The sequence below is a fragment of the Cervus canadensis genome, chromosome 1 (genome assembly GCF_019320065.1).
Source record: "Cervus canadensis isolate Bull #8, Minnesota chromosome 1, ASM1932006v1, whole genome shotgun sequence".
Taxonomy (NCBI): domain Eukaryota; kingdom Metazoa; phylum Chordata; class Mammalia; order Artiodactyla; family Cervidae; genus Cervus; species Cervus canadensis.
This window is the reverse complement of record NC_057386.1, coordinates 25,709,437-25,769,482: the sequence shown is the minus strand read 5'-3', so window position 1 is coordinate 25,769,482 and position 60,046 is coordinate 25,709,437. Positions and strand designations below refer to the sequence as shown.

Sequence of the window (60,046 nt, the reverse complement as noted above, 5' to 3'; positions counted from 1 at the left end):
CTTATATAGATGGGCCATGTTTTATTTATCTACACATCCCTGATGTGTAGTCCAATTTTATTTTGAAAGAAGACCTGAAACATGGGAAAGTGCTCACATTTGTTAAGTTCAAGAGGTGAAAACGTGGATATTTGTTATGTTCTTTACATTTTTCTGGATGTCTGAAAGATCTCATAATTTTTTAGTGTTAACCAGTATACAGATACAAAGAGCCAACTCATTGGAAAAGACCCTGATTCTGGGAAAGAGATTGAGGGCAGGAGGTGAAGGGGGCAACAGAAGATGAGATGGTTGGATGGCATCACTGACTCAATGGACATGAGTTTGAGCAAGCTCCGGGAGATGGTGACGGACAGAGAAGACTGGCATGCTGTAGTCTATGGGGTCACAGAGAGACATGACATAACGACTAAACAACAACAACCGATATACTTGAATATAGACGTCAGCCTCAGGGATGTTACGTAACAGCCCTGCCGGGAGACCCACCGGCCACGTCCTCAACAGCCTTCCCAGCAGGCCAGCCTGGGGCCATGCTCACAGGAAGTGTGGATGTTTCCTGAGCCTGACCCTGTGGGAGGGGGCCCTCTAGGCTCCCAGGGTCCTCTGCCTAGGTCCCCGGCCGTTGCAGCCTCCCCCTCCTCCACTGAAGGCCCATTCCTGCCAGACCCTGGTGACCTGCCTCACGCACCAACAGGGAGCTCACCTCTCCCAAGGGAGTCTTCCCACTGCCAGGCACCATTGGGCACGCCCCGCGGAAAAAGGCTTGGAGGTCAAACGTGTTTGGGGACCATGTGCAATCTGTCAGGTCACCAGTGTTTACTGAGCACCCAGTGTATGCCTGGCCCTGGCTCCGCCTTCACACTCCTCCTATCAGCAGCTCTGAGAACAGGGCCACAGGACCCCACCCCTTTGAAAGACAGTGCTCAGTGGGGTAAAGACAGCACAGGTCCCATGGCAAGCAGGGGCATTCAGGGCTCCCGTTCCCCCCACACTCACATCTTAAGGCACCAATACAGGTGCCTTGGGACCCCTCTTAACTGATCTGGGGTCCCCACTCCCCCTAACCCATGGGAAAGGCCTTCAAGATTCCCCTTGGGCAAGGCAGCCTTGGGCCTGGACCAGCTCCATCTGTTGGGCCTGCTTGTTTGCAGCAGCTTTCTCTGGGTGTTGGCAGAGTAGCTGGTTTCCTCGAAACTGTTTGGATTCCATCTTGGTGGTGCTAGTGGTAAAGAACCCGCATGCCCATACAGAAGTCACGAGAGATGCAGGTTTGATCCCTGGGTTGAGAGGATCCCCTGGAGGAGGAAATGGCAACCCACTCCACTATTCTTGTGGGGAGAATCCCATGGATAGAGGAGCCTGGTGGGCTACAGTCCACGGGGTTGCAAAGAGTAGGACATGACTGAAGTGACTTAGCACGCACACATGTAGCATGTAGCCAGTTTCCTCAAAACCATTTGGATCCATCCTGCTCACATTTCACGGCCAGGAAATCTACATTTTTCACCCAAGGTGATGCCTCACCTGGCAAGAACTGTGCCTTGAGGGTGGAATTTTAGGCATGGGCTGAAATGCTGCCGGAGGCCTAGGGGTGAGGCTGGGCTGAAGGTGGTGGGGAGGGGGGCAGTGCTATGCTGCACCCCACCCCAGACAGGCTGAGCGATCCCCGCTCCAGGAAGAAGGTACAGTAGTGCTTCTCCAGAGAGTCTGGGGGAGCCCTGCCTCCCTCCTACATAAGGGCATTCTGCCCTCGAACCCTCAGCCTTCCTAAGACTGAGGCTGCCCGCTGTGGCCAGCGCCTCCGCATCGCTGAAATGCCAGGAAGGCGGCACCCTGGCCGGCGGGGGCCCAGGCTGCTGCCCCCTGGGCCCCTCCCACCTCATTGGAGTCCCAGGAATGTTGTCATCTGGCCACCCACAGCCTTATCAGCCTGGCCTTTCTTTCTCAGGATCCCGGGACAAAGGGCGTGGGCGGTCCCAGGACTCTGGGAATCTGTTCCCGCCTCTCCAGATCCCTCCCACCCTTCATTGCAGGGGAAACTGAGGCTGGAGAGGACAGAACTTCCTTCCTGAGAGAGGCCTTGAGCTCGCGTGCCAGCCCCAGGGGTCATAACAGAAGCCTGGAAGAAGCCCAGTTGCCTGGCAGAAGCCTCAGTGGGAGGTACCCCGTGGAGCTGATGAGTGGGGGGCCAGCAGCCACTGGCCAGCCTTCAGGCCCTGCTTGCCCAGAGCTGCTGGAAGGATCTCTAAGTATCCTCTGGTTCCAGTTGGGAGCCTAGAGACTGGAGGGGTCAGGCAGCCCCACAGGAGACAGCAGCAGGAGCTGAGTTCAGACCCAAGGTCATGTGGGCTGGCCTCCGTGGGTAGGGGTAGGCCTTGATGAACAGAGGAGGGCGCCTCTGAGTCCACTCCTTCACCTCTGCCCCTTAGCCCCGTGACCCGCTCAGCCCCCTTTCCTTGCGTGTTATTGCCTCCTGGCCAGTGAGGGCAGCACATGGAGCAAACCGAGTTCTGAGAACACGGAAGAGGTGGGGCAGGGCTGAAGGCCGGAGCTCATGCGGGAAACCCCTCCCTCCTTGGTCCCCTCCCTATTAGGGGACAGACACAGGGGCCACAGAGGACGGACGTCAGGGCATGGGGGGAGAACAGCCTGGCGTCAGGGGCTCCACAGGGTGCCGCTGGGGAGCCTGGGAAATTCCCTCCCATCTCTGAGCCTTAGTTACCAGGAGTGTAAAGTGGGCAGAGGTCCCACACCCATCCCAGGGCCTGTGTCTTGAGGTCGGTCACAGTCTGGCTCCCCGTGCACCTTCCGGTGGAGTCCTGACTGAACAGGAGTTGAATAGAAACACAGATTCAGTTCTGGCTGTCTTCTTGTCACCGCCCCCCCCTGCCCCCCAGGGGTCCTCTCAGCCTACCCAGAATCTCTCCTGATCAGCAACTGTGATCCCAGCCTCGCCCACCCTGCTGCCCCTCGGGCTTCCCTCTGGGGTCTCCAGCCTCAGGGCCTTTGCACTTGCAGTTGCCCTGCTTGAACTCATATTTGCAAGCCAAGCCACCCTCCATCTGTCCCCACATCTGCCCCGCTGTCCTCAGCCCTCAGAGCCGCCCACTCATTTCCTGCCCAGCACTGGAATTTTGAGAGCAGAACACTCGCTCAGGCCCAGTTCCCCTAGGAGGCTGAAGTCCCATGAGATCCCACTGCCCAGCCTGGTGTCCAGCACACTGGATGTGTTCAGTGATGCCCAGCAAGTTCTGGAGTCCATCTGGGTTTATATATAAAAGAGCTGGACCGTCGCAGGGTGTGGCCCCAGGCAGGTCTGGAGTGGGCTCTGTCCAGGGAGGGGCCCAGCACTAGGAATGCCTCTGGGGGCCTGTCTGACGCCACCTGCCCCCGAATAGGGAGACTCAAGTCTCAGGGGCCCTGCATGCAGCCAGACAGGTTCCAGCCGGTTTGGCAGGATTGCTGTGGATGGCACTCAGCCCTTCCAAACTGTGGCCAGGTCACTTGGGGAAAGGTGCTTCATCCCTCAGGCCCCCCTCCTCCTGCCTTCTGTTCAGGAACCACACCCCAACAGCACCCATCAGGTGCCTCCCACAGACCAGAAATGAGCACGAAGGGCAGGTTGGGGCTGTGTGGAATTTACAGGTCGAGAATGTCCAGTTATACCTCATGGCCGGCCACGGGGGGTGGGGGAGCATCAGGGCTCTTGCATGAGCTCCATTGGCTGGGGGTACCCTAGCCTGAGATGGGTTCTGAGGGCAGGCAGGTTGCGTGGAGGGGATCAGAATAGATGAGCGGGAAAACGAGGCAGGGCAGGGGAGGGAAGGAGCCCAGGTGGGCTGCACTGGTGGGCAGGCCCCCGCTGAGGGCACCAGGGCTCCCCCACCCTCCAGACCCCCAGAGACACTCATGCAAGGGTTTCTCCTGCAGGCAAGGACACCCAGCCTCTAGCTCAGGCTCGGTCCCATGAAGGGGTCTCTGCCATCATATTCCCAAAGCGCTCGCGTGAATCTAATCACCAGACAACACCTGACAGACCCAAAGTGACGGATGTTGTATAAAGCAACTCTGTACAGTCATGGAAAACGAAGGAAGGCAGAGAGCCATTTTCAGCATTAAAGGAAGTGAGATAGATGTGGCCCTGCTTTGTGGGGGTAGGGTGGGGGAAAGGGTTATAAAGACTGTTACTGGGCTGGTGACAAAGTTTGAAGTGGACCATATACCAGGTCTATTTTGCGTTAACTTTGTGAATTCTATCACTGCCCTTGAGAAGAGAACGCCCTTGATCTCAGGACCCCAAGGGATCACCTGGAAGTCTTCATAGTGAAGGGCCTGAGGTGTGCAGTTGACCGTTGAGTGAACACCTCAGAAAGAACACCGAAGAACACCTCAGTAAACATGCATACGTGATACGCCACCCCATGTAACTCTCACGTATGACACATACAGTATAGCGTCACATTACTCCCCATGTCATCACAAAGCATGATGAGAGAACAAACCTGATGAGATGCTGACCATAGTGATGCTAGGTGAAGGGTATCCTGGAAGTTCTTTTTTTTTTTTCTGTGCGACCCCATAGACGGCAGCCCACCAGGCTGCCCCGTCCCTGAGATTCTCCAGGCAAGAACACTGGAGTGGGTTGTGGAAGTTCTTTCTTTACTCTCATAAATTTTCTGTAGGTTTAGAATTATTCCCTAACAGAAATTTTAAAGGCCCTGGACCGGGTCCCTCAGTCCTTGGGGAGATGCCCCCTTTACCACTCACAGCCCAGCTGGCAAGCCATCACCTGGCCTCCTTCCCTGAAGACGCACAACTGGGTACCCTGGCCTCTTCGTGTAACATTGTATCATGAGCATTCTCCTGCGTAACAAAAACTCCTTCCAAAATACCCTCTGAGTAGCTCCCAGTAGCCGCCTCAGCTCTTTCCTTTTGACACCTTTCTAAACAACACTTTGTCTGTTCACCTCTGCCGCGCCTCTGCTCAGCCTCTTTGGGGAGATTCTAAGGTGGGCGGCTGGGGTGGGGAGGGGGACACTGCTGGCTTTTAAAGGCACTTGGCAGGTCCCGCCTGGTGGCATCCCAGCATTCCAGAAAGGGTGAACCATCACCACGCCGGCCACTCTGGGCACCTGTCCTCCCCACTTCCTGACTGCGGGTTCGTGGTAAACTATTAAGACCTGAGCCAGTCCAGCACGCCCCAGGTGGGCCTCACTGTTTCCCTCAAGTGGAGCGCACCCATTTTTGGTCTTTTCCTTCTCTACATTGTCTGAATCCTTGGCCTGCTTTCTTCCGTCTGTCACAGTTTCTTCTCATCACCATGTGCTGGTCGTGAGGATGCAGGTGAGGGCAGGTCCGGGAAAAGCAGGAACAACACAGGGAGGCCAGGGTGCCGTGCCCCCGGGGTCCACCCTGGCTCTGCCAGCCTGAGGCCCCTCCTCTGCCAGCACTGAGGGAGCCACCAAGAAGAGGGCTTGGGACCAGACCCCCTGCCAAGAGCCCTGCGATGTGACATCACCCGTACCAGAGGGGCTGATCCTCTTGCTGGTGGTTCCTCCCCTTTTCGGGGAAGCAGAGCAAGCAGTCCCCCGGGAAGGGCAGCAGGCCAGGAGTCTAGTGTTCATGAAGCCACGTCACAGGAGGAATGTCTACTGCCGGAACATTCCCAGAGTCATAAAGAGAGGCCTGCTTGGCCCCAAACCAAAACCCAAATTAGTCCTGAGGGAAATTTCGCAACTTCCTCTGGGAGCAACCTCCCAGCCGGCGGTCAGGGATCCTGCCTGAGGACGACCCCAGCCCCTTTCTGCCTGCCTGTGTCTCTCCCCATCCTGGGCGGGGAGGCAGCAGGGGCTTCACCCCCAGAGAGAGCCCCCCACAGGATCTGGTGGGCAGGGTGCACTGGGAGCCAGGCGAGGCCCTGGAGGGAGACAGGCCCTCTGGGCTCAGCCTGCGCCTTCCCTGTGACTCGGGAGGGGAGGCCTGGTACCTGGCACCCCGTCTTCCCAGCCTACCCCTCATTCCCGAGGAGCCCCCATCCACCTGGAGGAGCCCAGGGTGGGGTGGTTGGTGGCAGCCTCTGGAGAGCTGTAACTGGACTTCCTGGGGTACATACCTGTTGGCACCTGCAGCATAACAGGAGAAGTGTTTTTAAGGGGGCCCCACACCAACACCCCCAGCCCTGGAGACAGGGCCAAGGGGATGCCATCAGCCTTGGTCCCAAGCCACATGCCTCAGGCCTCCCGGGCCATGGAGCCCAGAGCTCTGGAGGACCAGACTAACCACCTCCCCGCTGGATTGGGAGGGACTAGCCCTGTTAGGACTCATGCTCCAAATAAGTTGAAAACAAGTTATAACTTCATATGCAGAATTAACCTGTTAGATAGTAATTCCACTTACAAGTATAAATATACCCAAATGAACTGAACACAGGGACTCAAAGATATACTTGTACACCCATGTTCACAGCAGCATCATTCAGCCAAAGACAAACCACCCAAGTGTTGGGACTTCCCTGGTGGTCCAGTGGTTAAGGCTCCAGCTTCCACTCCAGAGGGTATGGCTTCAATCCTTGGTAGGGGAACTAAGATCCCACATGCTATGTGTAGCAGCCAAAAAATTAAATAAGTGAAGTAAGAAACTACTCACGTGCCATCAACATATGAATAGACGACATAGTATGGTCCATCCACACAATGGAATATTCCTCAGCCTTAAAAAGGAAAGAAACTCTGACACCTGCAAGGACATGCATGAACTTTGAGGACATTAGTGAAATAAGCCAGACAAAGAAGGACAAACAGCACGATTCCATTCATAGGTGGTCCCTAGAGTTTCCAGTCCATGGAGACAGGAAGTGGAAGGTGGGGCCCACGGGCTGGGGGAGGGGTAAGGAGTGAGGGTTTCAGAGATTCAGTTTGGGAAGATGAACAAGTTCTGGAGATGATGGTGGTAATGGTTGGACAATGTGAATGGAGGTAAAGCCACTGAACTAAACAGTGAACTAAACTGAACAGTTAAAGTGGTACGTTTGTTACATGTATTTTACACGTAGAAAAAGGCATCACGTGCCCCAGAAAAGTTCCTCCCTCGCTCTCCCTCTCCCAGCTAAGCTTCTGCGCTGAGGGCTGGGGCCTGTGCAGGTCTCCAGCCACTGTCTGCTGCACAGACTCCGGCTGTGGACGAGACTGGGACGCCTATGTTTAGGAACCAGGTTCAGTTCACACACTAGTGGCTTAAATAGACGGAGTCCATGGATCGGGGATGGCGTGAGGCTCGGCTCTGTAGAGCTGGGCCCCCGGCTCCTATCTGGCCACCGTGGGGCGTTTCTCTCGCCCACAAGACTAGAGATGGTTCACAGCTACCTCCCTGTCCTTACCACCAGGGAGGACAGGAGAAGGGGCGCTTCCTTCCTTGCTTGCAGACGCTGGCACTGGCTGCTCCCTGCACACTGGGAAGATGTCAGCTGCCTCCCATCTCCCTGTGGCAGCAGCCGTGGGGAAGCGCTGCCCAACGGCCCTTCCAGAGACTGTCACAAGATGTGCAGTTAGGTGACGGCCTACAGCTGCAGCGCCCAAGGACTCCTCTGTGGGCCAGAGCCTACCACTGCCGACTCAAGCCCCTCCCCCACCAGCCCAAGCCCCTCCCCCCGCCGACTAAAGCCCCGCCCTTGTCTGCTCAAGCCCCTCTCCCCTCCTGCTCATTGCCCCGCCCTTGCCTGCTCAAGCCCCGTCCCATGCCTGCTTAGGCCCCTCCCCTGCCTGCTCAGACCCCGCCCCACTCACCACAGGAGGTCCCCCAACGATTCTTGTGAATCTAGTTTGTCTTGTTGTCCACCTCTGGGAGGGCCCAAAGTGCCATCTTTGCTCAAGGCTGCAGCCCCAGTCCAAACCACCTAAGTGAACCAAGAAAACACAGCGGGTGCTGCAGAAATTGCGCAGACCCCCGCAGACTGCCGAGCACTGGGAACCAGCCTCATGCTGGCGCACCTGAGAGCAGCTCCCGGTAACAACGGCTGGGCCCTTTGCCAATGAAAACAGGAGGCGAAAGTGAGGACCAAGCTGTCTGTGGCGGGGGCCCCCCCTTCCTGCCACCTGCAGGGCGGGATCTTCCAGAGCCCACAGAGGGCACGGAGGGAAAATAGCTGCTCTGGCCAAGGCAGCCCCGACCTGGGCATCTGGAGCCCAGGATGGGGTTTGTTGACAGCGACCTTTTCCCTACAGCTGCTCTGTCTGTGGAGATACTATTCAGGCTGTTCATGCCCCCATGCCCCTGCAACTGGCCCGCAGGGGAGGAGAGGACATGGAGCCTGCTGCAGGAGGGCTGGACACCTGTCTGCAAGGCTCCTGACAAGCCTGGTCTGCAGGTGAAGTGCCCCATCACGGCAGACACTATGCCGGGGGTGGGGTGGGGGAGGCCAGGGTTGGGCTGAGAAGGCAGAAGTAGGCACCAGCAGGGCTGACCTGGGGCAAAGCCACAGACAATGATTCTAGATCGTTCCAGAATCCTCTGGATGACCGACCAGTCGATTCCCTTCTGGAGAAAGACTGACCTTGTGTGCAGACCCTGGCCTGGGGTGGGCAGGGTGCCGACACACAGGTGTGTGGAGCACCGTGTCAGATCAGGGAGGAGTAAGCAGGCTGCACTCCGGGGCTCCAGAGAGATGAAAAGTTAGAGGGTGGGCCAGGATGGGTCAGAGAGGTGGACGGGAGGGCGGGTAGGATCCTGGGTGGGGTTGTGCCGGGCAGGGAGGAGGATGGTCTCCTGGCTTTCCATGAAGGACCAGAGACAAGACAGAGGGTGTGTCAGCCTAGGGAGTGGGCAGGTGGTCTGCAGAGGGAGGCTGAGAGTGGGGGATCCCTAGGACAGAAACCAGAAAGGACAGAGAGGAGGAATGACAAATATGATTACACAAGAGCAGGAGGAAATGCCTCCAAACGCCGAGCACAAGACAAAACAAACACGCAAACCCCCATCAGCAGGGCTGCAAGTGAGACAACCAGCTGAGGAAACGTAACCCATCAACAGAACAGGTGGAGAGCTACCATCCACCATGTAAAAAGATCACACAAATCAGCAAGAAAAAGGCAAACAGATAGCAATCCAGAAAAGGACACCAAGAGGTGACATGCCCAGGTACCACAAGCGTCTGATGGGTGTCCCACATGTGACCCGGGGGCAGAGAGACAGAAAACAGGACAAGACGCCATGGACCCATCAGGTCAGCACAAACTTGCAGTGGACGAGGACATCACTGAGGACATGAGGAGAGAGCCCTGGGGCAAGAGCATTGCGGGAGCAAAGCTGCACAGCAGGGGCTGGGGTGGGGTGGGGGGACACCCACCAGGTTAGGGAATCTGCACACATGCGCTCCTTCATCCAAGGCCCTGCCCCCATGAGGAGCAGGCCAGGGGAATATTTGCCCTAGTGTGTGCAAGTCCATGCACACAACCCCTGGTTACGTTGGTTACAATTCAGATTTCTATCAACGAAGGATCATTGAATGTTAGTATGTTCACAAGATGAGAAAGCCCACAGCAGCTGTGAACTATACAGTGGATCTGTGTAGACTCCTCCCCTCCTCTCCCTCTCCCCTTCCCCTCTCCCTCCTCCTCTTCCTGGCTCACTTGTTAAGCCAGTTTGAGTTGATTTTCTTCACTTGCAACCAAAAGAACCCTGACTAACACTCTGATTGCAATGGTAACAACTAGCTTAGGGCATTATCTTGAAGAGACCTAACATGTGCATTGCAGCCAAGTGGGGTGTGGGGGTGCTGGGTGTGGGGTTTCCTGCTTCTGCCCCAGGACCCAGAAGCAAGCTGGGCCTCTCAAGTGGGGGCTGAGAAGGGGCCCCGGTGCAGCTTGGGGGGGGGTCAAGGTGGCCCCACCATCCTGCCCAGCACCCCAAATGCCACAGGGATGGTCACTCTTGAGTGAAGCCCTTTTCAAAGCTGACCCACCTGCAAGGGAACACCCAGCCCTTCGCATCAGAAGTTCCACAGAGTCGTGACGCCACTTATGGAGACCTCACTACGTCCTAAGCCTGCTTTGTGCTACATCTGCCAAACCAGGTCACCACCCTCCTCTGGGCCCATCACTGCCAATTCTCCATAAATTCAACCCACACAGACACGTGCACAAATTGTTAAGTACACAGCTCAACAAACCTTAAAAATTGAACATGCCTGTGGGACCAAAGCCCAGATAAGAACCAGAACCTCATTGGCACCCAGAGTCTCCTTGCCCCACCTGCTGCCTTTCCCCAGGGTCACGGCCTTCCTGGTGTCCCACCGGCAGATAGCTTTTGCCTGGTTTTGAACTTCACACTCAGAACAAAATCACGCAGCTGAATCAACCATATCTGGCATCTCCTCTTGAATGTCACACCTGTGAGAGGCACGCGTCTCCCCCAGCAGCAGCAGGCATTCAATGGCATAGGACCCCCTGGCTGAAGACACACAATGTACCCATTTTACTGCTCGTGGACGTTCAATTGTTTCCAGGGTTTTCCCTGTTTTAGGAACCATGCTGCTCTGGCACTTTGATTCTCTGTCATGGTCACTCATTGGATGGAGGGTCCACAGAGGGAGACTGGACCGTGTCTGCTTCCGGTTCCCCCTTTCCTGTGCAGAACCAGGAGCTGCCCTCCCCCTCTGGGGTGTTGCCTGTCTCCACTCTGGGCCTAGGCCAGCCAGAGGATGGAATTCTCCGATTGTCTTCAGCAGGCTGGGCCCCAGGACTGGCGTAGTTCTCTCGGCGATGTAAAGGGTCACCTGCTCCTTGTCATCATGCCTCTGTGAGCAGGACCAGGTGACCCTGTTGAAGGAAGGTCGGGAAGAGAGAATCCTGTTTCACTCTGGACCAAAACTGTAGACCTGTGGTAACATCTATACTAGTTAGGAACTGTATTTAACTACAAGTAGCAGAGACCTAGAAAATAGTGGCTTAGATAAAATAGAGGTCTATTCTCACAGGTCCAAGAAGTCAGGTATTCCCAGGACAGGTGTGATAATTCTAGAGCATCATCAGGAACCCCCAATCCTTTCTGTTCTGCATATTTAGACTTTGGCTCCATTCTCAAGGTCACAAAATGGCCTCTGGAGTGCCAGACATCATGTATATGTTCCAAGCAGGGAGAAAAGGGAAGAAAATAAGCAGTGCACGTGTGCGTGCATGCTAAGTTGCTTCAGTCATGTCCAACTCTCTGTGACCCTATGGACTGTAGCCTGCAGGCTCTTCTGTCCATGGGATTTGCCAGGCAAGAATACTAGAGTGGCTTGCCATGTCCTCCTCCATGGGATCTTCCCCACACAGGGATTGAACCCGCATCTTGTCTCCTGCTTTGGCAGGTGGGTTCTTTACCACTAGCGCCACCTGGGAAGCCCAAGAGGAGCATACACAGCTCTTTATTGGAAGTTCCACCCAATAGCTTCTGCCTGTGTCTCTGGCTATCCTGCTTGCTAGGGAGGTGGAAAGGCAGTCTTAGCTGCTCACCTGGTCATCTTGGAAGAAGGGGAGATGAGACATTAGGCAGGTGACAAGCAGGCTGCTGCTCAACATCCAAGCCCTGTTTCCTTCTGCCTTTTTTGGGATATTGAGGGACAAGGGCTCTCCAGTGCCAGCCATTCCTAGAATCAAGTAAGTCTGATTCCTGAAGCGAAGTGTTCTGAATGGGCCTTGCCGACGTGGTTCGTCCTCCTCCTTCATTGGAGGTACACAGAGCCCCTAGGGAACGCACGCGGTCTCGCCTCTCCTCGAGAACAGGGCTTATCATCCATAATCATGGGTGCTTTCCGAGATGAGGGATAGGGGCTGCTCTCTTACGGGGTCAGATCAGGTGGGCCTGAGCTCTGTGGGGGGATTGATGCCAGAGTCTCTGGCTGGTTCTGGAAGCAGTCCCCCACACCAACAATTGTTGATATGAGTGGTTTGTTGGGGAGAAGCCCCACCCCAGCCAGATGCTGCAGGAGGCTCAAGGTGCAAATTCCATCTTGGGGAAGTAGGTGGGGTCCGGCCCTCATGGGTCACTAGCTGGGGCCCTTGGGATGGGCTGGGGGAGGGTCACCCACAGGCTCCACCTAGGGAGGCCAGGCCAGGGTGCAGGAGTGAGACCTGTGAGGCGGGGGCACACATGGGCAGTTCAGGGGGTGCACGGGTCTGATGAAAGGGACCCAACAGATGTAGGCAAGTGTCAACAGCATCCGCAGCACCCCTGAGAGGTCCAGGGGGGAAACAGAGGCCCAAGGAAGGGACAGGGCCTGTTCCGATGTCAGAGATGAGACGCTGTTCTGCCCTGAATGTCACCAAAGATCCAGGTTATGCCAGCACGTGCGTTCCTCCCTTGCTTAGGCCAGCTGTGTGCAAAAACCGAGCTAGCCCTCCAGATGGGGATGCCTGGCCCTCCAGACAGGGGTGGAGCACCTGGCCCAGGTGTTCCTCCCAGGATGAGTCTCAGACTCACCTGGTCACTGGCCCCCATGTCGTCACCAGAAAGCGGTCAATCTAAGACGTGACCACAGCACCAGGGTGTGTAAACTTGGGGCCTCCTGAAGAATGGGCATGCAGAAAGGCAGGTGACCAGGCCTGCGGAGGGGCTCCAGGAGGAGACGGGCTAGTCTGCCGGCTAAACCCAGGGTTAACCAGCTTCTCTTTGGGAGGAAGGAGGTGACTCGCCACTGACGTAGCCTGTGGTCAAGAAGGTGCCCCTGACAGCAGGCTCAGAGGGCTTGTGGGTCCCATCGCAGCGGAGGTAGGGGCTGTAGGTAGTTGATTTGTGCACAGGCACATAGAGTTGGAGTCCCCACAAATCCCAGCTTCACTAGATTTTACCACTGATTGGCTGTGTGACCTTAGGCAAGTTAATAAACCTCTCTGGGCCTCCACTGCCTTAGAATGGAGGGTTTGGGAGGATTCGATAAGTTACTTTGATACTTGGCCCACAGCAGACTCCCACAGGGATGATGACGGTGGTGGTGATGGTTCAATGAGGAGCATCTGCAATTTCCTTCTTGGCCGTGGGAAAGGCTCACTGTTGCCTCCGTGGCAACTTCCTCCACCTGGGTCCCCTCCTGCCTCCCAGAGGAGCTGGACCCAGACAGCTGGGCTCCTAACACAGACCTCCTGCCTGGAGGACATGCCATGAATAGCACTCCATGCAGGCCCACGCCCAGGAGCTAGTGCTGCTGTCTGCTCTGCCGTCTGCATGAAGCTCCTCTTGGATGCTGCCCACTGAGACTGTGTAGTCCAGGCAGCCTGGCGAACACTGTTCCTCAGGAGCATCAGCACTCCTGGGCCACCCAGGTTCTCCAAGAACTCCTCCCCCGACACACACCTGCTTGTTATGGTATCCCTCACCAGTGGTCTTTTAACTCTACTTGCATACTCCAGGGACAGGGGCTCATGACCTCTTAAGGTCACTCCTCTAATCATTGGAAAGCTTGTCCGTGTCCTGAGCCAACACCCACCTCTCCACTGGTCTGGCTTTGCTTCCGGGGGCAGTGAAAATCCTGCTGGTCCGTGAGAGCAGAAGCCCAGACAGTGTGACCACCCAGCAGTTACCACCTGTCCCCCAGCTGGTCTTGGACTGCTGGGCTGTGGACAGACCAGGCACAGCAATTCCTCCCCTCTTCTTCCTCCTCCTCTGCCCTTGAAGGCACCAGGCAGTTTCAAAACCTTTATGTGTCACGTGAACACAGTTACATAAATATTACGTGTGCATGATTTTAAGGATCATGAGTGATGAGATTTCAAGGTGACAAGATTCTTTGTCTTTCTTTTGGAGAAGATATTTGAATACAGTGCTTTTTTGGGAAGGAGAGTGGGAGGCAGAGGTGGTTCTGTTTCAGAAACTTGCCTCTCCCAGCTCCTGGGCCCAGCTGGACACCTGCAGGGTGGATCAGGCTCACATCTGGGCATGCACTCCTGGCTATGCCCAGATGTGGGTGTCATGTTGCAAACACAGGCCATTTCTGATGCCAGCGAGGGGGCTTGTTCTGCCATGGGGGGCACACACACTTATGGGGCGATCCTTAAGAAACAGGCCCCGGGCGGGGGTGGGGGGTGGAGTACAGGCGCCTCCCACACATACTTGCGCACAAGTATTCAGAGCAGCACAATTCACAGTAACCAAGAGGTGGAAGCAGGCAAACGTCCATCCACAGACGAACCAAGTGTGGTCCATACCCCCGATGGAGCATTACTCAGCTTTAGAAAAAGAGGCGATGCCGACCCTGGTTCCAATGTGGATGAAGCTGAAGACATTATGGTGAGTGAAACACGCCAGACACAAAAGGACTAATATTGGGCTGCATGACCCACTTACGTAAGACACCCAGAGCCCCAATCCATAGACACAGGAGGTGGTGCCCAGGGGCTGGGGAAGGGGTGGGGAGAGAAGGCTTAATGGGGACAGTTTCGCTTTGAGAAGAGGAACAATTTCTGGAGGTGGAGGGTGGTGACGGTTGCACAACAACGTGAACACAACGCCACCCAGCTGCATACTTTAAAATGATTAAAATGGTAAATGCTACTGTTAAGAGTACTTAACGATAACAAAAATACTAACACAACAACCCCGCCCCCGCCCCCCGACAGAAACACACGATCACCCGGGGAGGCGCCTCTGCTGGGTGACTGGTCTGTGGGCGGAGTGCGTCTCCGCGTGTTTGCACGTCTCGGTGGAGGGCAAGTGCGCAACGCAGGCGTTTCGGAGGGAAACTGAGTCTGGGGGTGGGGGGTTGCGGCTGGGCCTGTCTCGGCCCGAATCCAGATTTCGCGCTCCTTTCCGAGCCCGAGTCCTTCGGGGGCCGGCCCCGAGGGAGGAGGACGGGGGGCTGCTTAGGCCCCCGGAGCAGACCGCCCCCTCGCAGGCGGATCAGATAGGAGGCTTGGCTCGAGCCTCAACATCAGGGAGGCCTAGCGGGGCAGGCACCGCACACGCCCTGCCCGCAAACGCTGCCCTCCCGCCACAGCTGCCCCTGAGACCACGCCGGCCCCTGAGGCCACGCCCGGCTGCGCGGCCGCCGAGAGGACGGGCGCCACCTGTCGGCGGGGAGGACGCTGCGCGGGCCGGGCGGGGCTTCCTCAGGCTGCCTGCGGGTCTCCGCGCCCTGGGATGACAGCGACCCTGCTTTATCTTCCAAGTCCGAGCCCAGAGCCCCCTCTGAAAGCCCGGCTGGGGTCGTTCCCAGCCCCCCAAACCCCGCTCGCGGGGGCGGCGGGCCTCTGGGCCCCATCTCTGCTCCGTCCTCCATTACGGCCTCATCCTACCCCGATCACGTCTACCAAGACCCCATTTCCAGAAGAGGTCACATCACCGGCCTGGGGATGTGAATTTGAATGCACGCTAGTGAACTCAGTAGAGCCTCTGATGTTTCCTCCTCCCGGGAGCCTTCCCCGACCTCCGGGACCAGCCACTGTCCTCCGAGCCAGACACCTGCGGTGTAGGCGGGGGTCTGCACTGGACTTGCCTCACCGCGCCCATCTCTGGGAAGGGGAGTCACAGCCTCATCCTTTTTTTAAATTGACTGTGCCTCGTGGCTTGTGGGATCTTAGTTCCCCCAGCTGGAATAGAACCCTGGGCCCTCTGGTACTGGAAGCAAAGAGTTCTAAGCGCTGGACTGCCAGGGAACTCCCCAGTCCTGCACCATTCTTATGTGGCAGGAATGGGACCAACCCCACGTGGGTATTCAAACTGCAACACGGTTTTTCCCCCCTTTTGGACTATTTCAAATGGAATTCAGCATTCACAGGATGAACCCACAGAAAGAACTATCAGATCTCGGTGGTGTGGCATGTTTCATATAGCAAATCTCAGCCTTTACCCACATAGCTCAGTGAATGGCTATAGTTCAAATGGTTGAAAGCAAAACAAAAGGAACACTGTTGTCCTGGATGTTTTTTTTTTTTTAATTCTTGACCCTGCCAGCCAGCAATGTCAAAAACCATGTTCGAGATGGCTTTGCCCTCAGTGCTTATGGAAGTTAGGGAGGCCTGGGGCAGGGGAACAGATTTCTGCCCAAGCACTTACTGTATATGACCAGCCAGCAAATGGGTGTGGACCACATAAGCAGCAAAATGGAAACATGCTCCTGAGATTAAAATGTTTTCAAAAGCGAATCAAATGCAGAAAGTGCTAAAAAGAAAGGTTACATCAGCACATTGTGCCACATTTGGGAAATGGGCGGGTGTGACCTATTGCTGAGCAACCGAACCTGGCCAGCAGGGAGGCCTTGGGCAAGCCCTCTGCTTCTTGTCATAAGAAGAAAAAAAAAAAAAAGCTTTTATTCAAAGTAGATGACAATTCTGGTTACACAGAACAACAACTATTAATATCACTCACCCGTGTCTGTCACTGGCCCTCTGTCCTCATTAAAACCCCCATAAAGTGGCAGCAAAACCCTGGTTCCCTGGTGAACACGGCACCCTAAGACCTCCACTGCGGGTGTTCAGGAACTTTCCAACTTCAGGCTTTAAAAATAACACTCAAGGACCTCCCTGGTGGTTCAATGGTTAGGAATCCACTTGCCCATGCAGGGCACGTGGGTTTGATCCCTGGTCCAGGAAGATCCCACGTGCCTCAGGGCCACAACTAGTGAAGTCCACGCACTCTCTAGCCGCAGCAAGAGAGGCCACCCAGTGAGAAGCCTGAGCACTGCAACTAGGGAAAGCACGTGTGCAGCAGTGAAGACCCAGCACACCCCCCAAAATTAATACTTTTAAAAAATGACACTCAAGTGTAGGTTTAAAACTTTGCCTGTATTTTGGATCACTTTTTCTGTGTGGGCCCTTGGAAGTGGAATTCCTAAGTCAAAGAGAAAAATAATTTTTAAGTTTTTTGATGAGAGATTTCAAACTGGTGGCTGCAGAGCCATTTTGTCTTCTAGCTGAGTCTGATTTGTTGCTGTTGTTTAGTTACTCAGTCGTTTCCGACTGCGACACCGTGGACTGTAGCACGCCAGGCTGCCCTGTCCTTTACCATCTCCCGGAGCTTGCTCAAACTCATGTCCATTGAGTCTGATTTGCCCCATGCACATTTTTTTAATTCATGTCAACGTTTCAAAGAAAGAGGAAAAAAGAATAAAAGAATCAAGATTTCCCATTGGAATTCAGATTTCCAGCTTGTCTTAGAAAATCAGAGCTACCCAATCAATCAATGTAATACATCACATTAATAGAACAAAGGGAAAAAGCCATATGGTGATTGAAGGAGTCTTTTGGGCCTAGAAAAGAGAACAACAGCCTCAAAGGCCCCTTGCTGAATCATCTAACTTCGGAGAAAACAAAGCATAACTTTAGTTCCACCCTGATGCTCCAGGTTGGTTACATCTATCTGGGACGTATCACCTCCTGTCTGGAAATCTACCAACCCCTACACCTGCCCAGAAGACTTATCACCCCCTGTCCAACTACAAGTGTCATCTCAAGAAAAGAATACTCAAAATATCCCGCCTGATTGACGTTTCCCTTATCGCTTCCACAAACCTCCCTATAAATATGAAGCCTCCCTGATCCCTTTCGGCCTCAGCCTGGTCGTTAGGCCGACTGTCGCCCTTTCTTGCCTGAATAAAGGTAACCTACTTCTGTTGAGGTCGTCTTTCCTTTTCTGCCTCGCCGGAACTGTACCTTACAGTGATCTCAACTGATACAGAAAACACATTTCACAAAAGCCAGCGCCCCTTAGGATAAGACACTCACCAAACTGGGAAGAGAGGAAACATCCTCAGTGTGATAAAGGACATCATACTCAGCGGAAAAGACTGAATGCTTCCCCCTAAGACAGGAGCAAGATTAGAATGCCGGCCCTTCAGCGTAGTGGTGGAATACTTGCCAGAGCAATTAGACCAAAGAAAGAAAGAAACAAACAAAAATCATCCAAACTGGAAAGGAAGAAGTAAAGTATCTCTGTTCCCAGATGACATGACCTTTGTTGTTGCTATTGTCTAATCGCTCAGTCATGTTCCACTCTATGGACTGTATCCCACCAGGCTTCTCTGTCCATGGGATTTCCCAGGCAAGACTACTGGAGTGAGTTGCCATTTCCTCCTCCAGGGGATCTTCCCAACCTAGGGGTTGAACCCAGGTCTCCGGCATTCACAGGCAGGTTCTTTACCAGTAAGGTACTAGGGAAGCCCCTGATGTGACCTTACATACAGAGAATTCAAAGAATCCACTGAGTAACTATTAGTGCTAGTCAATGAATTTAGCAAAGTTGCCAGGTACAGGATCAACACACAAAAATCAGCTGTATTTCTATGCACTAGCAACGAGCAATCCAACAAGGAAATTAAGAAAATAATTCTACTCACAATGGCATTCAAAAGAATAATACTTTGAAATAAATTTAACCAAGGAGGTGAAAGGCTTGTACACTGAAAACTACAAAATATTGCTGAAAGAAATGAAAGAAGACATAATAACATGGAAAGACATCTTGTGTTTACAGATTGGAAGACTTCATATTGTTAAGATGCAATACTACCCAAAGCAAATAAATAGATTCAAATCCCAATGGCTTTTTTTTTTTTTTAAAGAAATAGAAAAGCTGATCCTAAAATGTATATGGAATTGCAAGGGACCCTGAACAGCCAAAACAATCCAGAGTAGAAAAAGATATCTGCAAAAGTCTCATGTGCGTGCTCAGTCGTGTCTGATTCTTTGTGACCCTGTGGACTGTAGCCCGCCAGTCTCCTCTGTCCACGGAATTCTCCAAGCAAGAATACTGGAGCGGGTTACTATTTCCTTCTCCAGGGGATCTTCCCAACCCAGGGATAGAACCCAGGTCTTCTGAGTCTCCTGCATTGCAGGCAGATTCTTTTACCACTGAGCTATCAGGGAAGTCTCAGATCAGAATACAAAAAGAACTCCTACAAGTCAATAACAAAAAGGCAAATAACCCAATTTTTAAAATGGGTATAGGACCTGACTGGAGATTTCCCCCAAAATATATAAATGGCCAACAAGCACATGAACATATGAAAGTGTATGTAATGTCATTAAGGAGTCAAGTTGAAACCACAATGAAATATACCCACTAGGATAGTTATAGTTTGCTTTTGAAGGGAAAATAGTAAGTAAGTGTTGGCAACAATGTGGAAAAATGAGAACTCTTCATTGCTGATAGGAATGTAAAATGGTGCAGCCACTGTGGAAATAGTTTGACAGTTTTCCAAAAAGTGAAACAGAATTACCACATGACCCCACATTTCCGCTCCTAGGTATACACCCAAAAGGACTGAAAACAAATACTCATACGAAGTGTTCACAGCAGCATTATCCAGAGTGGCCAAAAGGTGGAAACCCCTGCACGCCAATCAACTGATGAATGGGTAAACAAATGTGGTCAGTCTGTACACTGGAATATTATTCAGTCATAAAAAGGAATGAAGAACTGATTCTTCCTACAATATGACAATATGAATAAACCTTAAAACTTCATCCTAAGGAGAGAAGCCAGACTTGACAATCATGTATTGCATGGCTCTGTTTATATGAAAAGGTAACAGAGACAGAAAGCAGACTTGTGGTTGCTGGGAGCTAGGGGGAGTGGGAGGGGTGCACAGGTGGTGACAGGGTCTCCTCCCCAGGTGACAGAACATTCTGGAGCTAGATTCAGGGGACAGGAGCACCGCAGGTGAGTGTGCTGAACGCCACAGATATGCACACTTGAAAATGGCTAAAATGTGGAGAAGGAAATGGCAACCCACTCCAGTATTCTTGTCTGGAAAAGTCCATGGACAGAGGAGCCTGGCGGGCTGAAGTCCCTGAGGTTACATGACTGAGCATGTGTGTACGAGGGTGGAGGGAGACGGGTTGGTAGCAATAAAGTGGGAGAACTAAAAAAAAAAAAAGAAAATGGCTAAAATGGTAGATTGTACCTCAATCAAAAGTTTAAAAGCCAGATGGCCTGGCTCCGGGCCCCAGCCATTGGAGACCAGATCACCTTCTTCCACCCGAGGATGGAAGAGAGACATTCTCAGACAACTGGGCAGTCCCAACCCTTTGGTGGGGGCAGAGGGGAGTCAAGAATGTGAGAAGAACTGGGGGGAGACACAGGCAGCCCCGAGCACCATCCGTCCACAGGGACTTGTGTGGTCAGAGATGGATTGTCTATCAGTCTGAGTATAGCCACCGGCCACTTGGTGTCCAGCACATCAGGAAACTGAGATGCTGAATTTTTCACTTTACTTAATCGGAATGGAAGTGTAAATCCCACAGGACTTCAGGGGCTGTGCTGACGCCGGTTGCCTTCATGTGCTGCCCCACCTGGTGGCTCCCCTCTGTGGCCCCGCCCAGCAGCAGGGCCTGAGATCCTCTGGGTCCGCTCATCACCCTGCCCCAGCAGGCAGGTCTTCCCAGCCCACTGACATCATCACTCTGCTTGCCCACGCGCCCCACTCTCTGTGGCCCCTGAGGTGTCTGGTCTCCCCATAGCTGCTCCTCTCGTGGCAGGACCACGGGGGCCTGGCTAGGAGGAAACCCACAGCCCTGCAGGTACTCCTACCAGACAGCACCCGCCTTTCCTAGCGGGAGCCCAGAATACTCACGTTGCTAATTTGAACCCAAATAGTGAAGTTCTCTCTCTCGCCTCTTTAGGCACTTATTCTGTAATTTCAGTTTTCAAAAACAAAACCCTCCTGCCTGCAAAGCTCGTAGATGGCCCTGAGATCTGCCTCGTAAAACAAATGGGTCTCCTTGTGGTTTTACGGTTTCATAATCACCCCACGTAGCAGTGGTGCATTTCCGAGGGAAGCTGGCCCAGAGCCGCAGGCGAAGGGGCACGAAGGCGGAGCGTTTAGACCAGTGAGTGAGCTGAACCCCTGGACAGCGTTGTCTGTGGGTTCCTGGTCTTAAAGCAGACAAATGCACACTCACATTTACTGTTCTGCCTGTCAGGTGCTAGGGGTATAAGGACGAACAAACAGAGAAGCTTATTAATTCATTCAGCAAGCATTTATGGCCTCCTGTGTGCCAGAAACTGGGTGTATTAGTCAACATTCTCCAGAGAAAGAGAACCAATAGAATTGAGAAATATGTACATGTGTTTGTATCCTACTTATATGGATATGCAAAGAACCTAGAATATTCAAAATAACTCTGAAAAATAGCAAAGTTGAAGAATGGACACTAGCTGGTTTAAAGCTACAGTGAAAAGGAGAGTGTGGCATTGGTGTCCAGCAGACACTTAGGTCAATGGTACAAAACAGAAAGTCTAGAAATAGACCCACGGGTCTGGACAAGTGAATTTCAACAAAGGCGCAAAGGAAACTCAGTGAAGAAAGGCTAGTCTTTCAACAAATGGTGCTGGAACAATTGAAGTCTGTATTCGGAAAAAAAAAAAAAAAAGAACTTGGATTTATACATAAAAATTAATAGGGGGAGGGACAGATTGGGAGCTCGGGATTGACTTGTACACATTGCTATATTTAAAATAGATAATCAGAAAGGACCTACTGTTAATAAGTAAATAAACAAATTTAATACAAAATATTGCTAATACACTGTATACAAAAATCAACACAAAAGGGAACACGGACCTTGATGTAAAACCTAAAAGTACAAAACTTCTAGAAAAATATATGAGAGACTTTAGACACGATGCCAAAAGCACCATAAAAGAAAAAAAAAATCAACAGTTGAACAAATGCCTAGAAGGTTTTAATATTCAGAGCCATCCAAGAAATAATTGATGAAATCCCCAGAGGGGCACTGTTTACAACTGGTTGTGTCTGCTCTGTATTTTTCTGACCTGCTTTCTCTGAACAAGCCCAGCGATGCCTTGTCCCATCCTGGAGGTAACCTTTCTTGTAGTTTGGTTTCTGCATTTTCAGCCCAGCTTTTGCAGTTTACACCTGGGTGTAAGTGCACCGCATATTATTTGGGGTCTGTGTTTAACATTCACACCAATTAAGCCACTTTTCTTCAGACCCCAGGTGACACACAGGATCTACTTCTTCTTCCTGCTGTGTAGCATCCCACAGTCAGGATGTGTCACGTCTTATTTATCCAGGTCCCTGTTGTTGCCTCAGGCAGAGTCTGGGCAGGAGAGGGACAGATGGGGACACACAGCTGGAGCAGCCAAAACAAGAAGCTGAATGAATGTGGGCGGGGCTGGCCAGAGCTGTACCCTCACACCCTCCCAAGTCTCTGCTTTCAAACATCCTTGCTGGGACCATTGTTCTCAGGGAGGGGGTTGTGCAGAAGCTCCTCCAAGGTCGCCACAAGGTCTGACTCTGCATTACCCCAGGTAGTTCTTTTTATTTTTATTTTTTAGTTCTACCAGTTTATTGCTACCAACCCATCTCCCTCCACCCTCGTGCACACATGCCCAGTCATGTAATCCCATGGACTGCAGCCCTCCAGGCTCCTCTGTCCATGGACTTTTCCAGGCAAGAATACTGGAGTGGGTTGCCATTTCCTTCTCCATACCCCAGGTAGTTCTACCCAAGAAGGTGTGTATGTGTGTGTGCAGGTATGTGTGTGTACCTGTGTCTCTGTGTGTATGCACGTGTCTCTGTGTGTATGCACACATGTGTGTGTATTTGTGTGCAGGCTAAGTTGTGTCTGACTCTGTGTAGGATGACTATTTTGACCTACAAATGAAGGCACCTCACAAAGGAATTTACCGAGTCACCTCCTGGAGGGTCACCAGGAGGACCTTGTGGGGCTTCCTTTTCCTTTTTTGGCCCAGCCATGCAGTTTGCAGGATCTCAGTTCCCTGACCGGGGATAGAACTCAGGCCCTCTGCGGTGGACACGCTGAATCCTCACCACTGGATGGCCAGGCAAGCCCCACCATGGGGTTTTCTTTACATAGTTCTGTCAGCCTGACCCCCTTGAGCCCCTGCAATCCAGAGTGACAGAGGACAGAGTCCTGGGTGCAGCCTCAGCCCTGGCCCTTGTGAGCCTGACTCTGTACTTCTGTCTCTTCACTGGTGGCTGGGGCATCACAGCTGGAGCCAACCACCCAGAGAGAACCAGCTGGGGGGCGGGGGGGCGGGGCCCTGGCCCCGCCCTCAGAAACACTTCTCTTCTGTACAAAGAACAAAAGTGCCCACCTTTCTCTCACTTCCTTTTTGGGGCCTGGGCGGTTGGCCTGTGAGTGGCCAGCTGCTATTTTTGGGTCTCAGCTCCTCCGTGTGAAACCCTAGTCCCTCCACAGAGGAAGGGGGGGCACCAGGTGACCTTGCCCTTGGTCTGGGGTGTAGTCGGCACAGGTGCAGCAGTCAATGCTCAGAGTGACACGCACTTTGGCAGGCCAGGCGGGTTCCACGGGTAGGTTTCCTAGCAGATAAGCGCCGAGAGTGATATTTATAGCTGCTCAAATCAGAGGGCCTGCCGTGGGACCACACCATCCCCTCCCCTGGTTTTGATGGAAGGAAAATAGGCCCAGGATATGGAGAGCCTGGGCTGAGGTCACACACAGAGCCTGGGACTCCTCCTGGGGGGCAGGGCTGCCCGTCTGGAGCAGGATGGGTTTTCTTAGACCGGGGGCCTCTCCCCCGCCCACCCCCACCCCCATCTCACCCCCACCTCCGTGCTCCCAGTGGGCGAGGCTGAGCCACAGGGGAGCAGGGCCAGGGCCATGCACAGTCTGGGGTCCTGGGGTCTGCATCAGGGCAGACGGGGGCTGCCCCCCTCCCCGGCCCCCCGCCCCTCCGTGACAGCCTTCTGCAGCCTTTTCTTCTGCACCATCTGGGCTGCTCTCTGGCTTCACTGTGACCCGATTTCACTGGAATGAAAGTGGCCATGTGGGGCCTGTGCCACGAACCAGACACAGTCAGGGCTGTCCTCCCGGAGGAGTGAGGTTCAGACAGAGTCTTGCAGGAGCCAGTGGGTCACCCGAGCAGGTACCCAGGCAAAGGGCTTTCCAGGCCAAGAGAACCCCACAGGCAAAGGCCCAGGAGGGAAACTGGGTGTGGGGTGGTGGGCTCTAAGAAGGAGCCTGCCAGGTGAGGGGGAAGTGGCTTGGAGGAGGCGGGGCAGAGGCCAGAGTGGTCGTCTCAATATCACCTTGAAGGGACCCCTGCACCTTCAATGGATGAGGGTGTGGAGGGCAGCGGGGAGTTGGAGCCTGTGAGTGCTATGCATGCAGCACCGGGCTGACCGCTGGCTGTGCCATCCCCCGGATTCCCACTCAGCACCCAGCAGTCTGCTCGGCGAGGGCTCAGGAGTGGCGGTTCCGATGGTGACGAGACCAGGGCTGCTGCTTACGGAGATCGGGGGCAAGTCTCCTTCTTCTCCACGTCCCCCTTCTTCCTGAGTCAGATGCGGGGCTGCTGGACAGGCATTTCCGGAGCGTCTCCTCCCGTTGTTCCCCCAGGACACAAGTGAACCAGCCCAGGTCCCTTCCAAGGACACAGGAGATGACATCTCAGGGCTGAAACAGGAGGCCGAGTGGGGCTGGGGCTGGAGACTAGGGGTGCACCCGAGCTCTGTTGGCTGGGAGAGGCCTCCTGTGCCCATGGCGGAGCTGATGCACAAAGGAAGTTGGGCATCAGGCAGGCGGAGGGAGGGAGGGAAGAATGTTTCCAGCAGAAGGAACAGCGTGTGCGAGGACCCTGAGCCAGCACAGGATGTGGCCGGTGAGGCACTAAAGGGTTTGCAGGCAGAGAAGTGCTGACTGGTGGGCCAGGGTGACACAGGTGTTCGGCGTGGTTGTGAAATGTGTGGTTGTGACATAGGTGTGGGGGGTGGTGGTGACACAGATGTGCTTGTGACACAGGTATGCCATTTCTGCTCCTCTCCCTAGCATGGTTCCCAGGAGGGTCTCCTGGCACCACTAACCCAGGCGGAGAGCCTTGTGGAGACGGAGTCGGTGCTGGCCTTGCCCCGCCCTGGGTGTCAGCCACCCTAAGCCAGGAGGGGCCCCGGGTGGGGCAGTGGAGACTGGGGGCAGAACCCTGTGCCTTTCTGCTGTGGGCCCAGCTGCAGTCCCCATCACCTGGGAGGATGGTGGGTGGGAAGCTGGCTCATAAAGCCTCCTCAGGGGGTGGGAGTGTGAACTCTGGGATTCAGAGCATCCTGACCCCAGCGGTGTCATTCCTGGAAGAAAGATTCAGGGCTCATCCTCTTGGGACAAGTGAAACCCACATTTGGTCCCCCTCACCCCCAGCCCACTGGGCCACAGCAGCTTCCCTGCGGATTCTAGGGAAGGGAGGGTCACTCCTGGGGAAGAGCTTAAGGCCTTCATTTCACCTGTCTTCACCGCCCACTTTACAGACTAGGAAACTGAGGCTCAGAGAAGGGACGCGTTGGCTCAAAGCAGGGCCTGGATGTCTGTGCAACGCCGTCCTTGCTGGGGATGGGGCCAAGGACTTAGGCCTCCCCGGAGCTCGAGATTTCACTCCCAGGTAAGCTCTGCAGCAAAGGAACATTTGCACAGCTGTTTGTAATAACCCTGAACTGAACTTCCGAACGTCCATCAGCCTGAGGACGCGGTGGGTGACCCACAGCAACACACACGACACAGGCAGAGTGGGGGCCACACCAACAAGCACAAACGGTCCCCGAGGGCTTCTCACCAAGGTCAAGATCAGGCAAAACGAGCCTGGGGTGAGGTGACCTGACGGGAGGGAACAGCCCTGGGCTTCTGGGGGTCAGAAACCATCAGCCCAGGTGCCAGGGAGCCAGACACTGGAGCTCTGTGTCACCCTCAGCACCAGAGCCCGGAATCAACAAAGACTGGAAGGCGGGGAGGAGACCCAGGAGGCCAGGGCAGCTTGAGGAAGACCTCGTCCAGTTCCGGGCCAGCTTCATGCTTCTTCTCACACAGGACGTCCTCCAGTTCGGGGACCATGGACAAGTCCTCGCTGAGGCACCACCGCCTCCCATGTCAGGAGGGCCGGGTATCACCTTCTCACTAAGGACCCACTTCACTGGTCTCCTTCCTCTCCCTCCACCCAGCCGAACCCCTAGGAGGCAAATGCGCGAGCATCCTTTGCTCTTAATTTTCAGTCTTTTCGTCCTTCCTTTATTCACTCGACATGTGCATACTGTGCTCAGAGCTCACCGCTGGGCTGAGGACCAGTCCCCACTCTGCTGCCCTTCCCAGCCTCCTTTCCCACCTAGGACCTGGGCGGAGGCACCTGCTCCTGGAGCCCTGCTTCTGGGGGCCGAGGGGGGGCCTGGAAACGTCTCCCCCAACACCATGTGTGAAACAGAGGGCTGGGGAAGGGGCCAGGAGGGAGTGGGGAGAGCAGTTCCTCCTGCTCCCAAACTTGAGACACAACCAGGTGTCTGGAGCCTTGCACTCTGTCCCCCCACCTGGCTACAACCTGGTCCAAAAACTACAAGAAACTGGGAGACCACCACCCCCCTCTCCTTCCTGAGCTGCCCTGGGGAGGAGCACTGGACAGCCTTCTGACCCAGAAATCCTGTTTAGAAAGCTGGGAACTATTTGTAAGGCTGGACTTTTTCATTTACAAACCATTTCTCTGCTCACAGCTCAGGGGAAGGGAAGCAAAGCTCGAGCCGTTTTTCTCCCCTCTGGGAGTGTTGGGCAGGTGGAAGGGGCTGTGTGGAGGGAAAGGTTTGGGGCTGGAGGCAGCATGCTTACCAGTTCTGTGACCTTAGGCAGGTGGGTGCACCTCTCTGACCCTCTGTGTCCTCTTCAGCAAAACAGGATAATAAATACAAGCATTTCCAAGTGGATCAAATAAGGTCTGACTAGGTAAACTGCCTGGTGCATGGTGAGCCATGGGTGGCAAGTGCTATTATTAATAGAAACGTGAGAGCCTTATGAGCTGAGCATAAGCACACTACCTCCACAGGCCCACGTGACGGTGGCTCCAAGGGCTCCCCTGGTCACTAAAACAGCATCTCCTCTGGCCTCGGGGGCCCAGGTGCACTCCCTAGGCCCCCTCCTTCCCCCTGAGTGATCACAGGCCTTCTCTCAATGGCCACTGAGCACGTGTGCATAGCCTCACCAGCAATCAGGAAATTAAAGCCACAACATACACTTGTCACATGTGAGGTTGCCAAAAAATCTAAACAACTTTGCCTGCACAGAAAGAGACACAGAGGAATGAGGAAGGTTGCCCATCGCCACAGGGAGTGAGTAGGACGTCAACAGTCACTGAAATCGGGATGTGTAGACCTCAAGGTCTGAGGTCCTGCTGGACAACACTCACCCCCCAGAGAGATGCTTGTGTGTTGGCACAAACAGATTACACAGGTATCCCTGGGATACTGATGCTCATAACACCAAGGAATGAGAAACAACCTAGGTGTTCCTCCTCTGCGGACAGACTGGGTGTGGGGTGGTGAAAAGGACCACACCAGGTCCACACCAGGACCATACCAGGAACACGCCAGGTCCACATCAGGAACACATCAGAACCACCAGGTCCACACCAGGAACAAACCAGGCACACACCAGGACCACACCAAGAACATACCAGGAACATACTAGGCACACACCAGGTCTACACCAAGAACACTCTAGGTCCACACCAGGAATGCACTAACCATATGTGCACTAATTTGAGTTGATTGCAACAATGGGTAAAAACATGATGATATATACAGAGTTCTATTTATACAAAACATTTAAAAATAACATGCAAATAGTGCTGTGTACTGTAAGTTCAGAGATAAACACATTCTTTTGAAGGTATAAAAATAACCCTGGAGGACAGAGCCCTGTTGTTGAGGGTGGTTCCTCCTGGTGAGGGGAGGAGTCAGGTGGGGTCAGGCAGCTTCAGAGCTTTCACTGTAATCTTTTCTTTTTTGAAAGAAAAACTTGAAGGCGAATATGCCAACCTTATAACGTGATTCTGGGTGGTGAAAATACAGGTTTTGTTATATTATTCATTGTTATTTTCTATATTTTTTTCATCAAAGGAAACAAAACAAAGCTCTCCTTCACAAGAGAGCACAGTCTAGGAAACATGGGAGGAAAGACAGCTTTGGAAAGCCATCAGTGAAAGCTGCAGCCATCACCCGCAGTGGCTGGGGACCAGGACGCACGGGGCGCCAAAGCATCAGCCACAGGTGACTGCTTGGGTGTGCCGGGGCCTTTACATGGGGACATCTGGCCCCGTCAGTATCATGCAAGGCAGGTGAGCTGACACAGGACTCCACTTGATGAGATGCAATAGGAAGGACACGCCTCACCTGGGGGTCTTCTCAAAACATGTGGCCCAACCCAGGGGAGCCCACAGAGACACTGTTCAGCGTTCAGGACTCACAGAAGGAAGAGGAGGACACAGTCAAACCAGGCAGGGAGGGGCAAGCAGAGAGGAGGCTGCAGGGCACTCCACGGGACATGCGACAGAAGACGGGAAAAGAAGAGAGCAAAGAAGATGAAAGAGCAAAAGGGAGGGAATGATGCTAGGAGAAAAAGGACCTGAGACAAACCAACAGCAGGCGTGACCCTCGCTGGATCCTGAATCACAGGAAGCAGGCATGGGACTTCCCTGGTAGTCCAGTGGTTAGGAATCTGTCTGCCAATGCAGGGGACATGGGTTTGATCCCTGGTCTGGAAAGATCCCACATGCTGCAGGGCAACTAAGCCAGTGAGCCACAGCTACTGAGCCCACACTCTGCAACGAGTCGCCACCGCAACGAGAAGCCAGCACACCACAACTGGAGAGTAGCCCCCACTTGCTGCAACTAGAGAAAGCCCGCCCAGCAACAAAGACCCAGCACAGCCAAAAATACAATAAACAAATAAAAATAAAAAATAAAAAAAAAAAGGAAGCAGCCAGGAAAGCTTCTTAGGACAACTGGGAACCTTAAATGTGGATGAGGTATTAGATGATGCCTTTGAATTATCACTGATTTTCTTAGCCATGGACACGACAGTCTGTGTGCAAGAAGGTCCACTTCTCTGGAGACGCCTGTGAGGTGTCTAAAAGCACCATCCTAAGGTCAGCAGAAGGTACCAGTGGAAACCAACTGTGGATGGCAGACCCTGCCGTGAACAGGGCTCAGCCCCTGCAGGTCCCAGGGGTATTCATCTCACCCCACTTTTAACCTTTCTCTGACGTTTGAAGTTCTCATAATAAAAAAGTTTTGAGGGGAAATTTTTTTTTAATGGAAAATAAGTCTTTCCACAAAGAGCTGGGAATTCACTATAAAGAAACCACTGTTTGCTTCTTCGAAGTGGGTTTTGCTAAAATGCCAGCCTCCAGCATTTCTGAGAAATTAGCACAAACTGTAGCAAAGAGGAAATTCAGCACCTCTGAGTCGGGTATGTAAATTGAATCATGAAAATCAGGGCTTTCGCTGCATTTCTAAGAAATGTCCTTTTTTGGATACTCTTGCTTTTGTCTTCCCCTGGGACTCTCTCAGAGCGGGTTGGGCCTCCAGGCCTGGGGTGGGGGGCTGGGGGCGGGCAGCAGACAGTGCTGGGGAAGTGGTAGCCACCAGGCCCTGGGGGGCCGACCGACACCACTTTAGGGGCTGGGACCTCAGGGCCCAAACCTCATACGCACATGTGGACAGTGGAGCCATCTCGCTGGAACATTCCGTCTGGCTGAGTAATTCCACCTAAGGAACTCAAGCCTTAGCCTGAGACACAGAAAAGGTAAAACACATGTGCAATGAAGACGGGACATTTAGAACAGAGCCTGCAGAGCTATTTTATTTTCCCGGATGAGCACAGAAGAGCTTATCTAAAAAGACAAGGACTTGATTGATAGGATGTATTAGGTGGGGAAAGAACCCTGTTAACAGTGTTTAATCTGCAAGAAAAAAATATGTGGGGAATGACGAGGCAAAATCCATCACCTGGTGAAACGTGCATCCAGGTTCTGCCGGAGGCCAAGGGGCCGGATCAGCGCACTGTCCGTGGCAGAGCCTGCTGTCCTGCTTGGCAGGAGAGGCCCTTCCTGCACAGGTTCAGGTTACTCTTTACCGTATTCTATCTTAACTGTTTAAGGACACAGTGGAGTGGAACCAGCTCCAAACCCTGAGGTTACCCTGTCTTTGCTCCAGTTCTAGAACTCTCACGTCCCCTTGATGGTGGAGCTTAAAATTAGAATCCTGAGTCTCCCCTGAGACACTGAGAAAGGGCTGCTTTCAGAATGAGGAGCAGAAATCTTGGCACCTGCTCTGAGGGCTCCTGGCGCAGGGAGAGTCACACGGAAGTGCAGTTCCTGCTTGGGGGGTGACAGTCCCTGCTGTGGGGAGTCACTCAGGGGGCAGTTCCTGCTGGGGGGGTAGTTTCTGCTGGGGGGAATCACACAGGGGGCAGTTCCTGCTGAGGGGGGGGGAAATCACACAGTGGGCAGTTCCTGCTGGGGGGGTAGTTTCTGCTGGGGAGGAGTCACACAGGGGGGCAGTTCCTGCTGACGGGGTAGTTCCTGCTGGGGGGAAGTCACACAGGGGGCAGTTCCTGCTGGGGGGGAAATCACACAATGGGCAGTTCCTGCTGGGGGGGTAGTTTCTGCTGGGGAGGAGTCACACAGGGGGGCAGTTCCTGCTAGGGGGGGTCACACAGGGGGCAGTTCCTGCTGGGGGGAAGTCACACAGGGGGCAGTTCCTGCTGGGGGGAATCACCCAGGGGGGCAGTTCCTGCTGGGGGGGTAGTTTCTGCTGGGGAGGAGTCACACAGGGGGGCAGTTCCTGCTTGGGGTGGGTAGTTCCTGCTGGGGAGGAGTCATACAGGGGGCAGTTCCTGCTGGGGGTTAGTTCCTGCTGGGGGGAATCACACAGGGGGCAATTCCTGTTGGGAGGGTAGTTCTTACTGAGGGGAAGTCACACAAGGGGCAGTTCCTACTGGGGGTGCAGTTCCCGCTGGAGGGGCAGTTCCTGCTTGGGGGGAGTCACACAGGGGGCAGTTCCTGCTGTGGGAGCAGTTCCCACTTTGGGGGGAGTCACACGGGGGGACAGTTTCTGCTGGGGGGGAGTCACACAGGGGGTCATCCCTGCTGGGGGGTGACAGTCTCTGCTGGGGGCACAGTCACACAGTGGGGTAGTTCCTGCTTCGGGCAGGGGCTGTGGCGGGGGAGGGGTCCCACAGGCTGCCGTCCTATATGAGCTTCATGTTCATTGTTTGGGCAGAAGAAGATGAGGCTCCCTGAGATTCCCAAAGGCCCCCCAGCTTGTTCTGTCTGGTGTAATAAAATCTAACCTTGAGCAAAGAGGCTGGAAGAAAGAAGTGGCGATCGTATTTTTAGGTTCCCTGCCCAGGAGCAGACATGATGAGTCTGTGGTAGAGTCAGAATAAGGGCTATTCTGGGCTGCCTGTGAGGGGAGGGGAGGCCTTCTGGGGGCTGCAAATGTTTCAGGTCTGGATCTGGGGAGCATTTCCTGGGTTTGCCCCCTGGTAAGTAGTTGCTGGCCTGCCTGCTGAGAATATTGTATTTTACTGCATGTAAATAACACCTCCAATTAAAGAAAAGAGAGTCAACAAAACCCATTGCTTGTAAACAGTGTTTGAACAAAAGCATTAACAAGCTGTGATCAGCAGTGATACCGGTGTTGGGGGACCTGAGACTTCAGCTCTCATTGCCCAGAACCAGGGTGGATCTTGTTTTTCATTTCATGCCTAACTTTGCTGGTGTTAGAACTCCAACGGACGAGACCGTGTGTGCCCATAGAGACAGCAGTCGGTGCAATGGGTCTGTTCCCGGAGGTACCATCTGCTCACTCCTGGGAGCCAGCTTCTCTGTGAAGAGGTGAGAGCCCCAGCCCTGGGGGTGTGCAAGTGGGTGAGGAGGCCTGCTTGTCTTTGTTTCACTGAAAGGCCTCTTACTGCAAGAATCATGCTGCAAACTACTTTTTTTCACTCAACCATCGGTCTTAACAATCTCTCCACATGCCCGGGTACAGACTTGTCTGTCTCTTTATGATGGCTGTGTTGTGTTCTAGGTTGTGCCTGTGAGCCTTATGTGCTTGGCCATTGCTGCCTGGTGGGTATTGGTGCGGTTTCCACGACAACCATGCTCTGCTGGGCACGCTCTGTGGGTGCCTGTGGCCCCTGGAGAAGAGCTCCTGGGTCATGCGTCAGGCGTAGGTTCTCCATGTTACCAGATGTGGACATGCACATCAGAGGTACCATCTGTGTTGCCATCTACACAGAGGTACCAACACACTCTCTCCCATGGGCCGGGGCTCGTGCTTCCCCACATTTTTTCCACTCTCCATGTCAGCGCACTTTAAGACTTTGTCATCTGGGGGGATGAAAAGTGACACTGACAGGGACCGCGGTGCTCGTCCCAGACGCCGGGCCCTGAGAACCACCCTGAGGCCTGACGGTGCACTCAGCCCCTTCCCATCGCCACCTGTGACCTGTGAACCAGGGGCTGCCTTTACACCCACTTCACAGAGGGGGAAACAGAGGCACAGATAAGTTAACTACTAAATCGCCACCATGGCTTCCTGCTGGGAGGTGGCTGAGCCAAGACCCCAGCCCAGTCTGTCCGCCTCTAGTTCAGCCTCACGACTGCTCTACTGGGAGTCAGGTCAGGGCTTGGGAAGCACAGAGAATCATAATTCACCTGACCTGGGGGCAGTCAGGGATGACTTCCTGAAGGAGGTGGGCCTGAAGAAGGAAGAGGAGGAGATGACCGGGCAATGAAAGAGAACAGGGTTGCTGAGAAAGAGGGCTGGGCCACCCTGCTGCGATGTAGCATGTGCAGCGCACCCAGGGGCTCAGCAGAGAGCACTCAGGGCTCCTGGAGCGTCAGGCGAGTCCACCCCCTTGGCCGAGACAGACAGCGCAGGTGCGGCAGGAGGGAGCCGCTGATTTACATCCTATAGGTGGGGGGAAAACCCAGGAAGTACAGCCGGGCACTAACCAAATCTGGGCTAAGAATAAACGTCCTGAGTAATGAGTGGCCTAGGCCGGAGAAGGCAAGGTGGCCGCAGCCTGGCGGGCCAGGAGGAGTCGAGTAAGTAGCCGGGAAGGCGGTGCGGGGAGGGGGGTTGCGAGGGGGTTTGGCTGGGGGCTCCGTGTGGCCTTGGGGGTGTAGGGGGAATGGCACCTATGGCAGATGGATGAGCTCGGGTCTTCCTACACACCTGCATGTGGAGTGCCTAGAGACTGGGGGCCCAGGGTGGGGGCTGGCCTTGCTTTCCAGGGGAGCAGCCACAAGGCCGGAGGGTCAGCCACATGGGCAGGAAGTCCCTCTGCTGCCCAGGACCCAGAGCCGGGTGGGCCAGGACATTTTTAAGATATTCTATGTTGAAGTCAACACATGCAAAAGTAGGAGAGCTTAAGGAGCCTCCAACAGACGTGGCCCAGCATGTGCTTTCCAGGACTGCTGGGCCCTGCCAAGGCCTTCAAAGGCCATCATAGTTTTGATCTGTAAATACCTCTGGATCTCTCTCTCTTTTTTTTTTTTTTTAGTTCTACCACTTTATTGCTCCCAACCCATCTCCCTCCACCCTCGTGCACACATGCTCAGTCATGTAACCCCGTGGACTGCAGCCCGCCAGGCTCCTCTGTCCATGGACTTTTCCAGGCAAGAATACTGGAGTGGGTTGCCATTTCCTTCTCCACGGCTCTCTCTCTTAAAAACAAAACCCCAAAGGCCCTCATGCCAGGACATAACGGTTCCTCAGTGTCACAGGTGCCGGTGTTCACACTTCCCGGCTGTATTGTGTTTTTTCCAGCTGGTTTGTTCAAATCAGGACCCAATCGCCATCCTTCTGGTTACATGTTTTAATCTAGAACATTCCCATCATGCCTCATGTTTTCCCTTGCTGCTTTTCTTTAACCTAAGAAACCAGATCATTTATCCTGTAGAATTCCAGATCATTTATCCTATAGAATTTTTACCAGGGGAGGTTTTGAAGGTTTGTTCAAACGCCAAAGCAGAAGGCAGCACCCAGGTCCCTCGCTGTGCAGAGCCAGGCTGTTCCATTCTTACACGCCGGGCAGGGAGCAGAGCCCTTCTGTGATTCTCTTTGTGGGGAACAGCCACATCCCAAGACGTATCCCCAGATACAGGCTCGAATATACAAGACTTCTGAAGGAGCTGGACCAGGCGGGGACCAGGGGTCGCTTTGACACAGGGTGGACCCCTCAGGTCCACAAGTCAGAAGCTGTCAGACCTGGGCTGACTGAGCCCGCAAGGAGCAGCAGAGTTGGGCCTGGCTTCCCTGGTCCACTGACTCGATGTGTTGTTAATTATAACTCCTTAGGAAAGCCTGTGTATTTGCCTGGGGGAAAAAAAAATGTTTTAAATGATCTAACCCACCTGTTTGGTAGAAGTGGTAAAACCCCAAAGGACATTAAAGAAAGTAGAGATATTCTACAAGAGTAAGGGGTGGGACTTCCCAGGTGGTCCAGTGGTTAAGACTTCCCCTCCTAATGCAGGGGACTGGGTTTGATGCCTGCTCAGGGGTTAAGATCTCACCCTGGAGGAGCCCCTTCACCTCTCTGGGCTCCTTTCCCTCGGTTGTAAAACAAAGGTCTGCCTCTGCCCTACCAGATATCCCTGAGAAAACCAGAACCCTGAACCCGCCAGAGCCCCACCTGAAGGGCCATAGGCGAAGGCTCTGAGAAGGACTGCAGTTGGAAACAACAAAACTAAACTCTGACTTTCCTTAGCCCAGCATTTTTCAAACTAACTTGACCACAGGGGCCTTTCTCGATCCAGCGCCTACGAGACTAGGCATGTGAGGGAGACGGCAGACGGCTGGGGCGCAGGGGAGCCCAGGCCTGCAAGAGCCCTCCGTCCTTCCCTGTGGTCAGCACTGCTTCTATCCTGCCAGCCAGGGTCAATCTCGGGTGTCTCCTGCCCTTCTTTGGGGCTGAGGATGGTTCTGGAACCTTACGTAGGTCCTGGGGGTGGAGGAGGGGTGGGCAGGGACAACGCCCTTTGGTCAGCTGGGCGGCTGTCATCTGGCCAAGTGTGCTCTATGTCCCCGTCAGGCCCAGCGGCTCCGTGCCTCTCGACCATGAGTGGGTCTTGGTGGCTGCCTAGGCTACCTGCGTCCCATCTACCTCTGTCCACCAGCCATCACCTCCCAGAGGGCTGGGGGGTGGCTGGTGTCCCCCTCCCCTCTCCCCAAATGAAGGAAGGATCATCAGGAGTCTCCCTTCAATTCTGTTTGGCCCTTTTGCTTTTTTATTTAAACTAACGTATAATTGATTTACAATGTTTGTGTTAATCACTGCTGTAGAGCAAGACGACTGTGGATGTTATAGGATACTGAATATAGTTCCCTGTGCTATAGAGTAGGATCTTGTTGTTTATCTATTTTATATATAGTAGTGTGTATCTGCTAACCCCAAACCCCTAATTTAGGTCCTTTGCTTCATGAATAGATGCCAGTCCCAGGTTGGGGGCCCAGAAAGTATAAAAGGTACAGAACACAGCCTTCCTCTCCTCCAGGTCCTCCATCTGCCCAGTTTTCCTGTCTCTTCTGCAATAAACAGCCTTGTTAAGAGGATTTACATGACATAAAGTTCACCGGTTTAAAGTCTACAACACAGTGTTTTCAGTATATTTACAGAGCTGCGCAACATCTCTACAATCTAATTTTAGAGCATTTTCAGCACGCCTCAGTCCTCCCCCCGCCCTGCAAGCCCTAGGCTACCACTGTCTCTAGATTCGCCTATTTTGGACATTTTCTAAAAATGGAACGTGCTGTTTGATGACTGGCTTCTTCCACAAGCACAATGATTTTGAGGTTCATCCATGTGGCAGGGTGTCAGTACTTCACACCTTTTTATGGCCAAGTAACATCCCGTTGTATGGACGGACCGCATCTCTAATGACTCCTGGTGGCACTAGTGGTAAAGAGTCTGCCTGCGACGCAGGAGATGCAATGGACACAGGGTCGATCCCTGGGTCAGGAAGATCCCCTGGAGGAGGACATGGCAAGCCACGCCAATATTCTTGCCTGGAAAATTCCATGGACAGAGGAGCCTGGTGGGCTACAGTCCATGGGGTCGTAAAGTGTCTGACATGACGGAGCACACACTACTACATTACTACGGCAGTTCTTTTTTTTATTTTTATTTTTTTTACTATGGCAGTTCTGTGTTTAACATTCTGAGGAACTGCCAGACAGTCTTCCAAAGTGGCCGTACTGTTTTCAAGATGCTGCTGAAGACACAAGGGTTCCGTTCCCCCCTATCTTCCCTAACACTTGTTGTTGTCCTCGCATTCATTTCCGCCATCCCAGCAGGTGGCTCAGTTCGGTTTTGATTGTTTCCCTGACGACAAATGCCGTTCAGCATCTTCCCATGGGCTTGTTAGCCATTCAGACAGCTTTTTGGAAAAATATCTTGTTAACTCCCAAACCCATTTTTAAACTGGGTTATTTGTCTTTTCATTATTCAGTTGCAAAAGTTTTTTTCCTATAATCTGGATACAAGTCCCTTATCAGATACTCAACTTGTAAATATTTCCTCCAAGTCTGTGAACTATTTTTTATTTTCTTGGTGTTCTGTGAAACACAAAAGTTTATAATTTTTATTAGGCCCTATCTCTCAATCTTCTCTTTAATCATTTGTGCATCTGGTCTCACTGCCTAGGCCCAAAGCATGAAGACTTACTCCTGTTTTCTTCTAAAAGTTGTCTAGTTACAGGTAGGTCTATGATCCACTGTGAGTTACTTTCTGGTGTGAGGCAGAGGTCCACATTCACTCTTAACGAAAGTGGCTATCCAGCTGTCCCAGCACCATGTGTTGAAAAGACTATACTTTTTCCTGTTGAATCTTCTTGGTACCCTTGTTGAAAACCAACTGACTGTAAATGCTAGGCTTTAGTTTTTGACTCTAAATTCTATTTCATTGACCCATGTCTGTCCTTATGCCAGCACCACACTTTCTTATTTACAGCTGGTTTGTAGTACATTTTGAAATTGGGAAGTGTGAGTCCTCTAAATTTGCTCTCTTTGAAGATTGTTTCAGCTCTTCTGGGTCTCCTTCATTTCCATATGATTTTAGGGGATCAGCTTGTCATATTTTGCAGAAAAGCCATCTGGGGATTCGAGTGGGATTGCATTGAATCTGTAAAATAATTTCAAGAGTATTGCTATCTTATCACTATTAAGTCTTTCCATCTGTGAATGTGGGATATCTTTCCATTTATCTAGGTTTCCTATGTTTCCTTACAGTGTTTCTTTATATATGTACCTGTAAATGTAGATTAGAACTTTCTCCCTTTTTGCAAAAAGAAAGAGAAGAAGGGAGCCTATGAGCCATGCTGTTATGGAACTTGGTTTTTGTTTGTTTTTCCGCTTAATATATATTAGAGTTCTTTCCAGAGCAAGAGAGAGAGAGTATCCTCACTCCTCTTCTTCAGCAGCATCACAATCAGGGCATCAATGGACTCACAGTGCAGGAAGGAGGACTGCTTCCCACTCCACCTGTCCTCCCTGAGGATGGCTCTGTGAGCATCTGCTCAGGACCTCCTTGCGCCTGGTACTATGGATGCCCACTATAGTGGGCTCAGAGACAGAGGAGACAGTGTAAGCAGGCAGACGGCTACACCCCCAAATATCCAATTCAAAATAAGAAGCATCAGCAGATTGAGACATCCCTGGTGGTCCAGTGGCTGAGACTCCGCACTCCCAGTGCAGGGGGCCCAGGCTCCATCCCTTGTCAGGGAACTTGATTCCGTACTCCACAACTAACAGTGTGCATGTTGCAGCTAAGGATTCCAAGTGCTGCAATGACCCAGCGCAGCCAAATAAATATTAAAAAGAAAGAAATGCCACCACGTAGAGGGTGCTCAGACTACATGGCTATCCAGGAAGGCATACCTGAGATATCTCAGAGGCATCAGGCGACATGGCAGCGCAGGAACAAATGTCTTTGTGAAATTACAGTGTTTCAGCCACAAGTTGAGGTTCTGGGGGCAGTTTTCAGGTCTGGAGCACGAGTTTGGTGATTATGAAATGATTGTAATTAATTCATTATTTTTTTTTTTCAGTGGGTTTTGTCATACATTGATATGAATCAGCCATCCATTATGTTTTTAAACCACTTTATCCAAATAATAACTACCACCTGGCAACTATGTCTTGGGTCAACTCTATGCATGTCCTTAAGGAAACCTCCTCTGCAAAGGAGCGCACACAGTCCAGTTTACAGAATAGGAAAACCAGGGTGGTGCTGACCGGCTTTCCCAAGCTGACTGTGGTGACTCAGCTGCATTGCCCCCCAGTCGCCACCCCCCACAGGCGCTGCTGCTATCACACACATTCTGTCGCTGAAACACGGCAAATCAGGTTTCAGAATGAGCCAACAGGAGGCCGAAATTAACAACAGGAGGAACGGGAGGAACAGTCATCCCCACCTTTCTCTCTGCCTTCTTATCCTCCTCCTCTCCTCTTCCTCCTCCTTCCTGATTCATAAAAGAGAGACTGTAAACACTGTCATTTTCCCACGTGTCGCCCCAAATGACGAAACTGCTGAAATTCTCTCGGACTCCCCCCAGCCCACCAGGTGCTCAAGGAGAGACTGCTCACTTTGCTGCCAGCTAAGCCATTTGCCCCAAATGCAAAACCCTCTGCAGTTTTTCTCCCTCCTTCCTTCCTGTCACTTAAGTCCTGTCATTGCCTTGTTTACAACAGTGGTCAAAGGGTGTCCCCTGTCACGGGTGAGTGACTATTCTACAGTAAACACAATTCAAAGTCTGAGTTATTCCCCGACTGGTGTTCAATCGTTATGATGATGTAAACTGTGTTCATAGTTAAGCCATGTGCAGCTCACCTCAGTAACTCACCCCCAGCTCTGCGGTAGATCCAGCCTCTCAACTGGGTAACCAGACTCCCTTATCTGCAGTTGCGTTTCCACTGGAGATGTTCCTCCCGCTTCCCACCTATTTTAGCTGAGCTACAGCTCCCACTCGGCCTCCTGCCAAGTCCTGGGACTTTCTCCACCACCACTGTGAGAATTTCTACCTGCACTTCTTGGCTGCAATGGACTTGCTTTTCCCTCTCCTCCATCTGTTGAAAATCAATTGACTGTACGCAGACGGAGAGCTTACTTCTGGGTTCTGTTCTATTCACTGGGCTTCCCAGGTGGTAAAGAACCCGTCTACCAATGCAGGAGACATAAGATGGGTTTGATACCTGGGTTGGGAAGATTCCCTGGAGGAGGACATGGCAACCCACTCCAGTATTCTTGCCTGGACAAACCTATGGACAGTGGAGAATGTCAGGCTACAGTTCATGGAGTCGCAAAGAGTCGGACGTGACTGAAGCAACTTAGCATGCATGCATGCATTCTATTCACTGGTCTGAGCATCTGTCTTTATTTCATCATCACACTGCTTAGTTTAGCTTTGTAGTAAGTTTTGAAATCAGGACGTGTGAGTCCTCCAACTTTGTTCTTCAAGGTGGTTTTGACTATTCAGGGTCAAGTGGAATTTTTAGGAGGGGGGTTTTTCTATTTGTGTAAAAAAGTCATTGGGATTTTCTTAGGGATTATATTGCATCTGTGATCACTTTGGGTGGTACTGACATTTTAACAACATTAACTCTTCTAACCCATGAACATGGGGTGTGTTTTTTGGTATCGTCTTTAGTTTCAGCAATGTTTTCTAGTTCTCAGGGTATACTTCTTTTGCCACCTTGGTTAAATTCACTCCTAAGTATTTTTTAACTGTTTACTTATATATGTATTTGGCTTTGCCAGGTCTTAGTTGCAACATGTGGGATCTAGTTCCCTGACCAAGGATCAAACCTGGGTCCCCTGCCTGTATTGGGAACACAGAGTCTTAGCCACTGGACCACTAGGGAAGTCCTTCCTACTCCGAACTATTTAACTCATTTTTATGCCTCTGTATATAGATTTGTTTTCTTAATTTCCTTTTAGGATCATTCATTGCAAATATATGTATATGCAACTGATTTTTGTGTGTTGATTTTGTATTTGCAACCTTGCTGAGTTTTCATCTCTAATAGTTTTCAGTGTTTGAAATTATTAGATTTTACATATAAGATCATGTCATCTTTGAACAGATAATTTTACTTTCTCCTCTCCAATTTGAATACCTTTATTTCTTTTTCTTGCCTAATTGCTCTGGCTGAAACTTCCAGTACTTTGTTGAATTGACGTAATAAGAGTAGTCATTCTTGTTTTGTTAACAGTCATAGGAGAGAAGTTTTCAATCTTTCATCACTGAATGTGATGTCAACTATGGGTTTGTCATATATGGCTGTTATCTTGTAGAGGAGGTTCTCATCTATTCACACTTCAATGAATGCTTTCATTCATTGAAAAGGTGCTGAATTTTGTTAAATGGTTTTTCTGCATCGAGATGTCCCTGTAGTTTTTTCCTTCATTCTTGTACTGTAGTAATGTACATCAATTGATTTTCATATGTTGAACATAGCACTGTATTCTGGGAAGGAATGAATCCTACTTGGTAATAATGTATAATTTTTTTTAACATGCTGTTGGATTTGACTGGCTAATATTTTATTGAGAATTTTTACATCTATATTCATAAGGCATATTGGTCTGCAATTTTCTTTTCTGACAACGTCTTTATTAGACTTTGTCATCAGTATAATGCTGGCCTATTCACTGGTCACTCATTCTCGGGAAGTGCTCTCTCTTCAACTTTTTTGAAAGAGTACGGGAAGGATTAGTTTTAACTCTGCTTTAAATGTTTGGTAGAATTCTCCAGTTAAGCCGTCGAGTCCTGGGCTTTTTGCCGGAAGGTTTCTGATCACTGATTCACCCTCCTTAATTGTTATAGGTCTATTCAGATAGTCTTTCTCCATGAATCAGTTTTTATAGATTGCATGTTTCTAGGAATTGTCTACTTATTTAGATTACCCAATGAGTTGGTGCACAACTGTTCACAATACTCTCTTAAAATCTATAAAATGTGTACCAGTTGTCCCACTTTCATTTCTGATTTTGGTAATTTGGGTTTCTTCTTTTTTTTTTTTTTTAAGTCAGTCCAGCTAAGGTTTCCTTAAATGTCTGACTCTTCGAATAAGGGAAGAGTTAGTTTCTCTGCTGTTGCTTTCATAGTTCACAATTCTCTCCTTGTCTTTGGATCTCCACGATTTTACTACGTGTGACTCAATACTAAGTTTATCCTGCTTGGAGTCCACTGAGATTCTCAAACACGTATATACATGTCTTTCCTAAGTTTTGGGAAGTCTCAAGCCATTATTTCTTCTCTCTGGGGTTTGGAATTCCAAATGATTCCATACGGCGGTATATTTGATGGACTCCCATGAGTCCCTCAGGTTCTGTTTACTTTTCATCATTCTTTGTTTCTGCTTCTCATTCTAAATAGTTGAATAGTCTTATCTCTAGGCTCACTGATCCTTTCTTCTGGCTACTCAGATCTGCTACTGAACCTCTCTGGGGAGTCTTTACATTTCAGTTATTGGACTTCTCAATTCCAGAATTAATTTCCATCTTTTAATAGAATATTGAGAATGGTTTGGGGTTCACAGAAAAGTTGAGTGGAAATTACAGAGAAGTCCCATATACTCCTTATCCCCACACAAGCATAGCCTCCCTCACTACCAGCACTAAAGTGGCACATCGCTACATTAACACATCATTTTCACCCAAACTCCAGTTTACATCAGGGTTCACTCTTGGTGCTGCTGACAAATGTATAATGACTTGCACCCATCATGACAGTATCATACAGAAGAGTCTCATGGCTCTGTATAGTCCCATCTGCTCCAACTTTCTCTCTCCCTCCCCTCAACCCCTGACAACCACTGATTTGTCTTCTGTTTCCAGGATGTAATATGGCTGAATCACAGTGTGTAGACTTTTTAGCTTGGCTTTTCTCACTTAGTCATATTCATTTAAGGTTCCTCCTTAAGCTTGAGAGCTCACTTCTTACTAGTGCTGAATAAATTCCGTTGTTTGGATGAGCCACGGTTTATCTATCAGGTCATCTACTGAAGGGCATTTTGGCTGCTTCCAAGCTTTGGTTCCTTTTTTACAATCGCTCTGTTTATTCATATCCTCATTTTGTTCATACATCCTTTTGCCGATTTCCTTTAGTTCTCTGTCCATAGTTTCCTTTAGCTCATGGAACACATTTAAGACAGTAGATCTAACATCTTTGAATAGTATTTCCAATGTCTAGGTTTCCCCAGGGATGGTTTTTGTCAAATCATTTTTTTTCCCCCTCTGTGAATGTGCCATATTTTCCGGTTTCTTTGTATGTTCCGTACTTTTTTTGAGAACTGAATATTTTGAGCATTATGTTGTGGTAACTCTGGAAATTTAATTCCCTCATTCCTCAGGGATTGCTGATTTTGCTGTTGTTGTTGTGAGCTGGAGTCGGTTTGTGACTTTTCCGAACTATTTTTGTGAAGTATGTATTCCTTGTGTGTGGTCACCAAAGTTTCTGTTCATCTCTGCAGTCAGCCAGTGACCTGACAAAGATTTTCCCCAAGTCTCTGTTGCTCCTGAATTTCATGATGATGGGTCTTGGTTTGAGAGAACTTATTGTACAGGAGACCTGATTGGCTCTTTGAATCTGGAGGCTAATGTCTTTCAAACATGTCTCTGAAACTGCCATTGGTCAACATTTATATCTCCTGAAATAATTCCATATTTTCATATCTTTTCTCTATTTTCTGGGATGTTTCTTTAAGTACATCTTATAACACTTCTATAGATGTTTTGATTCTAGCTATTATATTTTAAAACTTCTAGTCATTCTTATTTGTTCAATGCAGATTATTCTTTTAAAAGTAGCACATCATTGAGAACTCCTTGGCATCCAGTGGTTAGGACTCCGTGTTTTCACTCCCAAGGGCCTGGGTTCGATTTCTGGTTGGGGAACTCAGATCCTAACTAAAATAAAAGTAGCACATTATCTTTCTCATGGATGCAAAAGTTCTCTTTCTGAGGATGTCTACTGATCGTCTCTTAGTTTTCCTCTGTTCCCTGCATTGTCTCTATTTGCTCCGGGTGGGTTTCTTGTGCTTACTTTGTCCCAGGTCTCTTTCATGCAGAGGTGGTTTTCCAATAGTGGTGACTCCTGGCTGTGGTTTACAATTCAGACTGTGGCCCTGACAGCTGATTGGAAGTTGTAGGTAAACAGACAGGGTTTTCATGTAGAAGTTTTGCTCTGAATGGTCAGGCAGCAGTGTGGTCATTTTCTTGAGAGAATCTCCCAGGCAGTGCCTCCAGGCCTCTTCCTTTGGGTCAGTTTTTCCAGAGCCAAGTCTGCTGGTTTTCTGCCACTTGCAGAATGGGGAAGGATACGTTTTTACAGACCTAACCATGACACTTATGAGGTATGGCTGCGGGGACAGTGGACCTCAAAGCCACCCTCAGTTGTGTCTGAGGAGACCCCCAACCTCCTGCTTGAGTGGGTGAGGGGCCATCACCTGCCTGGGGTCAAGTCCTCTTTCTGTAAATTTTCCCCAACCCTATTCCACGGTTCTGCACTCCATCCCCGCTGTCAGAGGCACCAGAGCCTCCAGCTCCAGGAGCTTCCTAAGGTTCGGTGACCCAATTCTGAACTTCAAAAGAGAGAGACATCTCCTGAAGCCAGTCACCCCAGGCCACCTGCTTTCCTTCTTCCAAGATGTTGCTGTCATTTGTCCCCTGCTGCAGCTACTTCTTCCATTCTACTCTTGAGGATGACTATATTTTTAAAAAAATATTTATTCTTTTTTTTTGGCTATGCTGGGTCTTCATTGCTGCATAGGCTTTTCTCTAGTTGCATTGAGTGTGGGCTACTCCCTAGTTGCGGTGCTTGGGCTTCTTATTGTGGAGCATGAGCTCGAGTGGAGCATGGGCTCAAGGACACTCGGGCTTCAGCAGTTGTGGCTCCCAGGCTCTACAGCGCAGGCTCAGTAGTTGTGTGTGGGCTTAGCTGCTCTACAACATGGTGGACCCTCCTGGACCAGGGATCGAACCTCTATTGCATTGGCAAGTGGATTCTTTACCACTGAGTCACAAGGGAAGCCCCCGAGGACAGCCCTCTTTTCTGGTCCTTTTAGTTTGGTTTCAGGAGGGAAGGAACAGAAGCCCCTGTGCTTAAGCTGCCAAGTCAAGTGGGAGCCGCTGGTCTTTTCTCAGTGGTTTTTCATTAAAGAATAAGCAAAAGCCTCACGATACGTTTAAGAGAACTTGTTTGGGAAGGAAATGCCATGAAATCAGACAGAAATTTAGAGAAGACTCAGCAACGCATGACCAGCTGGGATGAGTCCCAGACGCCTTGTGGAGCCAAAGAACCAGACACAGAAGTTCAAGACTGGGTGATGCCAGCATCCTGTGGGCCTGTAGTTCTCAAGCTCAGACCAGGAGTCACCGCTGGGAGGAGGTGTTGAGTGGGGGGGCCTACGAGACTCACCAAGGGGCAAGAAACATTCACCACCTCGACATGGTGGCTGTGGCACAGGCGTGCATACATGGATAGGTTTGTCAGGCTGCACTTCTGAGACATGTCACTGTGTGTCTCAGCAGAAGGGATGGAAACGGACATTTATTGAGTGCCTGCTCTTTGCTAGGCACTGGCTCGGTCTGCTTTTCTAATTCATTCATTTAATGAGCACCTACGATGTCCAAGGCACCCCTGAGATCCTGGGGACCCAGCAGCAAACACGTAGCGCCTGTGCCTGCCAGGCACTGCTGGTTACCGGGGAGACACCAGGGAGCGGGAGTCAGTGACGGGAGTCCATGCAGATGGGGGTCAAGGACAGGGTGTCAGAAAGGCTTCCCCGTGAGAGTGAACTTGAAACAGATCCGACGGGTCAGGAGGAAGTGAGCAGCCGCGGAGTAGGAAGAGCATGGTATGCGGAGGGACCAGCGCCCGCAAGGATCCCGTGAAGGTGCGCGTCCACAAGGGCAAAGAACAGGGCCGAGCAGGGCAAACTGTCGCAGGAGGGGCCTCCAAACCAGCGAGTCCCGGCTGGGAAACTGAGGCTCAGCGTGGCGGGCGTCAGCTGCCCAGCAGCATTGCTGGGGAGGAGGCCAGCTTTGTCTGTTCGCCCTCCACGTACAGAGTGGGAGGCCGCCTGGGCTCCGGCCTCCAGCTGCCCTCACGCTCCCGCCTCTCAGCCCCACAGGGCCCGCGGCGGGGGGTGGCCATGGAGCCCTGCCCTGAAGAGCTGTACTGGGACTCACTGCTGAACACCTGCGTCTCCTGCAAACCCACCTGCAGCAGCCAGATTCCGCGCACCTGTGCGGCCTTCTGCAGTGAGTTCTGGGGCCCAGGCCCTCGCTGGAGGCGAGCAGCCTCTACTCCTCACACATGGGGCCTGAGGCGGGTGGAGGAGGATGGACAGTGTGGGACCCTCTGCCTCTTGACCCTCCTGCCAGCTTGCAGCTTCCCCGGGGTGCCCTGTTCCTTCCTGCCTCAGGGCCTTTGCACAGGGATGTTTAACCAGGGCTTCCTCCTGCCTGACCTTGAGGTCTCAGCACCAAGTCAGAGCTCTTCTCTGACTGCCGGATGGAGAGTGGGCCCTCCTCCATTCTCTGCTTGCACTTCTTTCTGAGTCTTTTTACTATAGAAGATAGCAAACAGAGAGAACAGTATAACAAACCCGTCTACCTATCAGCAGCTTTAGAAATACTGCTTTTTCGGTCCCCAATCAATGTTTTAACTTGTGTATTTTAAAGTAAATCCAAGAACTCATATCATTTTACCTGTGAATAGTGGATCATGAATCCTTAATACATAGGCCTTCAAAATACAAGCTCAACATTTTGTCACTCCCAGAAGTAATTCTTTAACATCGTCTACACTCATGCCATATTCTGATTGTCTTGACAAGTGTATTTTTCTTGCCTGATGGAACTCATCATGACTTGTATCATGTTCTTTCCTGTGGGTTTGTTTTATGTGTGTCTCAACCACTAGATTGTGGGCTCAATTCCTTTCTTAAGCCTAGCACAGTGCCTGACACACACTTCATATAAATACTGGCTGAGTGGAGCTCAGAGAGGCTAAGTGACTTGCTCAAGAACACACAGCATAACAGTGGAAGAGATAGGATTTGAAAAATGACTCTTTGATACCAACACCATGACTCTGAGTCACTATCCATTAGTGAGGTGATCATTCATTATGTTGACCGACAAACCCTGGAAAGAGGAATAGAAATGACTACGTTTCATAGTTTCATAGTTAAAAGATGAACCATAAAGCACCACGACTGGGAGGGACCACCAACTGCTGATGGGCTGAGGAGCACAGAAGTTTTCTTATAGGAGGTACCACCTGAGATTGATCACTGAAAGCTGAGGATGTGGAGGCCAGATGAGGGGGAAGGGCATCCCCCGAGAAGGGACCAGTGTGGACAAAGGCACAAGACCCAGAAAATACAGCAGAAACACTGAGGTCCAGTGGGGAGTCTGTGAGGTCTGGCAGTGAGGGTGGTGGCCTGCGGAGCTGTCACCTACACAGGCACATGGGGGACCCGAGGAGGGTAGGAGGTCATGGCAACCCTGGGACAAGGCCACCATTAGGCTAACTCCCCCTGTTTTGGGGTCGGGGGTCCAGGCCTGGGGCAGGACAAGGGGTGGTTGCTGAGTCTTCCCTGAGGGGGTCAGGGGCCCAGGTCCGGGCAGGGCAAGGGAGGGCCTCAGATCCACACCTCACTGGTCTTGTCCTCTACTCTGAAAAGGACATAAGGTCTGGCTTGTCTGCATTGCAAAGAGGCGTGGTGAATGTTCTACTTAAACTTGAGCATTATTCACTATGTGTCAGGCACTGTGTTGGGGACTTCAAATCCTCATAGCAACTGTAAGAAATCACCATATTATATTGTGATTACCCCTCTCCTGGAAAACAGGAGACTGAGTCACAGAGAGGCCCAGCTGCCACATGAAGTGGGGATGAGTGCGCCCCAAGCCTGAGTAGCTTCAAGGTCTGGCTTCTGGGCCTCTGTCGTGTGCTGCCTCCAAAATGCCTGCAAACCTGCCTGCAGGTCACAGTTCCATAGAACAGAATCCTCCTTAGAGACAAAGGAGACCCGCCCTGCAGAAAGGCAGGTCTGTAATGCACTCAGAACTGCTCTCTGAGCAAGTGTGAATGACCTTTGTTTTGCTTCAATTCTGCCTCTGGTAGTGATACATGTTTGAGCTCCTGTGACTCTCATTTATTATTAGGATAGGAAGAACACTGTCATTCAAGCTTTCCCACCTCCTGTCCAGGCCCCTCCCTAACTCACCAAGGGGTATGCTGGCTTCCTTCTCCATTCCTTGTATTTATAAGAGATATGCTTCTCAAAAAAAAAAAAAGAGAGATATGCTTCTCCTTTATGAGATTTGAAAAATCCAAGTAAAGAACTCCTGTGACAACATAATAACTTAGATATCAATGTTAAAATATAACTAGAAAATCCTTATATGGTTAGTACTAGGAAATGCACTTTTAAATCATATGTAGAGCAAAGAACAAATACTAATAAAAATAACATTTTAAACTAGATATAGAAAAAAATACTACACATCAAAACACATACAGTGCAGCTAAACTGTACACAGTGGACAAGGTACTGTCTAGTGTTAGTATCATGGAAAAGGACTGGGATTGCTCTGGAATTGCTTTTAGGGAACTGGACTAGGATTTTTTTCACTGAGATGCCCTTTGAGGTCAGACCTGCAGGTCCTGTGTGTGTCCCTCACCCAGTAACATTATTGATCTCTGTCTCCCAGAGTCCCTCAGTTGCCGCCAAGAGCAAGGCAGGTACTATGACCTGCTCCTGAGGGACTGCGTCAGCTGTGCCTCCATCTGCGGACGTCACCCCAAGCAGTGCACACACTACTGTGAGAACACGCTGAGGAGCCAAGTGAGCCTCCTACCAGAAGTCAGGAGACAGCGGGCCGGAGAGGCCCCAACCCGAGCGGACAGCCTGGGGAGGTACCAGGTGCCAGAGCACAGAGGCTTGGATGCGGTTCCAGGTAAGCCACCTGCTGTGTTTGGCCTGCGCTTTGTTCAAGGTCCAAGTGGGTGGAAGGCAGGCATCAGGCCTCAATTAGGAGGGACTGTGAAGCAGGAAGTCCCATGCATGCAAATAACCAGAAGCCAGACTGCGGGGTGGTCATCACAGGAAGAAAAACTGGGCAAAGTTTACAGAAGTCTGTGGGCAAGAAGTAAGCAACAGAAGAAAAAAAGACCAGACAGTTGGGTGTCTCCTGACAGCCTCTAAATGAGCTCTCAGAACCCAGGGCCATGAGGGACCAGCGCAGCCAACCTGTTAGCAAGACCCCCAATCCCATTCAGAGAAACGGAGACTCATCAGGGCCTACAGGCCATGTCTGCCCCACACCGTGTCCCTCTGGAGGTATGGGGCTTACGCGTCTCCCACTGTGTCCCGACACGTGTGTGTGCAGGTGAGGCCAGAGCGGGGCTTGGCAAGGATGGTAAACAGAAGGTGCCGAGTCCAGGCCCTGGGTCCTGAGGGTGGGGGTGGGGCGTGGAGGATGCTCACACAGCAGAGCGGACCTCTCTCCATCCCCTCCTGCTCCCCACATCCTGCACCCCCACTCATCCACACCCTGCCAACCCCTACCTCGGCCCACTCCACATCTCTCGGAAAGGCCATTCCTTTGTTTGATAGGAACAGTGGAAGCTTAGCTGGGCTGGGCCTCCAGGCGTCCACACCTGTGGCCACTTCCCTCCTGTCTCTGTCTTCACGGGGCTTCTTTGTGGGTCTGTCTTCCTCTTTCTAAGGACACTTGTCATCGAATTCAGGGCCACTCTCATCCAGGGCCACCCTCACCTCCAGATCCTTACATTTTTTTAAAAAAAAGTTTTGTTTTGGCTGCATCGGGTCTCAGTTGTGGCACACAGGATCTTCCCTGCCTCATGCAAGATCTTCCAGGGCTCAGTAACTGCAGCTCTCAGGCTTAATAGCTCTGTGGCATGTGGGATCTTAGTTCCTCAAACAGGGACTGAACCTTCACCCCCTGCATTGTGAGATGGATTCTTTTTTCCCCCAACTTTATTTATTTTTGGCTGCACTGGGTCTTTGTTGCTGCCAGCAGGTTTTCTCTAGTTGTGGTGAGGTGGGCTGCTCTCTAGTAGTGGTGCACGGGCTTCAGTAGTTGTGGCACATGGGCTTAGTTGCTCCATAGCATGTGAGAACTTCCCGGCCCCTGTCCCCTGCACTGCAAAGCAGATTCTTAACCACTGGACCAGCAGGGAAGTTCCCCAGACCCTTAACTTGGTCACATCCACAAAGGCTCCTCTCTCACAAATCAGGGCACATGTGTGTGGGGGCGGTGCCCGCCTTGGGGGCTCCTTGGAGGCACACTGGCATGGTAGCCTGCTGGTCGGTCTTGTCCCTGGCTTTTTGCTTACTGTGGGGCATGGAGTGTTTTCTCTTCCTATCCCTGCCACTGCCACATGCGACGTCAGAACTGTGAGGGCTGCCCCAGGCCTGAAACCAGGGAAGAGGTGCAGACAGCCTTGTGCACCCACCTCACTCCTCCCCAGCCTGCCCACTTGCTAGGTTGGGGCTGCAGGGATGCTGGCCAAACATTCCACTGGGTCCGGCTGCCGCCAATAGCATGGAGGCCAGAGTGTCTGTCCCATTCCCCCAGAAGGCAGACCTGACCATTAGCACCTGTGGCCATGGGCCCAAGCTCAAATCCTGTCCTCCCTCAGCTACATCAGCTGAGCCAAAGCCACCAGGGCCCTCAGGAAGGTCACAGCACTGCCAGTCTGGCCGCCAGAGTTCCAGCCCAGCAGCAGCAGTTTCCAGGCAAGACTGGTTCTGAAAACAGTGTAAAGGGTTGAACAAATCAAATGGAAAGTTCAGTTCAGTTGCTCAGTCATGTTCGACTCTTGGCAATCCCATGGACTGCAGCACGCCAGGCGTCCCTGTCCATCACCAACTCCCGGAACCTACTGAAACTCATGTCCATTGCATCGGTGATGCCATCCAACCATCTCATCCTCTGTCATCCCCTTCTCCTCCACCTTCAATCTTTCTCAGCATCAGGGTCTTTTCCAATGAGTCAGTTCTTTGCATCAGGTAGCCAAAGTATTGGTGTTTCAGCTTCAGCATCAGTCCTTCCAATGAATATCCAGGACTGATTTCCTTTAGGACTGACTGGTTTGATCTCCTTGCAGTCCAAGGGACTCTCAAGAGTCTTCTCCAATACCACAGTTCAAAAGCATCAATTCTGTGCTCAGCTTTCTTTATAGTCCAACTCTCACATCCATACGTGACTACCGGAAAAACCATAGCTTTGACTAGATGGACCTTTGTTGGTAAAGTAATGTCTCTGCTTTTTAATATGCTGTCTAGGTTGGTCATAGCTTTTCTTCCAAGGAGCAAGCATCTTTTAATTTCATGGCTGCAGTCACCATCTGCAGTGATTTTAGAGGCCCAAAAATAAAGTCTGTCACTGTTTCCATTGTTTCCCCATCTATTTGCCATGAAGTGATGGGACCGGATGCCCTGATCTTAGTTTCCTGAATGTTGAGTTTTAAACCAACTTTTTCACTCTACTCTTTCACTTTCATCAAGAGGCTCTTTAGTTCTTTGCTTTCTGCCATAAGGGTGGTGTTACCTGCATATCTAAGGTTATTGATATTTCTCCCAACAATCTTGATTCCAGCTTGTGCTTCATCCAACCTGGCAATTCGCATGATGTACTCTGCATATAAGTTAAATAAGCAGGGTGACAATATGCAGCCTTGATGTACTCCTTTCCTGATTTGGAACCAGTCCGTTTTTCCATGTCCATTTCTAACTGTTGCTTCTTGACCTGCATACAGATTTCTCAGGAGGCAGGTCAGGTGGTCTGGTATTCCCATCTCTTTAAGAATTTTCCACAGTTTGTTGTAATCCATACAGTCAAAGGCTTTGGCGTAGTCAATAAAGCAGATGTTTTTCTAGAATTCTCTTGCTTTTTCGATGATCTAACGGATGTTGGCAATTTTGTCTCTGGTTCCTCTGCCTTTTCTAAATCCAGATTGAACATCTGACATTTCTTGGTTCACGAACTGTTGAAGCCTAGCTTGGAGAATTTTGAGCATTACCTTGCTAGCGTGTAAGGTGAGTGCAACTGTGTGGTAGTTTGAACATTCTTTGCCATTGCTTTTCTTTGGGACTGTAATGAAAACTGACCCTTTCCAGTTCTGTGGCCACTCCTGAGTTTTCCAAATTTGCTGGCATATTGAGTGCAGCACTTTCACAGCATCATCTTTTAGGATCTGAAATTGCTCAGTGGGAATTTCATCACCTCCACTAACTTTGTTTATAGTGATGCTTCCTAAGGCCCACTTGACTTCACACTCCAGGATGTCTGGCTCTAGGTGAGTGATCACATCATCATGGTTATCTGGGTCATTAAGATCTTTTTTGTATAGTTCTGTGTATTCTTGCCACCTCTTCTTAATATCTTCTGCTTCTGTTATGTCTATACTGTTTCTGTCTTTTATTCTGCCCATCTTTGCATGAAATATTCCCGTGGTATCTCGAATTTTCTTGAAGACAGAGTCTAGAGAGTCTTTCCCATTCTATTGTTTTCCTCTGTTTCTTTGCATTGATCGCTGGAAAACCTGCTGGGAAATGAACCAAGCGCTGCCCCTGGTGGCAGTACTCAGAACTGCGCCTGCCGGCCTGGTCCTCAGGCAAGCACCACAGGTCACGTCCTTTCCAGACAGAAGTCCCTGGGCCTGGGGTCAGCAGACAGCGAGGCACCGGGCCAGGCCGCTCCATCCCAGGGCCAGGTCACTAGGGCCGAGACAGGGCAGCAACCAAGCTGCAGACCTGAACAGCTTGGTGACTGAGCACAGGAAGCAGAGCAGAAGCCGGGACCCTGTCCTCCCATCTGGCAGCCAGCAGGCTCCCCCAGCTTTCCTGTCTGGAAGGGGTGACATGCATGAGTTGTGATGGGAGAGAGAAGGCATTAAGACCGAGGTCTGGGGCACTCTCCCTAGAAGCAATGCCTGCTGGAGGTGGGGTTGTCGATTCCCAGGTGTTCCCATCGAAGCACATCTCATCCCAGGCTGTACCCAAAGTGCCTGCCTTCCCCTCCCTCCTCACTCCCTGCCCCTGGGGTTTGGCCCATCTCAGAATCCATCATGCAGCTGGTCCCCAGTCAAGGACTGCATCCACATCACCGGAAGTGATAGTGCAGAGTCCGTGGGACTCTGAAAGCATGCCCGCGTCTCCGGCCTGGGTGCAGCTGGAAGGCGACATGTTTTGTGGTTTTAACTGCACTTCTCCTCCGGGCCAGGGCCTCTGTGAGGCATGTGCAGGGGCCAGGGGGGCCAGGCAGGAACTAATTCCATTTCCCTGGGAAGCCCCAGATCTCGGTCTGGGCCGAGGGACAGAGAGAAGGCAGAACCTGCCTTTCAGAAGCAGAGTCCCTGCTCAGGTTGTCTAGTGTGGCATCTGAAAGCAGCTGAGCTCTCAGATGGCAGGAGACCACCCCTGTTCTCACTTCTGGTTCTGCAGGTCTGGGCAAAGAGAGGAAGTGGGGAGGGGGGCTCGGGTGGCAGGTCCCTGCTGATGGCGCCCAGGGTCACCATGGTAGGTGGATGGTGCTGTGGATGGAGTCACCTGGAGGCTTGGCCCTGATGCTGCAGTGACTGAACCACGCTTCTCCTCACTCTAGTTCAAGGGGGACACTCTCCATGGGGCTTCTTCAGCTGGTTTCTCACATGGGGGCTCAGGGCACACAAGAAAGCAGAGTAGCAGCTGACAGGCCCCCTTGGGGCACAGACCCTGTTGTCACCCTCGCTACGTTCTGCTGGGCGCAACAGGGGGTCTAGCCCAGCCTGACCTGAAGGGCGGAAATCAGGAGCCATCTCCGAATGCCAGCAGCCAGTCTCCAATCAGTCTGAGTGTTGGAATTCACGCTGAAAACACCTGAAATATGCAGATGTGTGGTTGTGAATTGACCTGGCGGTTCTGTGTACTGAGCAGCGTCAGAGAATAGATGCTGGTGGCTGGTGATTCCGCCTCTGATGGGAACGCTTGTCCAGCCGGCCTGATGGTTTCCCTTTATCCCGGGGTGCGTAGGAGCAGACGGAAAGACCTAGGAGCTGGGAAACATGGTGTCACCTGGTTCTGCACACCCTGTGACCTCTCCCTGGATCCTCTCACCTCTCAGGATCTCGGCCTCCAGATCTGTAGCCTCAAACAGGGTCTTTGCTTTCCCTCCCCCACCCAAGGCCTGTCTGAGCTCTGGTCAGCACCGCTGGCCTGGGGTGGTGACACCAGCCCGCTCAGAGCTCTGTAAACATCAAGGCAGCATAGGCCAGCAGTCACTTTATACAACTCTCTCTTGGGAGTGTGTGTAAGGAAGAGGACCAGTGTCCACGCTCATCACGTTTGTGTGTGGTTGGCCAGGCCCTGGCCTGGAGTCCATCAGGCCTGCCCCTAATTGCACCTCTGCAGTTGGGACCATGGTGATTCTGAGGCTCAGTTTTGTTTCCTGCAAGATGGACTATAAGACCACTGTTGAAAACTGTCAGGCTCCTCAAACAGCTCAACACGGAGCTGCCGTCTGCCCCACACTCCACCCCCGGGATGCGTCCATGAGAGTGAACACAAGGTCCACATGGAAACCTGCAAGCATCAGAAGGGTGACACGACTCTGATGTTCCCTGTGGATGAACAAGTGACACACGTGACCACAGGCCTGAGCCTCGGAAACACGCTGAGGGGCTGACACAAAGGCCCCGTGCTGCAAGAGTCTGTCGATGGCCGGAACTGGTGCAGAGACAGTCTAGTGGAGTCTGGGAGAGGGGGGTCACCACGATGGGTGCGGTGCTGGACCCGGCCCCAGGCACACAGGCAGCAGCTGCACGACCCTGCGAACACACTGAACCCCTGCCTCCTCCGCTTCACAGCTGTGTAGCCACGGACTATACCTCGGTCCCTGAAGAGGCGACCCGCCCTCACTCCCAGAGCACGAGGATCTGGGAGATGCTAAAGAGAGCGCTGTATGACCCGAGGGCAGCAGGCCCTCCAGGTGGGGGGAGGCCCAGGGCAGGTGTCGAGGGCAGGGCTTTGGCTCAGGCCCTGAGAGGCAGAGGAACCAGCGCCCCATTTCCCTAGGGCCCCCGGCTTTACCCCTGCCCCCCAAACTCAGAAGCAACTGCACTGTCTCTCTCTCGAAGCTTGTGCCCCCAAGGTCAGGCAGACACACACCCTCCCTGGATAGCTATCTCTCTGTTCACCTAGCCACCTCTGGTACTGCCCCAAGTCACACACCAAAGGAGACGAGAAAAACGACATCCAGCTCCACCATCTCAGAGGCTACTCCATGCCGGGGTGGGAGCAGGCTGAGCCTGGCCCTCCAAGGGGGTGAAGGGTAACCACAGAGCTTGCGTTGGGCTGACAGGGCAAGAGCGAGCTTGGAGGAGGAGGGGCCGCTCCCTGAGGACAGCTGCCTCAGGAGGCCCTTCGCCTTCTCACCCCGGCCTTGTCTGCAGCGCCTGCAGGGCTGAAGCTGAGCGCTGACCAGCTGGCACTGGTCTACAGCACGCTGGGCCTATGTCTCTGTGCCATCGTCTGCTGCTTCCTGCTGGCCGTGGCCTGCTTCCTCAAGAGGAGGGGGGTCCAGGTCTCCTTCCCGACGCGCCCAGGGCCGTGTCCCACGCAGGCCAAGGCCTCCAAGGGTGAGTGTTCACTGGGATCCCAGGCATCTCTCTGCCTTGGCCCTGCCCCGTTTCTAAGTGGACAGCGCCAGGCAGCTCCTCCTAGAGAGGCCTGGGGCTGGAAACGGTGCAGCACCTGCTCAGACTACATGAACCAGGTCAAACATCAAGGCGAGAAGAGAAGGGGCTTGAGGAAGGGTGGGAGGACGCATGGGGTGGGGTGGGGGTTCGGGACCCGCAGCGCTAAAACCAGAGGTGGTGGGTCCCCTGGCACTTTGGGACTGTAAGAACCACACCTGCACATCTGCCCCGGTGGAAGGGGAGGGCGTGGCCGGGCTGCCTGGGGGAGAGGGCGGAGGAGGAGGGGTCTGCCAACGCCCTCTCCTCCCTGCACAGATCACTGGATGGAAGCCGGCCGCGTGGCAGGGGCGCCGCCCGAGCCAGTGGAGACGTGTAGCTTCTGCTTCCCGGAGTGCAGGGCGCCCACCCAGGAAAGCGCAGGCGCGCCCCCAACACCCAGGTCCGAGCGCACAGAGAGGAGGTCGCGCCCCGGCCAGAGCGCAGCCAGACAGCCCTGCGTGCACGCTGCGAACGGCGGGATCGAAGCAGTGTACATGCCCGCGCAGGAAGGAAGCCTGGCCACGTGAACCAGGGAATGGTGAGGGGGGGACAGGGAGAGAAGTGGGGGACGGGGGTGGGCAGAAGGGGAGGAAGAGGTAATGGGGGGGAGGGGAGAAGAGCTGCAGGAAAGGGCCAGGGACCCCGTTCTTGACCCCAGATCTCCACTGTAGGTCACCGTCACTTCAACGCACCTGCAGTAAAGGCACCGCCCCTGCTGGACTCAGCCCCGGGGCCCCTTCGCGGAAATAAAACCTCCCACACTGGCCGCTCCTCACTGTCCTGGTTTGGGTCGCGTCTCCCTGTGGTGACCACCCAGTTTCACGGCTCCTGCTGCCCCTGGGTTCCAAGCCTGGTCTCCGCGGATCTGAGATCACATGTGGACGGAGGTGGCGGGCTCTGCACGTGGCCGACACATGGTGCACTAGGGCTGTGCCAGCCTGTATTGATCTCACAAAACCCATTCCCTTCCATGTCTCCTCGGGAAGGTGTGAAGCAGCGTGTCTCTGTGTGCCCTGTACATGTGTATGTGCAGCGCTGTCCCCACCAGTCAGGGGCGTGGGGTGGACAGAAGGGCAGGCAGGCTGAGCCCAGGCATCAAGCTGCTTGGAAAGCCTGGGACCATGCCACAGGTTCAAGGGCGGGAGTGTTCTCATTTAGACACCAACCTACACTACTGTTTAGTATTTTTCTTTACATCAACTTTTCTTTCAGACCTACTTGGTAAATTTTGTGGATTTTGACTGGTAACACTGTATCTGAGCATTCACAAATTTTTGATGTTACATATATTTTATGTGTGTGCTTAGTTGCTCAGTTATGTCCGACCCTTCGTGAGTCCATGGACTGTAGCCCACCAGGCTCCTCTGTCCATGGGGATTCTCCAGGCAAGAATACTGGGGTGGGTAGCCTTTCCCTTCTCCACGAGATCTTCCCAACCCAGGGATCGAACCCAGGTCTCCTGCACTGCAGGCTGATTCTTTACCCTCTGAGGCACCGGGGAAGCCCATATATTTATATCAGTATCTATATGATATATATATTCTCTATATATTTTACATATATTATACATATATTTTATATCAATATCTATATGAGCAATGAAACTTATATTTTAGTAGCCTTTAAACCTGAAAATACAAAACTATTCTAAGCAGCTACAAAGATAAACACAAGATTATGCAAACCATTCATCCTGTATCTCCCCAAACTGCCTGGCATACCTACATGCACCAAAGTTTCACACACACATTCCTGGAGGTGCAGACAGAAGACACTCCCTCTTTCCCCATCCCCTGTTAACAGACCCTGTCCACTTCCCAGATTGGGCAGTCTCAGCTCTGGACCCTCCTGCCTCCCCACCCAGGTATCAGGCTGTTCCTGCCTTGGCAGTGATGGGAAGGGCTGCCCCGCCCTCATCCTGGGTTGCAAGCAGCCAATGTGTGTCTCTGTCCAAATCTCCCTTTATAAGGCCACCAGTCACCCTCATGACTTCACTTGATGATGTCTGTAAGCCTGCAAATAGTGTCACGCTTAGAGGTTCTCAGGGTTAGGACCTTAACCCTTGAGAGTGGGGGGATACATGCTGGCCAAAACACGCTTCAGCTGTCTAAAGGCAGAGCTCTGACCTGTGTTCAGAGGGCCTCCTGTGGCAACACGGACAGCCTGGTGCAAGCGTCTCTGGGCAGCCCTGCTGGATGCCAGCAGAGTCCTGGCACAGCTCTGAGCTGCGCCGATGTGCTCGTGACGTGACGATAGGCTTGTTCCAAAGATGTGCAGACTCCCCTTTCCTCTGCAGCTCTCTGAACCCCAGGGGAGACTTCTGAAGCAGGGGGTAGGCGGGGAGTGGGAGCTGCTGAAAACAGGGAAATGCGTGCCTGACTATATAGCTTTCCACAGGCAAAAATAATCTTTTTGCTGTTTTTCCACTGGTCTTTTGTATAAGTTTATGTGGGTTTTTTTGGCATCCTCTCCCCCCTGCCTTTTTAAAAAAGACTGAGTTTCCTAGTTGGAAAGAAAATCTGAAGCTTTTAAGTACCATCTTATCCATGTTTTCTGTTCTGATGGATCTGATTCCTGCTGCTTGCTGCAGCTCCAGCCCAGTTCCCGGGATACCAGTCCCCACTGGCCTCCTTGAGGCCACCCTGTCTTCCAGGCCCAGAGCTCAGCAAGCTCTTCTGAGAAGGTAGGGATGACAGAGTCTGCAGCGACTACTCAGCACTCACCCACTGTGGCCACTTACTGTGGCTATACCCGGCCGGCCAGGATGAGGCAGTGGGTCAGCCTGGGCTCTGGGGATCCAACTCAGACTGCCCGCCCCACTTCACCGTCTTTACGATCAGCTTTACTGAGATGTAACTGACAGGTAACACTGTGCAAGTTGACACACGACACATTTATACATTGGGATATGCTCTACGTGGCGTCAGGAACACCTGGACCCCTGACCACAACCCTCCGGACCCTGTGAGATGATCTCTCGTGTGACACAGTGTCACAGCGTGTCAGTCTCACCCCTGAGAGTTCATGCCTCTGGCCAGCATCTCCCCCTTCCTCACTTCCAGCCCCAGGTGACCACCACTCTGCACTTTGTCTAAACACTGGTCTCCATGCTTACCCCTCTCTACATTTTTGCAAGAGCTATTTGCAACACACACCTTTACTTGATGTCACTTAACCCACAAACAGCCTCAGTTCCTTTGGCTGCTTCATCTTCGTGTCACTGTCCTGAAGCCCATGATCCATCAGTATTATTTTTGCTTTAGAAACTCAGTGTCTTAACAGTGATTAAAAATAAGAAAAACAACGTCGTGTATATTTACCTTCAAGTCTAGAAATCATTTTCTGTGTGCAGACCCAGGTCTGTCCAAAGAGCTTCCTTCAGCACTTCTTGTGTGCATCTGCAGGTGATGAATTTATTCAGTTTGAAAGTCTCTTTCATTTCTGAAATTTCTTCTGGGTAGATTCTGGGAAGCCAGTTTCTTCCTTTGAGCATCTCAGAGACATTGCTCCACTCTCTCCGGCTCCCAGTTTCTGATGAGACAGCTGCTAGAATTCCCACTTTTGTTTCTTTGCAATGTGTGCCTATAAATTCTTCTGTTTTTTAGCAGTTTGAAAATGTGTCCTGGAGTTTTCTGCTGTGAGTAGGTTTGTTATTTATCCTGCTTGGGGTTCTCTGAGAAAGCTTGCATCTGCAGTTTTTTTTTTTCATTATAAAGTTACTATCATCCCTTCCAACTGCTGGGTACTGCCCCACACCGAGGTACCCTATTCTTTGGGTTTTTACCCCATCCCCCTCTTGGGGTGGTCCCAGCGCCTCCTCCCTAGGCTGAAGCCAGTACACACCCTTGTCACGCAGCGCTGTCATGCTTGTCAAGGGTGTCCTTCTTGTCACCATGATCGTGTCTCCTAGAAGGTCCTTCCAAGCAGATCCCCCCACTCCACTGAGGGCCCATCTGTTCTGCACGGCTTCCAAGGGCCTTCAACACATTAACCCTAATGACTCAGACTGTCCGCCTGACAGTTTCAACATTCAGGTCAACGGACTCTGGTTCTGCTGCTCTGTCTCTTGGCAGGAAGCTGTTGCTCTTTTGTGAATCCTGTGCTTTTCTTACTGAACACCAGATCTGTATGGGGCACCAGAGGCTGAGATATGAAGTTTCCATGCCTGGAACTGGCCAGCCTTTCTCTGCCTGGCCATCAGTGAGGGGCCGAGTCACTGAGTCACTGGCTGAGTTGGTTGGGTGGTTGTTGCTGTGATCACCCTGGGGCCTCTGGCTTCACCCGCCCTCTCGGTCATGCTCTCAGGTGGGAGCGGCTCCCCAGTTGCTGTGCGCCTTCCTGCCTCCCTCAACACAGTGTGATTCAGCGATTCCTCCCATGGGGTCCTGTCTTGGCTGCTCGCCACCCCCCCCCCCCCCCCCCCCCCAGAGCAGGAGCCCTCAGTGTCCCTCCTGCTGGAGCCTCAGGGCCACACTGAACCTGCTTCTGCTTGGAGTCCTCAGACGCATGGACCTGAGATCTCAGTACTGCATGAAGCATCACTCTGGCCCCCAAGCTGACAACATTCTGCAGACTGGTTTTGACTAGTTGCTACTTTAGTAACAGTAAACTAGATAAAGCACTATGTTAAAAAAATGTACAAGTGAACTTATTTACAGAAGAGTCACAGATGTAGAAAACAAAGAGGGATAAACTAGGAGACTGGGACTGACATATACACCCTCCTAGACAACGGATAAGGACCTACTGTAAAGCACAAGGAACTCTACTCAGTACTCTGCAATGGCCTACATGGAAAGAGAATCTAAGAAAAGTGGACATGTGTGTATGTATAACTGATTCACTTTACTGTACAGCAGAAACCAGCATGACATTGTAAATCAGCCATGTTCCAATAAAAAAGCAAATAAGAATTAAAAAAATCATAAACACATGAGAAACCCCCAAACTCACAGGCCCCCCAATTTGGTGGCATTTCGAGGGATTCTATGGTCTGAAGCAGGAAGACAAGGTGCTGCACCCCCATACCTCCCGTGTGAACAGGCAGCCCTACTGACACGTTTGGGCATGTTAAGTCCACCTGTCCACACCGGCAGCACATGGCTCCCAGTTAAAGCAGGACCTGCAGGAGCTCAAGCGCGCTGCACGACCACTGAGCCCTAGGACGCATCAAGAGTCCAACAGGGACGCCAGGGCACCAGCACAGATGCTGCGAGCACACCGGCCTCATCCCACCTCCGGGCCGTCCTCCTCCACACGAAGAGCTGAGTCACTGACCTCATCTCATCTCGGGGCCGTCCTCCTCCACACGAAGAGCCGCTGCTCTGGCCGAGCACCTGACACGGACACAGCAACCACATGGCCCGAGCGCCCTGAACACACAAGTGTGAGTGTGCAGCAGTGGACACACACGGGCAGCGGGCGTGGTGGCGCCAACATCCACACGCACCCTGTGACCAGGGACCCGAGGGGCATCCCGAAGGACAGCAACAAAGGGAAG

At 52.0% G+C, this 60,046-nt stretch overlaps 1 protein-coding gene and 1 long non-coding RNA gene across 3 annotated transcripts; both read left to right on the top strand.

Moving 5' to 3' along the window:
• The first annotated feature begins 14,075 nt into the window (after window positions 1–14,075).
• On the top strand, window positions 14,076–28,517 carry LOC122443761. The gene is made up of 4 exons (XR_006270107.1): window positions 14,076–14,262; window positions 19,214–19,494; window positions 25,217–25,347; window positions 27,839–28,517. It is a non-coding gene; the product is annotated as an uncharacterized LOC122443761 (long non-coding RNA).
• A 4,134-nt stretch (window positions 28,518–32,651) lies between these two features.
• Window positions 32,652–55,310, top strand: TNFRSF13B (TNF receptor superfamily member 13B). 2 transcript variants are annotated; one of them, XM_043472283.1, is made up of 6 exons: window positions 32,655–32,835; window positions 44,916–45,053; window positions 47,517–47,762; window positions 54,262–54,447; window positions 54,823–55,084; window positions 55,218–55,310. In XM_043472283.1, the coding sequence occupies exons 1-5, from the start codon at window positions 32,775–32,777 to the stop codon at window positions 55,071–55,073; spliced, it is 882 nt and encodes a 293-aa protein (XP_043328218.1). In that variant the 5' UTR covers window positions 32,655–32,774; the 3' UTR covers window positions 55,074–55,084; window positions 55,218–55,310. The 2 variants fall into 2 exon arrangements, with proteins under 2 accessions (XP_043328228.1, XP_043328218.1); XM_043472293.1 differs by lacking the exon at window positions 44,916–45,053 and having other exon boundaries at window positions 32,652–32,835.
• Window positions 55,311–60,046: the final 4,736 nt, after the last annotated feature.

Bases quoted from the DNA above. Each gene is read 5' to 3' on its own strand.
- TNFRSF13B (XM_043472283.1), top strand. From the start codon at position 32,775: ATGAGTGGCCTAGGCCGGAGAAGGCAAGGTGGCCGCAGCCTGGCGGGC. The intron at 32,836-44,915 runs GTAAGTAGCCGG...CCCGCCTCTCAG, and splicing joins GGCGGGCCAGGAGGAGTCGA to CCCCACAGGGCCCGCGGCGG. The intron at 54,448-54,822 runs GTGAGTGTTCAC...CTCCCTGCACAG, and splicing joins GCAGGCCAAGGCCTCCAAGG to ATCACTGGATGGAAGCCGGC.